This window comes from Cebidichthys violaceus, unplaced genomic scaffold, assembly GCF_023349555.1.
Source record: "Cebidichthys violaceus isolate CVI_PGR_0920_01 unplaced genomic scaffold, fCebVio1.0.p SCAF_8, whole genome shotgun sequence".
NCBI classification, from domain to species: Eukaryota; Metazoa; Chordata; class Actinopteri; order Perciformes; family Stichaeidae; genus Cebidichthys; species Cebidichthys violaceus.
In genome coordinates, this window is record NW_027176964.1 from 8,948,662 (window position 1) to 9,009,609 (window position 60,948).

A 60,948-nucleotide genomic window follows, 5' to 3' on the forward strand; every position below is an offset into this window, starting at 1 on the left:
CAAAGGCTAGTGGAGCAGCTAAGCCTATGAATAGCTCCACAGAGGAGGTCCGCTTGCACAAGATCAGTCCAAAATCATAACTAATGTTGATTATATCATGTGCATAATTGGCTAAAATGTTGCTGGTAAATGTGTTGTAGGAATCTGTGGATGATACCAGTGTATATGATGCCATGTCCCAAGTAGCAGAGCAGGAGGAGAAGCTTTATTCACAGTTGCAGGTAAAGTTTAATAAGTCGGCTCTTCATTACAACGTACAGGACGTGTGATAATGCCTGTGTTTTATTGGCTCTGTAAATCCTTACACTTGTGTCGCTCTTGTTTCTCAGAAGGCCAGTGAAGTCGTCAGTGCAATGGGGAAAACCTCTTACAGCATTGAGGCCGGACTTCCTGACCTGTTGGATTATGCAACCAATTTACTGGGTTTGTACAAACCACAACTTGATCTTGTTTTTTTTTTTTGTTGTTTTTTGTCCATGAATCAAATTTAACCTTCTTGGATTGCTGTTAGTTGAAAAACCCAAAATTAAAACCAAAAATGTGTTGACTCTAACCGAACATCTTGTTATTGGACCAGCAGGAGGATATGTAGTAGTGTGGGACATCTTCAAATAGTTCATACGTGTGATTACTGCATGCTGACCAGGGGGAACCACAGAAAAAATCAAAAGTGCATAACAGGAAAGACCGAAATCTGGGCTGATAAATGTGCCTTACCTTTGATTTGTTCCGTCTTATCTGTCGTCCCCAGACATGGTACACGCTTTGCAAACTGCGGTGGACAAGGAGAAACTGTCCAGGCAAGGTTACTGAGAAGATCTGCCAATCACAAAGTGTTTGTTTTAAAAGCAGCTTCATTTTTAGTGTTTGTCCTAATTAAAATGTATACTGACACTATCTCATGTTTGAAGTGTTGTGAGTCACATGCAGCAGTTATCTAAACAATGACCAGAGCTGGATGCTAATGTGGAAGCAGCAGCAGCAGATATTCAGTTAGATTTATTTATTTTTTTTAACTATTGGTGAAATATAATTATGTAGATTTACTCAAGTACTGGACTTCAGTGCAATTTTGCGATTTGTTTCATTTTTGCAGCTAGTTTATACTTCTACCTCACTACATTTCAGAGGCAAATATTTTACTTAATTTTAGTTACTAATTACTTTGGCTGTTCAGATTGATAATATGAAATACATTATGATGTAAAGATTAAGATTGTGATTATGCATTATTAATTATAATCCAATAAAATATAAACTCTGCCTAATGAATACTTTTAGTTAAGATCGGAGTACTCATTCCACCTTTTCTAAAAGCACAAATGTCTCCTATCAGTGACATTTATTTCAAGAGATATTTAAATCCAGTTTGATCTGAGAATATGCACATGCAAATTTAAATTCAGATACATTATATTATTCTTGTGGATAAGTTTATACTAAAATTGTTCATCCACTTCATGGATTGGCACTTATGATATGCCACAACTGAAAATACAAGATGATCTCATGCCTGCACTACAGGTGGTAGTAGGAGGACACGGCTGTCAGCTGACTGTTCAGTCAACCAACAAGTTTACTAAATAGTTTCAAAACTTATCCAAGTTGATCTAAACTTTAGAGGGTTCAAGTTTCAGATATACATATACATTTGCAACTACATTTGTTATATGAAGTAAGCTGTGATGTTGTCGTTCAGTTGCACAATGTGTGATTGCGTCTCCCAAAGGTTAACTTGTGTTTGATTGAGCTAAAAATAAAATTGTATTTGGCATTTGTAAGTGTATTTCATAGGTTTGGGAAAGTATACACTCAGGAAAGCATTGTTACGCACATATTTTAAACGCTTTTCAAGACTAAATGTCTTTGTCTACTAGTAGGCTATGCTTATTTTTACTACAATACTGAACATTCAATTTTGGTTTTGGGGGTGATTATAAATGTCTTAATATTTTATATGGATTTTTTTGTTGAAGAGAAAATTACTAAACTATGCTCTGTTTATATTTCATTCATTAGGCCTATTCATTTAACTGACTTTGCGTTTTCACTTCCAACCCACATTTTAACACACTACGAGCTGATTATACACATGTGAATTAAGAACTAAAGGGAGAAAGTACACACTTTAGGGCAGTTGAACAGCCAGAGCAGTAGATGGCGCTAAAGGTGGGTCTCGGTTAGGTTATAGCAAGAGGAAGAGGAGGGCCCGACCAGTAACTAAACAGATTAAGTTGCCCCTCCATCTGACAAGTGAGGCAACAGACCTTGGAACGGAAGGCGATGAAGTGGTTACGTTTTTCGCTCCTCGTCTTGGGGGCTTTCTCGCTGTGCTGCACCACGTCTGGTGACAGCAGCAGCGGTGTGAAGAAGATGAAGATGCAATTTGCTACGGGACCTCTTCTCAAGTTTCAAATTTGGTAAGCAAATAAGCGGAAATTCTGGCGAGTCATCGCAAGCTAACTAAGCTAACCTCCCCGGCTAACAACACCGTAGGCCGAAAGCTAGCTAACTAACGGGAGGGTAGCGGTAGTTCACTGTGGCAAGTTATAAGAGAAGGAGCGTTCACATTTCGCTAGTTAGTTGCGAAATTACGGGTGGAATACATGTTAAATAAAATGTATATATTTTTTATGACACTTCTCATGAACATTTCGTCGACAGCATGGCCCCGCTTCCGCTGTCAAACAGGCGAGTTAACGTTAGTTTACTGTGTATTTTGTAATGTTATTGGATTATATCAAATTCCGGTAAAGTCTGTTGGAAACTGCCTAGACCGTGCTGAAAAGTTAAGTTACTTGAAAGCTAACTAACGCATCAAACATTAACAATAAGAAGTGTTCATCGTTAACGTCTAACGTTATGCAAATAACGATGTCACGTGGTTTTAAGATGTTGTGCAACTTTAGTGTGTCTAAAGTAACGTTAAACATGAACAGGAAACGCATTTTAACACGTTAAACTGTTGCTTTTCTCTAAAGCTAACATATACCACAAACGGACATGTAGCATTGGAGTAAAGGTATAAAGTGGGCTTACATGCTGCTAACTGGAATTTCACACTTACGGTACATTTAACACTTTCCTTCAGCGTTAACAATGTAACAGATAACAGAGGAATTCACATGTGCCTGATCTCGAGGCTAAATTCATAATCCACGCTTGAATCATTGTATTGCTGTGGCTGCCTTTTTGCTCCTTGTTTGATGTTGCAACTGTGTGTTTTGTCTTCTCGCAGCATTTCCTGAGGGTACAAGCGGGTGTTTGAGGAGTACACGCAGGCCTTGTACCAGCGGTACCCAGACATCCGTATCGAGGGGGAGAACTACCTTCCTGTGCCCCTCTACCGGTGAGAGAGACCGTCTGCCTCGTTACCAGTAGATTATGTCCAGCTCTATTAAAGCAGCCTGGAAGATGCCAGGGATTAGCTGAGATTAGCTGTGATGGAAGGTTCATCTGACCATGGAGTGGTCTTTGGTAGTTTTATAGATGTAGACCGAGCTACTGGCCCTTAAAATGAATAAATATAGGTGCATAGTGTTTAGTGTGGATTATTGTAATTGCTCACTAATCAATGGTATTTTTGGACCAATTTACAGGGTCATTCTTTTTAGTTTATAATTACTTACTATTTAACTGTAGAATAAATTACTTATTCTAGATCCAGGTGAAATGGTATTGTAAGGAGCATACTGTCGGCCTATAAACTATATAGGCCTATGCTGTTTTAAGTGTCAATATGACTAACATACATTCAGTTGCCATTTTATTAGGTACACCTAGCTAAAACCAATGCAGTCTAAATCAGTCAAATCATGAGGTTAGGCTAAATATTGGAAACACCTCTGACCTTTCTGTATAATACAATACAGCTCAACAGTGTAAACTGCATCTTCCAAATTAACTACACAGTGGAATCAGCACCTCTCTTGAACTGTTTTGACTCATTTATTGCGGGACTGTTGCATTAGTTTTAGCTGGGTGTACCTAATAACCTGGAAATGAAGTGTATATTAACATCATTATTTTGTGGACTACATAAAAGCTTTGTCGCAACTGTTTTGATTTATAGCAAACTGTTACATGATCCCACCAATGTATCACTTCACAATTATCTGACATTTTATAGACCAATGATTATTTGAAGGAATAAGTCAGCAAATTAACTGGTAATGTTTATCATTATTAGTTGCAGCCCTAGGACTTGTATTCTTGTTTAATTTGTTTCTGCCATGTATTCCTCCCTTCATTTTATAATCGTCTAGGAACTAATACTGTTTCGGATACAGACTAGAGTTTAGACTCTGATGCAATCAGCATTCGTGTAATGAAGTAGTGAAGCATCAATGGCCTGGTATTTAGACCAGTGGCTGAGTCCGTATGTGAGACTGGTTTGTGCACTTGTCCCAGGTGTTGTAGTTAAAGGCACGGCGTCACTGAGACCCTCAGGTCCTCATCAGTTGAACTCCTAATGAGTACACCAGAGATCCATTAAAGGAAGGAGACGGTATCACACCCTGGCTTTCAAATTCTCCAGACTGGTTCAGTCACTGGAAGAATAAGTGTGCGTCCACTGACGGGCTGTAGTTCAACCAGTTACACATGTTTAAAGACAGTAAACAGGAGGCAGGCTCTGTGTTGCTGGTTGAGAGGTGTGACATTACCCTTGTAGGATCTTAATCACTGTTGAAATAGATAATAATTATTTGTATGGGAGGAAGCTGGTGCTATGCGGTTGACTCATTTCCATGGCCATGCCCTTCTCCCTTTTGGCACAGTGTTCAACTAATTGTGTGTGTGTGTGTGTGTGTGTGTGTGTGTGTGTGTGTGTGTGTGTGTGTGTGTGTGTGTGTGTGTGTGTGTGTGTGTGTGTGTGTGTGTGTGTGTGTGTGTGTGTGTGTGTGTGTGTGTGTGTGTGTGTGTGTGTGTGTGTGAATATATTTTTTTTGGGCGATTACCTTTTTTTTTTTAATATTTTGAACCGCAAGTATACACTCCTTTTGAATAACTGAGACATACATATTTATTGAACATGACCAACCTGCTTTAAGACAAACTACAGGCTCACGTCTATCCAGATAATTGTGATGTATATCTATAATCCCTTATGTTCTCAAAAAATTGCATTAAAAGACAGTTTCTTGTTTTATTTCCTCAGACATTTTGCTTCCTTCCTGTCTGTGTTCAAACTGCTGGTGATTGGGCTGATTATTATCGGCAGGGATCCATTCGCCCTCATTGGTATGCAAGCCCCAGGCCTTTGGGAGTGGGGCCAGGGAAATAAGGTACGGTTCACTATAAGAGTCATTAATGGTCAGATCGTATGGGAGCGTTAGCGCTGTAATTTTCATGTGTAGCAGTGAGTACAAGGATAGAGTTGGTATGACGCAGCTGAGCATTTGTTTTTGCAGGTTAACACCACAGATATCACACGGAATCAATATAAGAAATGGAGAAAATGGGGTTTAGTTTGACTGTTTTAATATAGTTGTGTACATTCACACTGCCAAGTACAACTCAAACCCATGGGGTTTTGTTAACCCATCCAGGGTCTTCAGGCTGAGTTGTCGAGTATTGTTTTGCTTGGCTCTGTTATCCCCGAGGTCACAGACGGGCCAGAGGCTCAGAGGAAGAATGACTGCTAACGCCAAATAAAACAATCTTGCACTTCTTGCGTTTTTGAATGAGCCGTTTCATTACTTAAGATGTAATAAATATATAAATATCAATTAGATGGTAAACTGCTTTAGAAATAAAGAAAACGGAAAAAGATCTCTTTTATAGTGATCAATTTGACCCAGAAGGACTATATGTGTATCAGTGGGGCTCCGCTAAACTGTGTGCTTTTAATGTGATATCAAACATTTTGCAAATTACTCTTAAATTGGAAATACCTGATTTTAGTTGTCAAAAATGCATGGGTTTGTTAACTATGACTCAACCTCGTATGGAAGTGGAGTTGTTGCCCATCACTCCAGAGTCCTGAAGCAGCTTCATATTCACTGTCAATAGAGCACAACAAGTGGGCATTTTGTCCTTTTACTGTTGTAATACCTGACCCGTGTCTTTTTAGTGAGCCCAATGTAAGAAAACTTGAACTGCAGAGCTTCTTAACTTTTCTTCTTCTTTCAGATATATGCCTGCATGATGGTGTTCTTCCTCAGCAATATGATTGAAAACCAGTTAATGTCTACAGGAGCTTTTGAGATCACATTAAATGGTGAGTTCATGATTCACAGCACGGGCTTATTGACTGAACCCAATGCTTCTGGCTTCAGATTGATTCTTTAACATTAGAATATTGATTTTTTTTTTTCTCTTTTTTTTTGGTGAAATGCTGTGCATTACAGTGAAGTGTTTTTTTTTTTCCACAGATGTGCCGGTGTGGTCAAAACTAGAGTCGGGTCACCTGCCCTCCATGCAGCAGCTCGTGCAAATCCTGGACAACGAGATGAAGATGAACGTTCACATGAACACAGGAACACACCTCCACTCCTAACCCTACTCGTCATGTCCTGGCTGGAGCTAAAAGCCCCTCCATGTAAGTACAGTAGTGCTCATATTAACAGCTCTTCTGCTAGTCTTCTACAACGATCTTTTGCTCTCCTTGTGAGATGCATCAGCCATCGGAAATGTGTTTTGATCTACCTTCCCTCTCTTCCTTCCCAGGTTTGAGGTGGGTTTCTCACTGGGCTGTGAAGTGATGTTTATGAAGGTCTGCGCTGAAGGCAGGAAGACTGCTAGCACAGACTGGATGCCCCCATCAGTCTTCACCACGCCCCTTGGAGACGCCCCGCCCCCGACGCCAGAGTGGGATCCATGGCAACAGTGCCGGCCATTCTTTTGTCATTTTCTTGTACTATTCATACTACTGCAGATTTCATCCAGGTCATCAATGGTCCCATCAAGAAAGATTTCAAATTGATACTTATAGTCTTTAACTTTAATTGATCTATGTGAATTAATAAGACGTTTAACTTATACCACCGAGCCACATGTAAAATTTTACGTTAATTGTTCTAAACGTAGTTTAGCCATGTAGAAGAAACACTTCCAATCTGTCATCCCTGTTGTGAAAATAACATTGGTGATTGTGTCTTGATATGATTTCTGAATAATTGTTTTTATATTTGCATAACTTGAAGGAAGCTGAGAAGATTAATAAAACATATTGTAACTATTTAACCGTGAGGCTGTGGTGCAATCTGGTGTTACAAATGATGTCCTAAGAGAGCGAAAGTCTTTTACTCTCAAGAATTGGTGGATAATGCGACTGCCATTACGGTTTGAGTAGGGAGTCTGAAAGGCTTGGAGAGATTGCTTATTTCATCGTAAAGCAGATGGCCTACTTGAGTCAGTGCACATATTTTAGCCATCTGTTCAACTTAATGTTATTAGGAAGACTAGAGGAGCTACACTGATTTAATTAGAAGACACAAAACGGATTAAGTGTGAGTACAATGGACTAAAACATAGTGACGTCCCAGTGCCATGCGAGCTTGTTGAATTTGAGATATTCCTGATAATAAGGTCGCATCCTTTCATTATGAGTTTTAGAAGTAACTGAAGAAAAATTAGGGGGTAAATTACAACTTTATTTTGATACGCTGTGTAATTGTTGGCAATATAATCCAGTTTGCACAAAAGAAATGTAGATCATCTTTGAGCCCGTTCCTTGTAAAACCTAGATTCACTATTGAGACATTTGGTGAAAAAATAGAAACCCTTATTTGTAGTAGTATATATGAACTCTGTTACTGGTACAATCAAAGACGCCTATGAATAAAGGTTATTTCACTCTCACCCATCATCACACCAGCACTGACTTCCAGAAACCTACATGGAGGTGAGGAGCTTGTTTGTCTTCTGCATCCAGGGTCGTGATGGCGTCATCAGGTACTGGTGGAGGTGCTGAATGACCAGGTGGATCCTAATCCTGGCTGCCTGCACAAACGGGTCCGCTCCTGAAGCAGCCCCAACTATGTTCTACATTCTTCCTGGAGGGGGGGGGGGAGTTTTTGCACATTACTGACGCAGAGCTGGAAATGCTGTCAACTGCAACATGTAGATAGAAAGCAATGCTTCACCTGAGCGCAGCAGGTGCCCACACTGAACTTTGCCTGTTGACCTCTTGCTAGAAAGGAGACAAACACGCGTTCCTTCCCGAAGACTCGAACCCCAACAGTTTTGTTGAGGGACAGGAAGACGGGGTACAGGGGAGTGGGAATGATGCCCCGGCTGCTCCAGCGCCACCTCCGAACCCTGGCACCCGCCTCATCCAAACACTGACCGCCTGAACTGTTTAAGCTCAACCTGCAACATAAACACACACATGCAATCATCAGTTATTTTTAAACCATACATTAGATGCTTTCATTAGTATAGAAACAATTTGCCTAATTTATATTTACCTTAAAATTAAATAATTCACATTTTATTCCCAATATAATAACAATTCTAAACATTTTAATTGAATGATATATATAAACACTTTTCTTTGTACCATATGTTTCTATTGCTGTGATAACATGTCGCCCTGCCATCAGACTGGAACAGGGCTCTGATTGGTTGATAGGAGGCACAGCTGTCATCATACACGATGCAGACTCTTCCATTCTCCTCTGTGACCACGACCACGAGAGCCAAGAGACCTGAGGGATAGCTGTTACCATGGTGATAAGGATGGGAACACCCATTGTAGAGTACAGGTTGCATTGCACACACAGTCTAACACTCTCCTGGTCACTGAAAAGATAATAAGATAATAAAAACATCTACAAACATTCCATTGTGAGTGGATACAAGGCCTGAGCAGAGCCATCGGGGAACACAGTAAGAAATTTCATGCCATTGGAATAATACTTCTGTAGAATTTGTGCCCCATCCTGTGAACATATAAGATTAAACAAAGTCAGAAAATGTTAATGTTAACCACAAATTCATAACAGAAAGCCTCTATTTGAAAATGTGGACATTTAGCGTGCGCAGTGAGACTAACGAAAGAAGCTACTGCACATGGGAAATGTAGGATGCCTGACCTATAGGGTCTAAATATCGGGAGGATATCTTTTTAAAATCTGTCTCTCATCTACCTTATGGAGACACAATACAGAGTAACGCTCCGACCATAAATGTTTTTAATCTTAAATATTTAACCTTTTTACAATAAGAAAAAAGCTCACATTTGTTACACACAGCTATTGTTTGGTTTTATTTATTGATCAGACACAGTTTGACCACCTGTGGGCAGTGTATTTGTGTGCATAGATTAATATATATTTGTAGACTTCTAGTCAAAGAAATGATGATCATTTGTTAATATTTCAAATAAAGGGCAAGTGTGTAGGATTTAGAGGGATCTGTTGGCAGATCTATATAACACTGTGTTGTCATTAGTGCATAAATCACCTGAAACTAAGAAAGCTTCCAATACCTTAGAATGATACCTTCATAACTACATAGGGAGCTGGTCCTCTTCATGGAGTCCGCCATGTTTGCACCGCCATGTTTCTACAGTAGCCCAGACGGACAAATCAAGCAAACTGCGGTAATGTGAACCACCGACTGCAAAACCGTGAATTTTGTTGCTCCTAAAGAATGCAAGTTGAAGTTCCTGAAAAATACCGCAGCATTACCATGGCTTTTCACTCAGCAGCTCACGTGACCGCAGTCTTCAGTATTCTGTCTTTGGTATTCAGTTAGTTGCAATCTGCAACCACATTGCTAGATGCTACTAAATCCTATACACACTGGCCCTTTAAGGTAAGGTATTCTTAAGACTGACTTTAATAAAAGAAGACATAGCAGCAATTTGTGGGTACCTGATGATGACATATGCCGAACAGAAGTGGCTTGTGGTCACAAAAAGGGACCAACACCTCCTCTTCCTCTTTTGTTTTCAAGTGCTTCTCAGTTGCGCTACAAGGACACACTGTCCAGCATCCTTTTAATGGAGCACAAGACAGCCGAAAGCTGAGGACCTTTGATTTTGGGACAGCTAAACAATAGCACAACAAAAACTGTATCAGTCCCACAGAGCTATTTCAAGATTTGTGTTTGTTTATCATGACTGAACAGATTCAAAGCTGTCAATGTGTAAGCTGCTCACTGAGCCGTTACTCACAGGGTTGTGCAAAAGGGAGTTGGATTGAGTAATCCTCGTAGAGTCTCAATTCTGATTGTTCTCTAATAAAGAATACAGATTACATTGCTCTTGACTTTAATGCTTTGCAGTTTTATTCATCAAGATTATCCTTTTACTATATTTTTGTTTCTGTGTGTTGGATAAAAGACACTTTAAGATGAAAATGTGTACCCAAGTCCCCCCGGTAACTCCATGATAAACTTGTTGTGATCCTCCATCTCCTTGCCTTTGAAGAGAAGCTCGTCCATGTCTGTGGCTGGCTTGTCTCTCGGTGATGTTGGCGTACCAGTCCTCAGGTCACATCTCCCCACAACCACACATCTCTGCTTCACCAGCATCTTACTCAGCTGCTGCCTCTGGGCACAGCAGAAGAGAGGCACTGTCTAAGATGAACACGCAAGGAGGTCAGCAGTGCGTCATGTGTGTTTGGGTAATCTGTTTTAGTAAAGGCACTTTCTTCCTCACCTCTGGCCCTTGTGCCCATGTTAGATCCAGGGAAGGTTGGGCCTTTTCTCCACAGTACTCACATTTCACTGGGTATTCCGTCAGGGCCTGGGACTGGACCACATAGAATTAAAGTGTCACTAATCAGTAACACAAAGGCAAAAACAGTCAGTGGAAATTTGATCTTTGTACCGCTGGAAGAATGGTTGTTAAATGTATTCTTTGGTTGTCAGATTCCCGATTGTAGCTCAGAACCCCTGCTGCTCTGATCCAATAGGTGGGGGGGTCACTGACAGACTGTGGACAGCCCTCTGGTATCCTCTTACCAAACCCAGAGAAAAACACAAATCAAATGAATTCATTAATCAAAGACTGTAGTACATGAGATATGTATTGATACAAAAAAGACCTGAGCTGAAAAGGAAAATTGATTTGTGTTTTGTCCACCACTTCATCTGTCTTACGTGGTCCAGGGCAGATGGTGGCTCACTGAGATCCTGTTTTAATGTAGCAGCAGCATCTACTGGTAAAACAAAAGTTATTGTTGCATTGTTAGATCATCCTACTGAGAGAACAAAACACTGGCCTGAGTAGGAAAGGAACTTAAAGATTTTCCTTTGCAGTCACTTTCTAAAATTTCCAATTTAATTGTGCTTGAAGCAGACTCACCTGAAGAGCTGGACCTCATCTTTTGGTCCGTCCTTCTGACTGGGGTGAAGTCGTTGCGTTCAGCGTATTTGTCTCAGAAAGCGAATGTCAGCATTCGCTGCTTGTGTTAAGGTTTCTCTCCTGCTGAGATATAAGATGAATATACAGTAATTAGATGAGGAAGCAATCACATGTTAAATATGAGACTTTAAACCAGCTGTTTACATTTTTGAATGCAAATTCAAAAAATATATCTACTTGAGGGTGCCAAAATATTGGCTTTAGATCTCAATTTGAGTGTCATATATTACATTAAAAATAGCACACCAAGCAAGTACACACAAGGTTATGCACTCACCTCAATGTTTTACACTTGCTGGTGTTGTCAGTAACCTTGGAGATGAAATAGCAATGTGTAGACGTATTAGTATTCACGGAGGTCGGTGACTGTTGAGCCAACATCTTCATAGAGACCAAACTCCATTGTTCATCCTGGTTCAATGTGTTTACACCGTGATGCTTACTACTCAAACACAGTCAAAGTTGATGGACAATGTTTTTTTCATGTTGAATTTTTAATGTGAAGATGTCGGCCATATTATCTGCCCAGAATTTTTTGTTCATGTATTAATACTGTCAAAGTGCTGACTATATACTCCATCAATGTGTTTGCAGAGAAGACATACACTTTATGTCAAGGCTCCAGTTTAAAAAAAAAAAAAAGATACAATTTCAGATCTTGTTAGACTGAATCTGAAGAAATCTCAATTATATATTCTTTTAATATGTGGAATTAGTTATCCAGTGCTATTCATTTGAGTTTGAAATGTATTTCTAAATTTTTCTAAATATCTGAAGAAAAACAAACAAGTACTAATTCCAAAAATTGTTTCAGTGGATTTGGAGAGAATAAAAACAAAACAATCTCACCTCAAGGTCCATTTATTAGATGTTCTAGATCTTCCTCTGCAGATGGAGTTTGCCTTGTTGACATGGAGCTGTATATGTTCAAATTCCCATTTTTTTCCTCAGTACTTGTTGGCTTATATGTCCATTCTTGGTTTACAAAATAACTCCTTTCGTAGTCATATCACACTATCTTATAGGTCAAGAATGGACTTTGAAGCTTCACCAAGTAATACTTTTGGAAATAGTAATTGTGAATGTCAACAGTTTGTTAAGAGTTCATTAAAACAGTTTGAAAGGTTTTGTAAAGTAATGTGCTTTTTCACTCCCTGTTTAAAAACTCTCTTTTACACACTCTCTCCATCCGCCTCTACATTCAGTGACACATGCTTTAACACAATTCATCCAAAAGATGGCAGAGTGGTTGTGCTTCTTTTCTCCCTCAGTTGGTCATGTGGGTTGATAATGAAATCTTAAATAATAACCAGGTCACCCCTCCCACCTTCTTGTCTCGTGACCTGTGGCAGTGCCATTTCCCAGGTGGAACCAATGGCAGGTGATTAGAGAGCAATCAATTTCGCAGAGTTTGATTGGTTTTTGTAGAGAATATCACAGAACAAATAGCTGCAGCAAAGCAGAAGTGGTCAGCTCTTAGCATTTCCAGAAGTCATGTATAACAGAATGGTGCGTGAAGGAAGATGTAAAGGCACTGCGGTTTACTTAGCTGCAGCTCTTCTTCTGATGTGTTGTTTGGCGCAAACGATGGACTGTTATCGACTGAAGAAAAAAGAAAGACAAGAAGGGCGAAAAAAAGCAGACTCATCCAAAATTATAGGTGTCCAAGAGGGGAAAATTGTGTTTGGGAGAGTCTTTAAGAAAGGGTCAGGCCTTGAGTCACAAGTTATTGACGGCACCAAGAAGCTGTCAACAAACTCTTCTACGGAGGATGAAGCTGCTTATCAAGCGGACTTTACAGGTAAACATCTTTGAGATCCTTACTGTATTGAATGAACGTTCGGTTACATTTCTATTTGTTGTCTGGACTGCAAAATGTTTTAAAGTACTCAGTTTACAGTTCCTTCAAACTTCTTTTAAAAAAAAAAAAAAAATCTGATAATTTCACTCAGGCTGGTCAGAAGGTCAAGTGCAGGATACCAGTTCCGGAGAAGCGGCATGGAGGCTCATGTCTCCCTCTCTGCAGTGTGGTGGGGACAAGATGAAGTTCAGTGCAGTGGGACCGGGAGTTTCTAAGTTTGCAGTGGAACAAGGTAAAGTGATAAGATTAATTTGCTATAATATCTGTTTAAACGGTACAATTGGGTATTATTGTTGATTGCAAAACCCCTTTGTCCCCCACAGAAAATGCACCGCCAATGCCTCTGTCCCAAGTCCCTTACTCATGTGGCTACAGCATGCATAGGAACTCCCTTGGGCTTGTCATATTGGTTCCCTATGATGGCTGCAACATGGTTCAAGAGGTAATGCTGTTCTGCCAGACTGGTTGTTGACAATCTGTGGCTAATCCAGGCATTTAAAAAATATGTAATTTTATTTGTTGTTTTTAAATTTAAAGTGTGTGTGTGTGTGTGTGTGTGTGTGTGTGTGTGTGTGTGTGTGTGTGTGTGTGTGTGTGTGTGTGTGTGTGTGTGTGTGTGTGTGTGTGTGTGTGTGTGTGTGTGTGTGTGTGTGTGTGTGTGTGTGTGTGTGTGTGTGTGTGTGTGTGTGTGTGTGTGTGTGTGTGTGTGTGTGTGTGTGTGTGTGTGTGTACACTAGTTTGGATTGGCCAACCATTTTCTGATTTTGACTAAATTGACAGCAAATGTAGGCTTGTAGACTAATCGATAATGAAAATGATTTGTTTACTGTGAAACCTGAACTAGTTTGATACCTTTTCTGATTTTTGTTTTCTTCTCCAAGGGTGGAAGTTATGTGCTCCCAATGCATTGGCAGGGAATTCCAGTCTCACTCTGGTGTAGTAAACCTGCTGCACCTGCCACGACAACTGCTGCCCCACAAAACCCACATCCTCAGAATCCCTGGTACCCTCCATCATACCCTGTGGTGCCCCCCCAGGTGGTGCCTCCCTTTGTGATGCCTCCCTATGTGGTTCCCCAGTTGCCGCCCCTGCAGGTGCAGCAGTTGCCGCCCCAGAAGGAGCCGCCCCAGAAGGAGCCGCCCCAGAAGGAGCCGCCCCAGAAGGAGCCGCCCCAGAAGGAGCCGCCCCAGAAGGAGCCGCCCCAGAAGGAGCTGCCCCAGCTGCCAGTGACTCAGGTGCCACAGGCAACTCAGGTGCCCCAGTTGCCGAATAACCAAGATTATTCACTTCCTGGAATTCCTCAATCTTATTACTTTCCACCCTATGCTAATTACCCATCGGTACCAGGGGCTGCTGCAAAGAAACCACAAATGCCTGAACTTCCACTATACCCCCCTTTCTTCCATCCTTATTATTCTTACTTTCCTCCCCCTGTTCCAGCTGCACCAACCGCCACTGCAAAGCCAGCAGCCACAGCTCTTCCTTCGACATTTCCTTACCCCGTCTACCATTCCTTTCCTTGGCCTGGCTTAGGGCCTCTGCAAGCGACTGCAAAACCAGCTACAACCACGGCTAAACCTCAGCCACAGCATATTCCATACATGTCATTTCCTCCTCAATATCGTTTTCTGCCTCCCTATTTCCACTATCCATCCCCGAAGTCAGAAGTGACGAGCCAAAAGACCAAATCGCCTCCGCCGCAGTTTGCATATATGCCGTTTCCTTCTCCATATCACCCTTTTCCCTCTCAAAGTCTGCCACACTATCTCCCTCCAATGACGAAAACCACAAAGAAAACTGATTCCTCACCGCCACAGCAATTTCAATCTCCTTCTCAAGAACCCTTTCAATTTGTCCGTTATCCCCCTAATTTAGGCTAGTCTGCCCAAACTGTTCCAATAAATGCTTTAAATAACTAAGTGACCCTGTTATGTTCATTTGTACTGTTGACACTGCTACTACCCCAGAGTAGATGGACTATGTTGTATTGTTACACTTGCTTTAAGGAGTTTCAAGTTTGTGAGGATGAAGTGAACAGTCCATAACGATTAAGGGCATTACTTTTGATGAAATTTATCTTTTTGATTAGATGGGAAAGTTTTGTTGACAGTCTACAAATGTACACTATTTTACTGTTATCTTTAATGGATTAACTACTTAAGATTCATGTAACCAACATCAGTGAGGGTAAAGTGACATAAAACGGGATCGTTTTATATATCCATTTTTTTTTTTTATTTAACTGAACTCGACATCAAAGCAATAAAGTGTAGAAAGTCTGTAGCTGAAGGTGGTTGCGTGGGGTGCTGGAGCTTCCTCACATCTCATCGGTTGTGACGCTGGCTTTGTGTAGTTTGTTTGACGTCCACTCTCAGGAAGGCCAAAGACCCAGGAAGAGTCAGTAATGTGGATCCTTCTCTTGGTAGTGTCTCCAAGACTTCAGTTGAAGTGTTGGCCTACAGACTTAATTCATGTCTGACTAAATCTGTAGTGTCACAAGTTATTTGAGTCTAGAAAACATGTAGTCTTAATTTGATGCTATAGAAGCAGTGGAACATTGTTAAAGAAGGTAGCTGTAAGATTAGCATGTGAACTTTAGCTTGTCACCACTTTATGTAGCTTATGCTGTTTTTGTAATCTTAAAGGAGCAGTTCAACTTAAAAAAAAAAAAAAAAAAAAAATGCCAATTAGATGTGAAGATGCCACTCGTCTGTAGGGTAGCTGCCAGTTAGCTTAGCTTAATCTTAGTTTAAGAGTTATCATTTTAACAGTTGCGTTTTTGTGCAGATTAAACAAACAAGATATAACGTTAGTTCGTGAACTTCAGATCCGCTGGATTCTGTTTCCTTTGTTCAGAGCCAGCCTGTTTTCCCATCTTCATGCAAAGCCAACCGACTGTTGCTTCCACCTTATATTTAATTTACAGAGTGGTATCAATATTCTGTCAACCAGAAAGTGTATTCTCAAAATGAAAAACTACTCTAATGTGCAGCTTACTTATTCAAAACACAGGCATCCTGTGGACTGTCATCAATCTGACCTGGTCGGGAATGAACCTTCTATGCTGTAAAGGAAGCTCTGGATGTACTGCAGGATCTTTGAGTCTCTGTGAAAAGGGTAAATTAATAATTAGAATAAAGTTAGGAAGACAAAACATCTTAGAATTAATAAATTAGTGATTTTGTGTATAAACAGGTGTAGAATATTGTCACTCATTCACATAATAGTAAACATTACTTTTGGTCACTTTATTTCTCAGTCAGAAGCTCATACTCGCCTTCAGCTCAAGTGGTGAGATAAGAGTAGAGAACAAAGGTTAGTAGGACGGACAAATCTTTGCATTTCTAAATAAGTGATATTGCATTGATAAACAGTATGTAGCTAGTTTAAGCAATCTCACAGTAGCACATTGTTTCCTTTGTCTCTATATTACAATTTATTTTAAGTCACTTTCTTCACATGTCAGACACTCACATTTTCTGTCCATGATGAGCACCAGTAACCAGGTGGTTGGGTCAGATGAAGTAAGATTGCTAATTTCAGATTAGACGATGTATTGTATAATATATTGTTTTCACTAGTTTATATTGAAAAGCTCATACATTTTAATTATTAATATTCACTAAACATGTGCAGCACACAAGATTATGGTATTTACATGTTAATTTATTTTGGGATACAATTTACGAACACAACCTAATCTTTGTAGACTTGTTAAAGTCAGCATTTCCACTGCAGCTGAACAACACACTTATCAATACAATAAGTATTTTGTTAGGTACTATATAGGGTTTTATGGAACATAAATATGCGTAAACATGGTCCATTTATACTATTTATTACAGTGGGAATTCAAGTCAAAGACAAGACTTATCATATATTGTCATATTATTTCTAAACGTTGCAACTCAACAAGACAAGTTTTGGGGAATATGATGCAGAATTTGACCAATTTGATCGACATACTGTTATGCAGAGGGGGTGGGTGGTATAGTGCATTAGCTGGATGCTAACTGCTGTTCAACAGCACAAAGAAGAAGAAATGCTCCATTCGGGAAACAGGTTGTGTGGACTATCACTACACACCGACCCTTCTGCAATGTGTTATACTGTATGTCACTAACTGGCACTGCTAATTTAAGCGCTCTGTAGCTTTTCTATATTTTTACAACAACCAAATGAACCAAAACTCAAATCCTCCCTGTGGACTTTTCCAGCTCTTTACCGGTCATCTTTGGACTCTTCATTGCCTCTCTGATTAATGTCCTCCATGTCTGGTCCTTGGGTTTTGGCCCTCTCTTTAAGGTTTGTTTTGGTGTCATATTCTTTCCATTTTGTAATAATGGATACTGATGTTTAGCAGCTATGATTTTCACCACCAGTTAGTTTCCATTAAGTGTTGCACAGCGTCTATTTCAATTCCCGAACTCCAGAGTAGTAGAAGTTTGGGTCATTTAATTCTCCATACAGATGACCATTTTATCTTAGTAATTGTATTGGGTCCTTTAGCAACTTCTAGTGGCGATTGTGAATACTGAAGAGGAAGTGAGCAAATAGTAATGACAAAAAACTACGGTCAAGTTGGACAGTTTTCATCCGCCTTCAAAAAATATACAGGAAGTCAAAGAAACAGTTACTTCCTGTTAGATCTGTAGGCTACTTGTAGTTTACAGTATTTATAAGTTTGTAAATGTACAGTATATGTATGTGAAAATGTGCGTGTATCTGTATTGTATGCTATCTTTTGTTCTTTTTATGTCTGCCTGGGAAACACTTTGCTGCTTGCTTTGATATGTGTTATAATAATAACACATATCAAACACATATTGATCATATTTATTATCAATCACACAAGATATGTTTTTAGGTTAAACCTTCGTCGCAGAACATGTGACTAATTGCCAACAAGCGAGCATTAAATATTACAATTACACAGAAAATTTGGATTTTCTACAAAACGTGGTGTTTGTTGTCAAATCTGAGAGCCAATCAGCTCTTTGATGTTGCCCTTGTTTTATTTTTTATATATATTTTTTTATTGTTTATTGTAAACTTGTGTATGTACATTGAGAGCGAAGTGGAAACCGGACCATGCGTACGCATACATGGCCAATAAAACTGATTCTGATTCTGATCCAGCGACAGCCAAGCGTTTCCAACAACTGCGGCACCTCGCTCTAAAATTTGGGGCCGCCTCGCTCTCATGAGGTTATCGTTGGCCACTTGTTCATGATGTCCGAGTAAGTTGGGATCAAGTCGGACAAGAAACTAACCGGCATGCATTGTGCGCCGATCACCTGTGATCGATTCTGCGCAGGACTTGACTCATCTCGAACAAGCCTAATGTGAAAAATAAGAGACTTGGGATGTACCCCCAGTCAGGATCTGCCTCTGCTGCTGCAACAGGATATGATGGATCTTGACTCAGATCACTCAGATGGCAAAAGTAAGATTTTGCTGTCCAGTTATCTGAATTTGATATATCCGTGCAAATAATACATTGTACTCAAACCAAGGAATATGGCCAGAATTAACTTTGTATCTGGACTTCTTATCTCCAAAAGTGATGTTGCAGCAGACATCACAGCTGGCGGACAACATGGCTGATGAAGCAGCATGGAGGAGCTCGGATTGTTCTCTGCACTGTGGGCAAAGCAAGATAAAGTTGAAAGCCATGGAGCCCAGAGCTGCTGAATTACAGCTGGGCATGGGTATTGTAACACAACCAACCATGTATGTCAGTTTATATTAAAGCTGTAGGCGCATGGCACAGAATAATGTGTTTTCTCCTCCCCCCAGTTGCATATTCTTGTTTCAGGATGGAAATTACGTGTTGGCTATGAGTTTGTTGGATACTCCAGTCACCTGCCCCCATGACCAGAAGATCTGCCACAACACCTGCTTCGACTACACCAAGCCTGCTCGGTAGCCCTGGAGACTTCATTTCCCTCTAAATTCCTGGAGCCTGAAGCGCCATACGACCCAGCCCCTTTCCATCTACGATCCTAGCAGTGCATATTATAATATTTGTAATACTATTACATGCATATGATGACTCTGGCACAAGCCCCTGACACAACCACTGTAACTAGCTATCTACAGAGAACCCTCCCTCCTGCACATCTATTACCCTTATACCAACAGATGCCGGGATTCTCCATTTACTACCACTACCCACTTATCCAACATTCCATACCCACAAAATCCAAAGGAACCAATGCAAACTACTCTGCCTTCAACTATTAAGCCAGGTGACACAGTTCCCACTTCAAAATCGCAATGTACGTCATAGCCAACAACCGCCGTTGCTCCTACTGCTAAAACAACAAAACCCAGCAGTAGCTATCAAGGCCCAATGAGTCCATATGTTCCTTACTACCAGCTTCACTTTGATCCATACTTTTCAAACAACAAGGCTGTCAAACTTGCGGATGACCAGAAGTACATGCGGGCTCCAGCTGACTACAAATCTGGACCTCAAGCTCACGCAAACCCACATCCAGGCTTCAATATTTGTCACCTGTGCCCTGGTTTCCACTCTCAACAGGCAAAAACAATCTTCAATTTGACTTGGAAAAAAAACACATGTTATCCAGAATGGTACCGATTTTATTTTTAGGTTTAAAATGTATTTCTTGTGAATTTAAAAGTTTCTCAACCCTAACTGTCCGTCCTGCTTACTTTCCGGGGCTGGTGTCATGTGATACTGAGCATTCAATAAACATGTTTAGCACTTTTTCATTCGTGATTCATCTGTAATGCAATTATTCCCCTTTTGTGCCACGGTGCTTACACCTCTTGGCATGGCCCATGTGTGTGTACCTAATTGTACGACAAAATAATTCCATGGTAGGCATTTTATAAAATATGATCTTATAAAAATAAATTCCTCTACACTCATACAGCGTGCACACCCCATTCTGTCTGTTCCTATATATTTCCACATGGTGCTTTCTCCTCTTTGCACCATGTGACCATGGACACACACACTCACACACACACACACACACACATTTACATGCATCACTGAAACTTAGCCAAACGTGACAACAGAACGCTGTGATGCTGGACTTCGAGAGCAAGGATGCGTGACTGTATTTTTTCGTTTACTACAGTTGTGGGATGTTAGTCAGCTAGAACTATGGAGCACTGAGATCAGGAATAACCACTATTCTGTAGAGGACTATGAGATCCTGAAATGCACCCTTTGGGAGCCATCGTACAGTCTTTGTCCAGCATGGGAGAAGCAATTGTCCTTTTATCCAACACTGTGCTGATATCTGTTTTGTAATGATTTCTGCTTTTTAATTTTTTATTTCAAGAATCTTAAGAAATGGTTTGCACTCCACAAAGCAGGTGAGTATATGCACAGCATGATCGACATATGATTTGGCTTTTTATTTGACTAGTGATTGGACGTTAGGATGGAAGACCATGCTATGCGTTAATGGTTCAGCAAGTTTGGCAAAATTAGTTTTTTGACTAATGTTCTTAAAGACTAAATAAAAAAGGTATGACCAGAGACAGAAAAATCAGAGTAGGAATAGCATCTAGATGATGAATATTATGAATATTGCTATAAATTCATGTTTAAGCCCATGCTGCTATTATATGAATCTCTTTTGTTTGCTTGATCACAGTAAACATAAAGATACCATGGAGATTATAGAGATTAACACAGACAGCACTCAAGCATTTGATTTCAGTCTGAGATTGGTGTCCCGGCTCTGAATATCTTCAGTCTCATATTCCCAGCCAGGGCCCTTAGTCCCTCCCCCAACTCTGGCATTTGCTCCACCCTCTCCATACAGTCTGTCTTTATGGAGGATTATGATGTGGACATGGATGAGGAAGAGGAGGGAGAGGTATTCATGAGAAAGGCCACAACAGGCCATTGGTGGGAGGACTGTGGAGGTGACACACAGCACCAGAGAGGAGGAAGGGGCTGCATGGTAAACAGCCGCAGTTGGGCAGAGGAGCTCCAGGATATCTTTGCGCCACAGGCAGACGACTGTTACAGTGGAGGCCGAACTAGACTGTCCAGCATCTCTGTGAGTGATTGTCATTCTCTCTTTCTATCTGAGACACACAAGCACTGAATTACTCCCTCTGAGTCCATTTGTTCTGACAGATTCCACTGCATCCCCCCAGCGATTCAGCAAAAGTCATGGTTTCTTCAAAAAAACAACAACACACTTCTCAGAATAATTATAAAAAACACAAACAATTTCAAGTTAAAATATATATATATATATATAATTCATTAAAAGCTGATAACATAAAAGCAAATGTGCATAACAACATTTTTAATGGGAGTCTATGAATATCTTGTTTCTATATGATTATGACGTGTATGCATTAGAGAAATGAGTGGAATTGAAGGGCTGAGGATATTAGGCCTCTGATCCTGATAAAGGATGAAAGATGACTCAAAATGTTATGTTGTTTAATCCCATTTTACGTCCACTGCTGCATTGTGACACAGCACTGTGGGACCTAACTGTGTGTGTGTGTGTGTGTGTGTGTGTGTGTGTGTGTGTGTGTGTGTGTGTGTGTTTTGTGTGTGTGTTTGTGTGTGTGTGTGTGTGTGTGTGTGTGTCTTTTCTCTTTTCGCACGTGTGTGCATGTACTCCCTTGTGATTCTTTGTCTCTCTTACGGCTCAGCACGCTTGAATCTGTGATGTGGAATGGGGCTCGAGGAGACTCCTTAAGGAGGCAAAACAAACGGATAACGTGCAATTAGAAATTCATGGCTCTGCTTTGGGTCAACGAGCAGATGCAGACGCCATGTCAGTGCAGCTCAAAAGAGCTGACATTTATTAAAGGAGCTCTTATTGATCAGCCTTTTTTTTAATGGTTTTGTTTTCCAGTGTTGCAGTCTCATTTATCATGCTATGTTTAGCCTGGACCTTTAGCCCACCGTATCATACACCACCAATCATGTGCCCTTATTCCTGTAATCTTTTTAGGCCTGTTTCCTCTTATCAGGGCACAGATTTCTAGCAGCTTCGATTCAAAAGAAAGATGAAGAGGAGAAGCAAAGAGAAGGAAAGCAAGAGAGGAAGATGGAGGAACAGATAACAGATCAGGAGAGCACTGAGCAGCTCTGCCTCTCCCCTCCCTCTCTCCTCCTCTGCTTCCGTCTCTTCCCACTCTTTCCTCTCCTGCTCCCACATCCCCCCCATCCCTCCCTCCTCTCTCTGCTGCCTCCCCTCCCCTACCCCTCACTGCTCTCTCCACCCTCCCTCCCTCACTCTCCTGCACGGAGCTGCAGTATATGAGAGGGTCTCCCGGGTCTAGCTTCACTGCAGTGTAGAGAAGGGCAGGGCGGCTGTTTCAGTACGATGCGCTGAAGGATGGTGCACCAGGAGAAACGCGTTTACCAGGTGTGTGGATTTTGATGTTTGTATGCGTTAGTGATTCTGAGGGTGTAGGATAATATTCACAGGTACACATGATGGGTATCCATCATGGGCGAGCTGCTGTAGATGAGTCAGACATAATGGGTGAGCGTGATAGTGAGGTGACGTGGGTGTGCTCATGTGTGATCTTCACCTGGGTTTCTCTGGGTTTTTACATGTCCTCAGTCAAATTTGAAATCATTCAGCGCTCATTTGATGGCTACATGTGTAATAATGTAACATGCTTTGTTCCGTTCCACAAATTAAATCATTCTACATCATTTACAGCAACCATGAGGTGCTTTTCCTCGACCACGTTCCCTCTTCTGGGAGGGTAAAATAGGTTGTGTGTGTGTGTGTGTGTGTGTGTGTGTGTGTAGACAGTCTGCTGTTAAGGAGGACATGTGAACCGGCTGTCTGAAGTAGACGAGCAGGAGGCAGAGCGTTGGTTGGGAGAGGGAAGGCATTCAACTGTGATGTATGCTCTTATACATCACAGTCTCATGATGCGTCACAAGAAAAGAGAGAGAGGGTGTTGGGCTGGTTTTTAGGTTGTTACGAGAGAGAGAATATTGACATATAGGTGTTATACAATGGCAGTGTGTAACAGGCACACACACACACACACTCACACAGTATGCATTATTGGGACATATGGGCACTTGGCACAATCCTACGATATAAAAACACTTTCCTTATGGTGCCAAAATAGAAAATAATGTCATGCTGCAACATTTTGTTCAGTATTTAAAGACAAAAACTGAGAGACTTCAAGACTTGGATTTGGATTGGTGTACCAGAAACTCACGCAGCTCAAATGATCTAAAAATATTCTTAGTTGACAAAAATGAAATGAGGGGCAGCTACACTGGAAGCTGAGATACATTGAAAGTAATAAAATGATTCAGGGTAAGATGTACAAAGAAGGAAAAGGGGGAGGAGGAGGAAAGGGGACAAAATGAAAATGAGGACAGTGAAACTTGTAGATGCTGAGAAGTAAAACAATATTTCTGGTCAAAAAGAACCAAGCAGGAGGAGAGGAGAGAAAATGACTGTGAGGAGAGATTAACTACATACAGAGCAGAATTATGCCGTGTTTATTCATTCATTTTAGCAGAGTTTCCATTTTATATGATCTGCATGTCTCTGAACTGTGGGAGAAAATCAGACCATCTGAATCTGCCAGATGTGCCTTTTTAATTGCAAATGCAGTCCAGTATTTATCGTAATGCTAGGATATTCAGTTTTTTGTGTATGGTGGGATGAAACAGTTTTGTACCGATGATTCAGACCTGATATTTTTAGGGTTAGCTGATTATTTAGAGACAGAAACGAGTGTTATGTAAGGAGGGATGTCTGTAGCTGTTATCTAAGCTCACGAAAGAGTAGAAGAGAAGGAACTGATTATAATATATGTGTTAGCTAAGCTTCATTAGTACATATTTATACAATTATAATGTCACATGTGAGCCCACAGCTAGGTTATCCTAATGTGTGAGAGGTAGGAAATTGGATTACATGATTTTGCTCCCTTCTTTCCATCTACCGCTGCCTACGTAATCCCTATTTGTCCTTCCTCCTCCTCCTCTCAACCAGAAAGTGCATTATCATTTGGTAAAATACATGTATTTATAGCCTCAATTTAAATAGCATTCTACACACTCAGCTTAATATCTCTTCTCGCAAGTGTGTCCCACTCCGATGGAACTAAAGCATTAGCAGCACTATTAATAATATTCTTTATATTCATGTATTTTCCTCTTTTTTTCTGGCAGGCCCAGAGGAATGAGAGAGAGTCCATCAGGCAGAAACTTGCCTTTGGCAGTTTCTATGACGACGAGCCAGTCATCTACACCAGCTGCAGCAAGAATGGCCTGTCCTCCCGGTGGGCTTAGATCGAGTGTGTGTGTGTGTGTGTGTGTGTGTGTGTGTGTGTGTGTGTGTGTGTGTGTGTGTGTGTGTGTGTGAGAGTCTATTAGTGTTTGATCAATGAAGGCTTTTGAAGGCTGGCACCAATATGTTTGTGCCTTAGCTTCTCACGGCTGACACTTGAGGTCTTTAGATGTTCTTCCAGAAGTTATTCTTGGATGGATAGCTGGGAAACAGTGAGATACGCCCAACATTGAATTAATTATTGATACACAAACATTATTAATGTGTTTCTATAACTGAATACAAAAGTTAATATCAGGTTTTGTAGACTTAATGTGTTGCCTATATAAGGAACTTTCTCATATAGACATTATGACAAGGCATTTAATTATATACCTGCACATCATGTTGGCAAACCAAACAATATCAGTCTGACCCTCGTTTGTGTGCATGTATGTAGCACACACACTGTCTTTAGAAACTTCACTGTTCCATGAATATTACTCCACATTTGATGAATTTGATTGTGCTCCTTTATGGGTTGAGGAAATTCTTAATCTCTAAAAATATTTTGATTATCGAGGAAACAAAAGCATAATCACAAAGCAGACCTATGCTATTTTTCATAGTTCTTGGAAAGTTAACATGGTTTTGAGAGGACAGCTTTGTAGCATCTGCAACAGCTTGAAATCTGTCTACATGGCAGATACGATCGGTTATTTAACAGCCATGGGAGGAAGCTATTCAGTTATTCAGCTTTATCTATTCACTAAGAACTATGAGCCCCAAAACATACAAATCAGAAAGATAAAACATATGGGATTGGCTTGTTGGTTCATAGATGTGTAAATTACAATAAATGACAGCAGATCTTTTGCTGAAGTCCGTTTAGAAACAATGAGTCATGTAGTAGACGGTGCATCTTTGTGCAATAACAGAAGGTTGAGTAAATACTGTAAGTTGATTTATCCCGTTTGTCTGTGTTTATGTTATTCTTAGGAACAAACAGAGGAAGAGAACAAGTGATTAACATAACAGACAGATGTGCCGAAAACTGAGAGGTTTCCCTGAAAGCCACAGTGCTGTTTACAGTCATTCTAAAGAAACTGACATTGGACGTAACAATTTACAGCAGCAGAACAATGAAACTGGAGTGTGGAAAGAGTAGGCGCTGCTGAGGTGGCACAGTGGTCAACCTCTGTTGCGTGATAAGTTGCTGAGACAGAAACTTGGTGATGCCGTCAGACATATTTTAATGAAATTCTCACGGTTAAGTGTTTAATTCCAAAATTAGATATCTCCCATTATATATAAATAAATATATATATATATATATATATATATATATATATATATATCATTTCATATGTATATATATCATGTGAAAAATTGTTCTGTTGACATTTAATGCTTTCTGTAGCAGTTAGTGGGAGAAATCTTATTATAGATTTTTTATTATTATCATTTTTAGTTTTAGTAGTATTTATGATACATGATAATTCAGAAAATTTGTGTGCATTAGTCTTCCATTAATTTACTGTTTATATATTTATTTTTGTTTGCTAATTGCCTGTACGGCATTGTGACATGGAATAACAATAAAGTTTAACTCATAGATTTATCTAAAAATATTTGTCTTAAAGACAATTCCAATTCCAATATTTATCTATTTATTTATTCTCGAGGACAATGTATATTGATCAACATCACTGAAATTGTGCAGTGTTTGACAAAAGGCTAATTTGTAACTGTTGTCCCTCGGCCTGATGTTAAATGTTCCATTAAAACAACAAGCAGACAGGGCAAGCATGCAGTGACTAGGTATGAGGGCATATTAGTTCGAAATTATAGGTTTATGACAGATGAAAACAAACTAGACGAAATTATCTTCCCACGAAATTGGTATTTCACATTTGAAATTGAGGTTTTGGGGACATGCACACACACGCAGTAGAAAGAGTTGCATTACATCAGACACAAGCTGGTACAACAAAAGCCACTACACAACACCACTCTGCTTTCTTTTCATGGCAGCGTTGACCTCCAGTAACTAGATTTCTTTCACTAGAGGGGGCGTTTACATCAAATGACGGGGCCGCACCCCTATGCTACTGGCTGCTGTTTGAGGAAGTGAAGTTCTGTCTGTGGCCCAAATGCTCCTGAAAGAAGAAGTGATGCCTGATATAAGTGCGCCGCTGTGATAGGTGGAATTGGAGTCATGTGATCTCTAGTGAAGGTGAGGGTGCACATTCTGGAGTTTAGTTTGGAGTGGAAATTCCAGAACCATCTGTCTGTGAAGTTGTATAAGTTATTGTTCTCATCCCAGGGTAAGGGGTCGGTTACTTTGGGTTGTTAGGTTCTTTCAGTCAGAGTATCATAATCTGGAACTGAGTGATTTGAGCTCCTGGAAAGGCTGAGGTCGAGGTGCAACTGCTGCGGAGAGCCTGATGTTATGTTTGTGGCTTCATTCGCTTCATGAAAGCATTCCATTGCTTTTGGTCCAACTTGATGACGTCACAGAATGAGACATTACTGACGTCACTGCACTTTGTGGCCAAAAGTGCGTGGACACCGAGACACAGCCCACGTGCACCTGTTTGACATACCATTTCAAAATCATTAGCATTGATATGCTGCTATAACATCCTCCAGTCTTCTGGGAAGGCTTTCCACAGGGTTTTGGAACAACGCTTCAGGGATTGCTACATTAGCATCAGTGATGTCAGGTTGGGCACTAACATTGGGCGAAAAGGCACAGGATTGCAGTCGAGGCTCCAGTTGATCCGAAAGCTATAAAGATGTTGGATGGGGTTGACTGTGAGCTTTTCCTCATGAAACACTGAAAATCATGTCTTTATAGACCTCATTTATGTTGAAACAGGACAGGATCTTCCCCAAACTGTTAGGCAACAAAGTTGGAAGCACACTATTGTTTCATAACGTTTAATTATATGCTGTAGCATTAAGATTCCCCCGTAATTAGAACGAAGGGGCCTCGCCCAAACCATGAAAGACACCCTCAGACCAAAAGTATATGGACAGGGATGTCTTTATTAGCAATAATCATTTTGACATTATTCCACATCAATTCATCTTTTTTGCTGAATTGTATTTGTTATTGATCACCCCTCCCTGTCATTATTCCCATGACCACTTGTTGAGCATCTCAAAAAACGATGGCCTTTTCTTAAAATAATATGTAGTGTGTTAAAAAGGAATTGAATCTGGCACATGATGTACAGATGAGTATAGAGAGCTGCCACACCCTTTGATGATTAAATTAATTAAATGTGTTTTTTGTTATTCATTTTAGGAATTCTGCAAATGCTTGAAACTCGTGTCCAAATATCTCCTGGCCTTTACCCTTTTCCCTCTTCATAATTGTATCAGCACAATTTTGTAAAAATGTATTTTAGGATCACCTTGTTAAGAAGAAAACTACAAACCTAATGTTGTGATTTCTGTCATTCAAATTGGGTTTGCTTGTAAACAAAATCAGAACAATCAATCAGAAATTTCCCTCTCTCTATAAGACATTTTCAGTGTCTCTTACTAAAAATCGACATTACCTCTCCCACGTTCTTCACTCTTTGTGTTTTCCTCTCAGGCTGCAGAGTGGGGTGAACCTGCAGGTGTGTTTTGTCAATGACAGCAGCAGCGACAAAGACAGCGATGCTGAGGACAGCAGGACAGAGACCAGTCTGGACACACCGCTGTCACCTGTGGTATGCACTGCTTCGATAGTCTCTGTGGTTTTGTGCACATGCTGCATGTGTGTTTCTCCCTCGTTTTCACTGGGATAAAATAAAATTCAGGGGAAATGCATTTCATTTCCTTCTTCTCCTCTAGAGTCCATGTTACTTTGGACTAACGACTTGTGAGAATGTTTGGCTGTCACCTCACAATATCAATTACACTTCTTTGTCACCAGAGCAAGCAGAGCTCATCGCTATCGGACCGGGACACAGCGGAGGAGGACTCAGACCCACTAGATGACTGCGGGGGGTTCTGGCGGGTGCAGCGAAGGCTGCAGGAGGAGGCCCGGGTAGCTCTGGCTCTGGCTCGACCCATGGCCCGTATGCAGGTGGAGGTGGAGAGGCAAATCCAACTGCACAGACGTTCACCCGTGGCTGACTTGGTTAGTCATTGACAGAAAGAGAAAAAGAAAGTTCTTTGTCTTCCTGTTCTTTGAAAAATACTTTTTAGGAGATGATCCAGGACAATACAATATCCTTACCATATGTGAAGGGGGAAAAAAAGAGTGAAAATAGAATGACTTACTATAACATGCTGTTACAGTAAACACAATTAAAATCACATTAGGGACTTGCATTCTCTAAATAGAAGGTCAGTCAGTTTGTATAACAGGATGTGTGTGTGTGTGTGTGTGTGACCAGGAGGAAACCCCTGATACTATCAACAAAATATTTTGACGTTTGCAAACCCAGATAGATCCAGTTGACTTTGACTAATATCCAATAAAACCGTTTCAGTCTTTATTCAAATTCTGGTCCGTTTTGCACATTTTGACTTTCAGTAATTTCCTGTCCATGTGTGCTTACATATGCAGCTTCCCCATCTGCCCCACATCAGCGAGGGCCTGATGAAGAGGAATCTGAGGCGAGGGGACATGAGGGACATGAGTCTAGGACAGCTGCAAGTCATCACAAATGACTTACACTCACAGATTCAGAGTGAGTGGATCAAACACACAGATACATATACACACACATGTATAACACAAACATCACTAAAAGAAAATTCTTTACGATATCAGAATTTATGAACAAGTTAATCGCGTCTTCCAACTGACACAGGTCTAAATGAAGAGCTGGTGCAGTTGCTGCTGATGAGGGACGAGCTGCATGTGGAGCAGGACGCCATGCTGGTGGACATAGAGGACCTCACCAGGTGAATCATCCTTTTCTCTCACCTCTCTCTGTTCTGTGTCTTTCTATCTGAAAATATCTGTCAAATTCTCCACCGCTCTAACGTACTACCTGTCTCTATTGCGACAGGCACGCTCACAGCCATCAGCGGCACCAGGCAGAGAAAGCTATCTCTAAATAAACGACTCCATCTGCACGCCATCTTACCTCTTGCTCCGTGGACTGTCACCAGTGTTACTAATGAAACTCCATCTGTGCTGACTGTTTTCCGGAGAAATGAAAATACCATAATACCCAGTGTTGACACACAGACATACCACATAAATGTAATGCGTCACAGAATGTTGTCGAAGGTCAGAGGACGTCTAAAAGAAGCTGAGTGATCACTGATTTCAGTGTGGACACTGTTGAGTTTTTTGCAGGCTTTTCACTTTCACTCAGCATGATTACTCATGCCATATTTTATAGAACTAGGGGAATCCTCTCAATGTAACTGCATCCCCTAACCCTGATTTACCTCTTCATGATTTTGCACGGTACACTCATGTTAATTCTGGGATAGAGAGAGCGCCTGCACGCCTTGTTTCTCCGACGTCTAGGGGCCACACCTGACTGCACTTTGTCATTTGTTTGTCTCTATATTAAATATCAAGAGATTGATCAGTTCATCTGTAGACATGCTCTCTTCACCTATTTATCATTACGTTTACTAGGGGCACTGTGTCACTGCTGTTGATCACTGAAATTCACTATTACACACCTACTACTCTCTGAGCTGTTGCAATAGAAAAAGATGAACACTGAGCAGATCTGCAGCTTATAGCTTCACAGTGGTGTTCAAGTGCTGTAGCAGCTTCACAGAGGTCTTGTAATTTCGATTGCTGCTACAGTTTCCAACTGCTTTAAAGATTATAGAGCTGTACTGAACATTTTGAACTTCATTTCGACAAATTTGTATTTGTCAAATGCCTTTATGTACTCGGTAAAATACAAGAAATGACATGATATGGTTTAAAAATATTTCACTGGTTAATAGATAGGGATAGAAAAAAAGCAAAAGTGGAGGCATGACAGCCCCTAAATAAAAAAAATATGAAAAGTAATTTTTGTTATGCCCAATTTGCTAATGCTTGAAAAGGGTAAACAAGAAAAAACATATATGAATAAATCACAGTCTAAACATATATAATTTATCTGTTCAGAGGATTTATGGACATACTGTATGTAAATGTTAAAATATACTTTATTAAAAGGATGAAGAACATGCCTTGTTGTCTGTAAGTGTTTTCACTCTCAGCTTTTTAAGAATGTTATTTAACACAAAGTCAAACTTTCTTTTCTAATATGCTTCAGTGATAAATGTAATGTATAATGATTGTAAAATCAAAACTCCAGTAATAAATGTTTCAAGTGTGTGACCTTTGTTTATATTTGGATGGTTTTCATGAGAATTAATTTGCATTACAAAACTAATTGATTCGTCAAGTGGTGCTTGGGAAAGCATATCGAATCTGCTCTCATTCACATAGTCAACCTCAGAGTTGCAAAAGTGCAGTGGAGTTTCTCTGCTCATTCACACTTGTGTTGACACTTATGTAACTGAGTTTTTTATGGAGGATTACCACAAGCAAAAGGGGAACAACTCTTGACTGCGGGGACAAAAATAGTCCCATCAGTTACACTCATTAGTTGATTAAAATGAACTACTGTTGGATTATTACTATTATTATTATTAAAAAATAACTGAAACAATTTTTTAATTAATTAGCCTTTTACCCATACTTTAACTCACTTGAACTACTGTACAAGAAGCAATACACAATTTCCACCTCAGATGGCTGCCTAACATTTTTTAATTGTTTGGAAAATTAAACTTTGATGTCAAATAACAAGAAATACATCTATTTTTTTCACAAAAAAATTAATAAAACACACTTTATACATACACGGAAAACATGACATGACATTCTGGTTAGCTTATTAAACAAACAATGTTTTAAATTATTTATTTTTTTCATATATAAAGAATTTATGATTTAAAAAAATAACCCTTATCTAATAAAAGGCATTTTTAACTTCTATCAGATCGTACTAGATGTTGAAGTCAGTTAATATGTTTTTTCAGTCTGGTACTTGAATATTATTAAGAGTGTTTTGTTTGTGATTATTGATACACTGAACATGACAGATATTGGACAGATGTTAGGCATGAGTGTGCAGGATTACTGTTTATAATAGCATACACCATAATGCTTTCACTCTTGAAATGTCAACAGTAAACAGTTGAGTAACCAGAGTGAAGCTCAATTACTCATCACTGTTTGTGTTAATTCCAGTTTCACTAAAGCATTTGGTGCTATGGGGGAAAATTACACAACCTTGGCTGTATACTTCCAATTTACAGTTAGGTGTGAACACACTGCTGTATGTTGAGGAAAACCCCTGCATCAGCTTGGGTATAAAACACTTAAGGATGTCTGAGTTGAATCAGTTACACTGAAGAATCAGAAGACTTATCCAAGATGCCACTCGTCAAGCTCTGTGAGTATTATGTAAACCTGACTGAACAGTGTTTCTTTTTGCAACAAAGTAGTTGAAACTGTAGTTTTACTATATTTTAACTCTGTTTGTTTTTTTTGTCAGACTTCAGTCCTGTACTGCTGCTCCTCGTGCTCACCTGTCCTCAGGTCAGCCAGTCTGTGCCAGTGATGAGTAAAGGACCGCTGACTGAATCCTGTGTTTTATACGCACAGATGCTTCTCCAGAACATCACTGACACACTCACACAGGTATGCCAACAAAACTAAAATTACTTATACAATGTGATCCTTGATGTGTATTTTATTTATGATTCAAAACATAATCTTCTCATGTGCTAGAATGAACTGTTCAGTGGAATCGACTGCACCAAGCAGAGTGTGGAGTTGAACCTAGAGACCAACACGCCATCTGTGTGTGCACCAAAGGTAGAATGAAAATAACATTTTAATGATTTTATTTTATGTATGTATTTCAAATTTCAGACATGGCAAAATTCTCCAAATGAAAATAATAGATTATTGTTAAAAACAAAATAACTACTATAAAAAACGTATTCATGTCCATATATATTTTGTAGCTGCACCCCTGCATTACTTCTTTGTTTGTCCCACAGGAATCAACATGCTCAGGAACAGTCAAGTCAGAATTTAATCAGGTAGGTTGATCTGACTCAGAACACATATTTTCTTACCGTTTTATTTTTCTACTTTTATATATCTTTTAAAAAGCCCATGAATTATTTTGTCAGACTTTTAAATGTAGACATTAAATTTGGAAGAAATAACTGTTTGTATGTACACTCAATGTTCACTTTATTAGGTACACCTTGATCAGCTAATGCAATCTGATAAATATTTTTGCCATTTAGTACCTTTATAATACCTATAATGTTCAATTTCTAATGGCCATAGAGGTGTTAATCAGAGGTGTATGTTTTAGCCTCTATATGTCATAGTTAGAGATAGTGTTGTACAGGACTGAATAAGATTAAAATGAGGTGTTTAGAATGTTCAGTATGCAAATAGTACCAACAATAGAAACACCTGGCAAAGTAATGTAGTCCAGTACAACACAATGACCTCAATAATAAACATCTCATTGGATTTACACATTTCTGACAGTATCAACAAAAACTGAACATTATGAGCTTCAAAACAATGGATGTCACAACAGGGATTAGATTGTACAGTGAGTGTATATACACTCTCTATATATGTATATGTATATGTTGTCTTGACAATTGTCTTTGCTGTTTTTCATCCAGGAGTCATGTCTGACAAACATTGGGGAGGATCTGCATCACTACTATAAATTCCTTGCTGCTCAGCCAGACCCTGACAGTTTACTGGGTCCAACTGTTCTGTTCAGGCTCAGAGAGATCATGGAGGTACAGTTTTACACAACACTCACCAATATTAAGAGATAGCGGAATGATCGCATTCAACTCCCAGAGTTTAGATGAATAGCCATATCTTGTGAAACATTGCTCATGAAAGACATTTGCTCTCAACAGAACTGCTTCACGTGGTCTCTGCCAACAGACCTGGCCTCTAAAGAGGTAAGAGATCTCTTGATTCACGCCATAACCATGATTTAAGATTAAAAAGAAATGTTTCTGTTTGTCAAGAAATCAAAAATTGAAAAGAAAATTCAAACTCTAAACTCTATAGGCTAGCTATAATAAATTATTTCATAATTCTTCTGTGTTTCTCTAAGGCTGCTGCAGAGCGTCAGAGCACCTACGACGAAAGATTGAGCCTCTGCAAAGTGCTGAAGGGCTTCCAGGTCCGCAGCATCACAATAAACCGAGCCCTTGCATACATGAACTCTGGTGAACACACTAAATGAGACATAGAGCTCCAACGGATAGAGTAGTTTCAGAAAGCTATACAGAACCACTTCACATAGATCACACAAGCTACAGTAACTGTTCATGTTACGTTGAAATAATCTAGAAAACACTCACTTTTAAAGAGCACATATTTATTATTGACGTAGTCATGTAACTTATATTTGACATCAAGATGATGTGTTAAAGTACTTATTTATAAAGTGTATTTACAGACTATATGTTATTTATTCATCAATGATGATATTATTTTCAATTATTTATTGTTGTGTTATTCAATTGGTTCCAAGAATCAGCAAATAAATAAAAATATTTATCCTGCATAAATACCGCTTACTCATCATTCATTTATTCACTTGTCTTCACTTAAATTTCAGAAAATGTATTACTGTGTGATAATATACTCTTTGATAACAACATTTCATAGTCAACGCTAATAAATATTGTTCAAAGTCAGTCATTGGACTTTTTCTCTTTAGAAATATTTATTGCAGCCACAAAACAACAATATGATTTACAAGAATATCTGAATTTGCTCTAATTGAGAAGAGTTCTCATTGATGATGGTTTTGAATTCCTAAAAATGGGATTTCCTTTCAACATTGGACTATGCTATCCACCTGACTGTATTTTCCTGTAACCACCAGCTGAGCTTTGTGAGAATTATACTGACAAAATGCAATGCAGTGTTTGTTTACACTTCAAATGGAAAGTCCAGTGTTAATAATCAACTACAAACTATCAGGTGACAATCAAAAGCCTTTTGATGTTCAGAAGGATGTGAAAGTCTCTGTTGAACATGTTTACAAATGTGATGTTTTTATGATTCCATTAAATGAACTGATTTGTGTTCACATCAGCTCAACTTTCAGTTGCTATTGTTGGGGACTTTGTTTTTTGGATATGCTGTTTTGAAAACCTCACTGAAAGTGAAATATAGCTTTTCGTTTCAATTTGCGTTCCTTCCGTGTTCAGTAGAATTGGCACAACTGAGATTTGTGGCTGCTGAGGTTGAGAGAGACCTATGACGTTCAAGACGTGTGTGAGAAACTTGATCAGACACAGACACAGGAGATACAGGACATCGGAATACATGTGATGATGATGATAATAATAATAATAATATATTTTAGCACCATACAGACTGCTAATCCTATTTCACGAAGCCCACCACACAAGCAGAAATGTGTTCAAATGATCAATACTTTGTTAATTCATAAGAATACAAAATATGTATAAAATACTGAATGACCAGCAAGGAATGCATGAAGGCGTATCTCTGTACTATACACACAAGGTAGTTTGGTTTCAGAGGTGGTGGGATACCATTTCCTGCACTTATAACATGATTAAAGGGTGGTAAAACAAACACACTGACATGTTGTGTAAACAGCTGTATTATTAATGCACTTACCTATAGAGCATGTTGTATTTGTATATTTTCTACAAAGAGCTCTGTAATTTGCTGCCTTATATCTGGCTGATGCTCAATTCAGCATCTTTTTAGTAGAATGTTAGCATAGGATTTCAAAATAACTTCCTCTCAGGCGTCATACAGCTCCAACAACCTCCCAAAAAAAGTATATATATATATATATATATATATATATATCATTGTCCTATTTGTAGTTTTTTCTATGTAATTAGGACAAACCTCAAAGCAAAACAAAAAACACAAATATTACTCCACATTTACTCCATTTAATTAAAGTTAGATTCATGTCAACGGAGATACAATGATATGCAGTTGTAGCGCCACCGAGTGGAACAAAATAGCTTATAGCATGTATGGCTTAGTCAAAGGACCATGCTACCAAAATGCATACATATGAAGTTAACTAATGTTTTTGAATACTTACACTAACTAAAAATTACTTAACACTTAGAGGTTGACACATTTCAAGTAATTGTTAACAGACATGCGCAGTGAAACTGGATTGTAATCAGTCAAATCCTGCTGCCAGGTGTGTTTGAGGTTGATCGGCCACTTAAAGCCGTGGACTGCAGCGCGACTGCTTCCAAACCTGTTCGAAGCTAAGCATGGACTGCAACTTCTCCCGTTGGTGGCTTATTGGCCTCATCGTAGTTTCCACACTCACAGAAGTCCGGTTAGTGTCCAGCGGAGGCTCCAACGCTCAAAGAAACTCCAACATCCTGAGCAGGACTCGCGGTAACATCCAGCCTCAGTTGACTGCGGGCAAGCGGCAGCAAAGCGCGGGGCTCAGCGCGCGGCCTCGACCTGTCGTGGTCAACTGCCACCCCGACACGATGCGGGTTGTGGTGCAGGCTGACATGTTTGATACGGGCCTCCAGGTGGAAGGCAGACATCTGCGCCTGGGCTCGGACCCAGTGAGTGAAGGGGGTGCATGCCGAGCGGTCCCATCGGGCGAGGCGGAATTCACTATACAGGCCTCCCTAAGCGATTGTGGAGCTCAACTCTCTGTAAGTGTTACTACTTTGTATACTAATGCAGCTACAAGTGAACTTGTAGAAGGTCGGTGTTCAGTGACTTTAGGATTAAAAGCCTATCTTTGCTGTGTATATTTATATGTTCTGAAAAGACTAACATTGTTCCTTTCAGTCGACAGAAGAGAAGATCATCTATTCTACTGTTCTGGTCTACTCACCTGAACCTTCATCTGATGGTCTGCTAAGACTGGATGGAGCAACTATTCCAGTTCAATGTCATTATGAAAAGTAAGTCATGTGTATATATTCACAGTAGTCTGTTTGTGCTGTTGGAACCAACTGTTTGGATTGTTATGGTTGCATATGGCCGTCTTGGGCATTTAAACAATACTAAGACTTGATCTCAAAATGTAGCTATAACTGTCTATTTTCAGGAGGTATGCTGTTGCTCCCATTTCCGTGCAACCCACCTGGGTTCCATTTGTCTCCAGTGTCTCTGCAGAAGATCGTATAAACTTCAATCTGCTACTCATGACTGGTACTAGAAGGATATCATTAATGGAGCATATTTTCTATTCTCAGGCATTTTCTGAATAGTTTTATGTAATTTTTAAAGATTGTATGCTTCTCTTTGAAGAAGCCTGTCGTGCAACCGAATTTCAGAATTGGTTTGAATGTTTGTATTTTTCATCTTCACAGATAATTGGCAGTTTCAGAGGGGATCCTCTTCCTACTTCCTGGGCGACCCCATTCATTTGGAAGCTTCTGCCATCATCGGTAATCACATCCCCCTGCGAGTATACGTTGACAACTGTGTTGCCACAGCAACTCCTGATGCAGAGGCTACATTAAGATATGACTTTATTGAGAATAACGGGTGAGCTCCACAACCAAATTCTAGACCCCACCACCAAGATTGTTACAGTGCAAATTGTCCTTATTCTCAACATTTTGCTGTTCCAACAGATGTCTTGTTGATGCTTACCTGACGAACTCCAAATCCTGTTTCCTGCCAAGAGTTGAAGAGCACAAGCTGAGGTTTCAGCTTGAGGCCTTCAGATTCTACCAGGAGCCCAGCAGTCAGGTTGGTTGATTTTCCTCTATTTGGCATGCCCTTTAGAAAATATACCCTTTTTTTTTTTTTTAAATATAACTGTGTAAGACTAGCATTAGATTATTCTGTTCAATATACATGGCACCTTAAAGAAGTGCTTGATTGTCTTTCCCACTAAACTCTCCCACAGGTCTACATTACCTGCTGCCTGAAGGTTGTTCCAGTCGCGTTATCTGTCAGCTCCCACAACAGGGCCTGCTCGTTAATTGAAAACAGGTATTATACTAATGCTGCATGGTCCATTCTCCCTACTCCCTATCGCCGTATTATTTAAAAATATGGATTAAACTTGTACCTCTTTAAAAGCCATGGCGTCTTAAACTGTTCCGCTGTCCATAAAACATGCTATGAATGACGTGAATTCTCCAAGTTTTGAACATCACCTCCTTTATTCAGATGGCGATCAGTTGATGGGAACGACCAGGCATGTAGAAGCTGCGATGTCTCCCATCGTGGTGAGGAGCCTCTGCCCACAGAACCCCTCAAAACTACCATCAGCACCCAAGCGTTGCCCTCCAAGACGCCACCGGAGGACAGACCTGAACAACACCCTGCCAGTTATTTCCGCGTTTGGCCAGGAAAGGACCCGAGTCAATATGGCAAACCTCAGCAATCCTCTCCTGGATTGATGAAGAGAAGTGCAGAGTACAAACCAGGTGAGTAACATTTCACTGATTTCGTGCGGTTTGTCTTTTTCCATTAAGAGCACTCTAAATGCATTTTAGATTAACTTCATGGACATGTCTCACATTTTAGCAAGTTTTAAGGCACAAACTTTTTAACCACCGAAAATGAAAAATGACCCTTTAGATTACCCTTTAGTCCTCAATGCAGACTAAATGGTGAAATCTAAATGGTTTTACAGTACTGTTTAAAACATTATATACAGTTGATGAGCACAATTTTTATATATTTTTTTTTGAACAGCAGTTAAGTTCCTGAATTATTCTTGTGTATATACCTGTTTATTACCGTCCAGTTATTCAAATACCTTGACTGTTAATAGACCTTTAACATTTTTTAATTTTATTTTACAGAACGACTTATCCAGCTGGGACCCATTACTCTGCTGCCACCCAGCAAAACTGACACAAAGCTATCAGACTCCAAAATGGTACCATCACCAAAGAACAGGACCACCTGAGACTCAGGATAGCACAGTGGAGATGGTCATCATTGCCTTGTACAAAACATTTTGGATGGAACCCTATGAATGCAGAGATTAATCACATCATTTGAAATGCCACCTTCCCTGAAATTAAGTCAGCTTTTTCCCCAATAAATATTTTACATTCACTTTTTTGTTTTGCCTGCTCTACACAATACAAGCATTACAACTATCTCAATTTTCATATATTTGATATTTACCAAATCCAGCATCCTTTAGTTCTTTGCAGAGAACTTGATATGCCTTTAGCAAGCAATTTAATTAGCATTGGGTTTTAAGCACTTAAAGTCATTAGGCCCAAGCAGCAGAAGTTGATGTCAAAAGGATGCATTGTGTGTCGTTTGTGTATTTTAACACAAATGCATGCACAATGCAATCTTTTGACATCAACTGTAAAGATTCATCTAACATGATACTAGCTATTTTGATCTGAGGAGAAAAGCAGACATGCTAATAGGAGCACTTCCCTCCATTACTACCCGCTGCCTACTCATCATGCATCACATTATTGATGAATCATTGAGGGTATATGCAGCATTATAAAATGCTGTCTGTGCCAGGAAAAAAATATGTTTGTTGGTCACTTAACTTCTGCATGTTAATTGTATTAGAGTTATTTTCTGGTGGGAACATTTTTTTTTTTTTTTTTTTTTTTTTTTTTTTTTTTTTTTTGTGAGTGCCAGTTCTAGCTTAGGTCTGTTATATCAGTTTGACCGAGTCGGCGCTTTACACTTACAGAATCAAACTGAACCGGTCTACCAAGTCACTGCAGCCTTTTAAGGAAAGCCCTGACTTGACCCCTTAATGTACACTGGTATTAATATTTCATATGGAAATTCTTCGTGCTTTTGCCATCTAACAAATTTAATTTGGGGTTAGTCGTGTCAGCACCTCGGACAGCGCCCCCTCCATTGTTTCCCTCATTGGGTGTTGAGCGCTGTCCCTGGTTCTGAAACATCAACCGGGGTCTTCCGCGGGCCTCTTGTTCTAATGTCCCATCCCACCTTCACGATTAATCTTCGGATCAGTGTTCTGACCGGACTGGTCGATGTCCTGGGCGCCTGTTTACTTGTATCCAAGGAGTAAGCCATTCTCTGTACGACTGTGTTTACGATTTGCTGAACGGCATCGATATAACCGCTAAGTGCATAATAAATAAGAGGCACATTAAAGTACACTTAGGAGTTACTGTCAAACGTATTAGCATATCCAGATGTTGCAGAGGGACTTTAAGCTGTGGGCTTAGCCCGAAATATACAGAGGTGATAATATGAGAGCCAGCTATTCAGTGGGTGAACATTTGAACATTTTGTTTTTAGATTGTTAGTCCCCTTTCTTTATTTGATGTTTTTCGGACCTCTGGCCATGCGATGCGTCGATGATGGCTCTACGTCAGCGTTTCAACCAACGCATCTTCCAGCACATTCAGTGAATCGTCTCGCCGGCACTTCATCCCCAAAGCTTTACCATCGAGGGTCACTCGATACTTTCTCCCCTTTGAGCACGACGATGCTTTTCTTTAAATGCCAAGCGCTTTGGGTGTTCGCCGTTTGCTTTCTTGTTCGCACGATCGTTTATGCCATCCGAAAATGTGGACAGGACATTTGTCGGGATGACCAGGTCTGCTGCGCGCAGGGGAACAGCACCAACGCCGTCACCTGTTGCAAGCAGTTCATGGACAACACTTACTACAACATCGCCATGGTCACCCGGAAACTTTCTGGCGTGCTTATTATGCTGCTTCTCTTCGCTGCGGGATACTTCGTCCAGCGAATGTTGTGTTCCAGATCCAGGCAGCAGCTCACCCCGCCTCACAGCGGACACCCGACTGTCACCACGTCCCAGGAGCCGCTCGTGGAGAGCAGCGGCACACCGAGCAGCTTGATGGAGCCAGCTGCCGCTTCTCAGCTGCCCTCATACGATGAATGCAAACGCCTGCCGACATACGAAGAAACGGTGTGCGGTGGGAGCAGAGGACGGCCGGAGTCCGACATGGGACAAGCTATGTGCATGACAAGGACGTCAGTTTGATAACTAACGGTTTCACCATTCGACTTTTGAGATTATATTCACTATAATGGACATTTCAGAAACGCACAAACAAACCGCCCTACTATTTCCCCTGCAGCAGCCTCGACTGTGCGGATCTATACAAGAAGCGTCCATGCCCTGTACCGACCAAAGATTCGCTCTTTCATCGCAATTCAGAGGATCAACGAATGTTCAAGCTTGGTTCATTTTCTAAAAAGGAACGCTTTATTAATGGCTTTGCTAAGGTTAATAAATCAGGTATTATAATGCTTTAGTAATCAGTAATAAAACATCAATAAGAATAACTTTGGGATTGCCATGTCGTGAAAAATCCTTTTTGGCTCTTTAATTCATCACGAATCAAAAACATTAACAGCTTATAAACATGTACCACAACAGGCTGGAATGGATAATAAAAAAAATCCTTAATTATTTATCAATGCTTTATTACGCCAGTCAAAGTTTTTTTCATAATGCAGCAGTTAACAGACTTTGTTTTTGTCATTGTCTGATATTGATGATGTATCAATGAAGCCTTTATGAACCCAAGAGTTTAATCTAAATGCCCAGGGCTCAGTGAGACAATAGAATTCTGCTTAATAATTGAAGGTAGGCTGAACACTGGTAAAAATCTATAGCTTATGTGTGTGGGCCTCAACTGTGGTTCTAATGCACGGTAATAGACCCCATGGTATCTTATGTTTCCTGTGGTATCCATTATAGTGTCAGAGGAAGTAGCCTAATATTTTCACTCACTCTTAAGCAGCTTGCAAGATGCTGTTGTTCCAAATGTGGATCTGTGCATGCGCATAAAAGAAGTGACTTAACCAAAAGGTCCGACCTCATTAAATATGATTTATTGTTGGTAAGGAGGGGTTTTGAATTTACAAACTTATTTCAAAATTAACTTGTCATATAATCGATGTTTTGAAAACATCTCATTTCGTACAAATACATGTTGATTCTTTTATTTTTTTTATTTGACCATTTGGACCACTCGTCTGAAAGCTTCTTCAACTCCAAATCCCGTCGACGCGGAACAAGGCTGAACGAACCAATCCCGACCTGAGCAAATCTTTCTCATGTTAAACGAGTCCTTGATTTCAGTGACAGTCAGAGCACCGTTCACGTCCTGTTTGTTGGCGAGAAGAACCAGCGGACGGCCCCACAGCTGCTCGCTCTTCAGTGTTTTCTCCAGCTCCCTCCGCGCCTCCTCCAGACGCTCCCTGCCCGAGCTGTCCACAACAAACACGACGGCTGCCGCGTCCTGGTGGAAACTCGGCCAGTGCTCGCGCATCTTTCCCTGGCCACCGACATCCCACAGGGTTATGGCGACGTTCCTCCCGTTCTTCCTCGCCTCGAGCATTTCCACGTTGAAGCCAATTGTAGGAACGGTGCTGACGCTCGCGTTGTGCTTCAGTTTGTAGAGGAGAGTCGATTTCCCAGCGTTGTCCAGGCCCAGAAGAATAACTTGGGCCTCTGGTTGTTTAGATCCTCGCAGTCCCATGGCGACGTGGATATGTAAAAACAGTCAACTCAAGTGGGACAGGCACATCATCCACGTACAGTGCTCTTTTGACACAGTGTTTGCTTAGTGTGTTGCCCGGAGTTTAATAGATGAGCCATTAGCTCCATGCTGACTGACTTGCTCACAGATAAGGCGCCACACCAGGGGGCAAAGTGTGTACCAACCAGAGGATATCCCTTGTTTATATACGCTGTATAAGAGTTGTGCAAACTTATTGCATCTGTTAAAATAATATTGTTTACTCGCGTTTTATGCAGTGACACTAATATTGTCATGAGTAAAGGTTACAAAAGGTTATAAGTTATTTTACTGAAAGACATTTGGCTACTTGGGTTCACTAAACGCACATTGAAAAGACAATCAGCCATATGTTATTGTCATTGCTATTCTGGAAAAGTACCTTGCTGTAAATGAATGAAATCCACTTTAGTAAAACGCTCTTTATTATTAGAAAAAATAAAGAGTCATTTGTTTGTTTGTTTATATAGGACCATGGCAGTGCCATGCATTGTTGCACACATACAATAATTTGCCCACAATTACATTTTGACACAGTTCAGGCATTGCAATCTCACTTAAAACACACTATGCCTCAGTGTAACTGTCAATCAATGGGTAAACAACAATATCCAGACTTCAACTGTTAAAGAAAGAAACTGAACCAGCGAAAGTCTTCTCTATATAGTAACATAAAGAAAATATATATATTTTTAAGTCGTTAAATCCTTCATTTCAACATATGTTTCAAACATTCCACACAGTCCAACCATACTCTTGACATACATGTGAAAGGTCAAGTAGATCTTGTATCGCTCAGACTCACGGTCCCCAAACAACCTCAAAGTTTCAGAGCTTCTCAACAACAAAAGGAGACATAATGGCAATTATGCTGCTGTGAGAGACCTTCTGAACAAACATCCAGTCTTAAATATAAAAGTGGGTCATTGACCTCAAGTCCATCAATATAATAAACTACCATCAATATTAGTATAGAAAAAACAGGATAGTCAAATATAAAAGGAAAGAAAAATAAATTAAGTTCTGTCAGTCATTGGAAGGGTGGCCAACTGTGCCAAAGTGCACCGTGCTTACAAACCACTCTAGTTAATTTAAACAGCAAAGTGGTTGATGTTAGCTGTTCTCACAATGCTCACCAAACATATCCAACTCTCGACTGACTTAACCCGGACTCCCTTCTTTCATTTGATCCGCTCCACATTCTTTTGAACTAAGACATAGCATAACAATTACGCTGTTCCAAAGAAAACACGTTTTCTCAGTGCGCATGACATATGGCACTCTTCATCACCATTAACGATCTTCCTCTCGTGCAATCTGACACTGAATATAATGTCTCATATAGACTAAATCAACACATTACAGTGATCAGTCCAGCCAACTCAACCATGTCCCGGAGACGATCCACTTCGACTCCACGGAGCACTTCAACGAGGGAACCCAAATCAGCGGCATCCTGCTGAGAAGACTCCAGAGCGTAAGGACACACCGAGTGCGTCACTTAATTCCATCTTAATTCCACCTGGGGATTTGACTTTTGCATCAAGTTCTGGTCCATTTCTCTCCCGGCTTCACCCACACGCCACCGGTAGGATTGTCCATCACGTACACCAGTCCCCCGGTGTCACTGCGGCTCTGGGTCCAAGAATGGACCGCTGACTTCTCCAGTGCCCGCGGGGAAGAGCGAGGACAAGCCGATTGACCTGTCACCTTCTTCTGAATACGGACAACAGAGGCCGGAGAACAACATGCATCCATTCTCTCACACATGTCCACAGCGCCAACGCGCTGAAAAATCACCCGTGCTTCTATGGAGGACTTGGAGCCTTGTTGTCCCATATTGTGACTTCAATTCAAACACCCGATTAAATATTCAAAGCAGAGTTGTGTAAGTCGTGCTTGTGTCTGAGATTGTTCAATGTCAAGTTTCTTTCTCTGCTGCCCGCGCACCTGTGTCACTAAGGAATTGCCAAATCTTTATAGAATATAGGCAACGGGTTCCAGTAAAGTAGTGTGACGCAGTTCACTTTATGTTTATGAGACGCCCGAATGTTCCAACACGGGTCTTTGGCATTTGGATCAGTCAATGTCGAGCTATTCTGAGTCTCGCCACCTGGTAAAGACCTCACTAAACTTGGCATCATCAAGTGCTTCCGAGCTGGCTGCGCCCCTCCGGAGGACTGCAGCGGGGTTGGGTTACCTTGCAGACTGCAGCGAGTAGTCGTGGTCTGTATGGGAAGCTATTTGTGGTCCGATAAACGCATCCCGGAAACACGCGGACGACGTCACTTGTTTCCCCCCCCAACATCACTCTGATCTCACCACCTCATTCTTTTGCTTATACGTTCGCGAAATGTGCAGCTTCATGAGACAGGTGGTTGGTGGAAAGAACACAATTGATTCAAATTGATAAAATATATTAGTAATTACTTATCTCTTTTGTTGTGCCCTTGAGCAAGGCACTTACAATTTAGCTGCTTGAACATAATACATATTCTAACATGAATGAGAAAGTGGTGAAACATAAACAAAATTAAACTTAAAAAAAAAAACTGATGAGAATTTAATTTAAAGAAAATTTTAAAATAAAGAGTTGTTCTGTCATTGAACTGGTGAGGGTGCTGCACAGTTGATGTAAGTAATGTAATGCCAGAAGGCCTTTGAGATAATTAAGACTGGAAATGTATTCAAGATGAAAGACTTAGTTTAATACTGATAGTTTACATACAGATTTGTTTTTTTACACTTTTCTTTTTACATTGAGCATCAGCTCAACATGTGTGAACTGCCTCTAAAAAAAAAGAGATGGGTAATTTACATGACAAAAAATATTATACAGTATACTGATTTGGCAATCTGACAGACGCACCCAAACACTCAACAATAAATAAGGCATCCGGTAAACTGTTAAATAAAAAAGGCATCTCTCAATTGATGCAAAGGTCATTAAACAGTGGTAATGGAGTTGAACATGAAACAGCAGCAAATTAAGTTTTACTGTCACCTTCCTTGACAGGTTGCTGGAGGAGCATATCATATTACTAGCTACTAGCATTCCGGTTGTACAGTTCACGATGTGTCACCTTTTAGTCCTTTTCTGGAGGGGGGGGCTTCCCAGGTCAAAGGCAGGCACCAGTGTCCACGGTAACATTGTATGTTCATGAACATGGATAAGCAGGAGCACATACCCTGATACAGATGGTGTAAAACAACTTTGATGGAACAGTTTACTTTAGCTCCATAAAACTGCAGTTACCAAGAGGTGAGGAACTACATCAGGTTCTACATACATTAAAACCCTCTTGTATTACAGAAGATATACAGCGTTTACATTGGCTGATATGTAAGAATTCAACATTCTAAAAAACATAACTGTTTGTGTGTCTGTGTGCATGTGTTGTATGTTGAAGTAATACTCCACTCAGAATCTCTCTTCTGAGTATCACTAACCGTCTGCACTTGAAAAGTGGAAGTAAAATGTAGTTTCATGTCATGATCAACCCTCATTCATTGGTTCAACTTCCTGATGCAGTTTACTGGTTGGCTACCGCAAACATTAATTTTTGTTTTTGTTAATTACAAACGATTAATAAATTGATCAACCTTTAAAAAAATATTACCAGTATAAATTGTTTAATCAAATCTACATTAAAATCCCATAAAAACTCAAAGTAAAAATTTGTATTACCAATTCTGTTTACTTTCATCTTTAAATGATGAATTAGTTATTACTAAATGGAATCATATTACTTAAAAAAAAAGGCTTTTAAATGTTATTTATTATTCCAATTGCTCAAGTTTCCTGCTTAAACATTTACAATTTCCATGTCTGTTTTAACTTAAAGACAGTTCTTTGTAATTTATAGATGTGCAAGCACCTAAAGGTTGAACAAAATCCAACCCACAGAGCAGTAGTGTGATTGGCCAAAGCCCTGCCAAAAGAGCTGTACCTCTCAAGTCTGCAGGCGGTGAGTGTTTGATACTCAAGAGTTAGATTTTAGGTGCAGCATCACTTCAAGTTAAATAAAGGTATCGATCCACTGGAGTCTTTTTTGTATTTGACAACATTTTCCAGGTCAAAACTGTGACAGACGCATACATTAATCGAGAGCATCATCACAATGCAGCAAGCAGGGGTGGTGTAATCGCAAATACATTTTCAGTAGCTTCCTGTGGTTGCACAGTAATTCTTAAGTAGGCACTAGTTGGAGCCTTCTTTGAAGACGCCTCCAGTGGCGCTGTACCGTTTATGTGCATGTACAGCAAACAGTAGTTAGTCAATCACAGTCTAATGTGTGCTGGTTAAGAGAAGTCCCCTGTCTGCTGTCTGTGTGTGTTTATACATCTCCACTGTTCTCAGTATTTTATGTATTTATCTTTAAGTAAACAGATGGTTATGAGATGTGTATTGTGTTCAAATGCCCTTATGTCAATCAAAAACCTACAAACAAAACAAAGCATGACATTATTAATTTGTACACGTTTTTGCATGTGTGTCTGTATGTGTCTGCACGTTTGGTTCTCAGTGTCCATACTTCCTCCTGTGATATCGCGCTCACTGCTCCACCCAGAAGATGCGAAATATCGTTGAAAACATTGATCACAATGCGAGCTCCAATCATGACCTACTCCCCCGCCTTGCTGCTCCCCCCAGCTCCACTTTTGAACTTCACCACCATGACGGTGATGTTGTCGGGGCAGCCGCGGTAGAAGGACTGGAGGACGATGCTCTTGGCGCCGAAGTGAGGCTCGTCCAGACGCTCGCGGACGAACCGGACGGCCTCCTCGTTGCTGAAAGCGTCCCACAGGCCGTCTGATGCCAGGATCATGAACTCTGGCTGCAGCTTGTCCATGTCAAAGGTCATGATATCGGGGTCGGGGATGACTACGTTGAGGTTTTTAAGTGGGTAGTCCCCTAAGGAGCGGGACATAGCCAGGATCCCCTGGACTCTCCAGGATCCATTAAAACTGATGAAACCTCCTGGAAGTGAAGAAATAAGAATGAAAAAGGTTTAAGCACAGTCTGATGATCTGGTAATGTGGACATACAGTAATATAATCAAAATAATGAGTAAGCGTGACAGAAAACTAAAATGAGCTCGAAAGAGCTGATGTTTTCAATACTGGATTGATTTGATATTACTTGATAAACAAAGATCACCTGTGAAACTCTTTTAATCACACAGCCTAAGTATCTATTTCAGTTAAGTCTGATCCTGTGCTTTGTCAAACACAATGCTGTTTCTAAATTGACCAACAGATGGCAACAAAGGGCCCTAAATTCCTCCCTGTGAGAGAGCAGTGCAGGTACATTCAGTGCGTGTTGTTATTTGACAGGATTGTTTCTCTACCTGCCCTCTTGATCCTCTTGCGCTCTTTCAGCTGGTACGGCTTGTGGTCGTGTGACAGTGCGACGGCGTTTCCGTCTTTGTCACACAACACGCCGCGAGAGTCACCGACGTTTGCCACTGTGAGTTCTCTGTCTGAAAGCAGGGCTACCAGACATGTCGTTCCTGCATGGGAAAGACAAAAATAAGAGGAAACAGTCCAGAAAGCTGTTTTTTAGTTAATGTTCCAACAATTCTGAATTAAATCTGGTTGCATATGTATTTTGAAACAGCGGGAGCAACAGAAGCTTGGGGTTTATCACATCATAAAAAAATTTGTAGCCTGTGAAAATGTAATGGTTTTCCACATCTTTTGCTATCACACTGTACCTATGCTGCAAGAGAAAAAAACTCTTTGTGCCAGATTTAATGTATTATTTAATGTGTTGCTTGTGGTTGCTGGTCAGAGCAAACAAGAGAAAGAAAGGTAATGTTTGGTTTTTGTGACATTTAAGATAACAGTGAGTGTTACAACAGTCTTGGGCCACATCCAAAATGTCAGTAAATATATCTCCAGGAATGAAAATGTCAAGAGATCTCTGGTATGATCATATCTGCCACTATTATATTTTCATTGATGTTCCGCAGTATAATAAATACAGTGATTTGTAAAGATTAGACCACCTAATCCCCAGACCTGAGCGTACATGTAGAGTAACCTATAATGACATGAGGGAATGTTTGAGAGAGAGAGAGCGAGAGAGAGCGAGAGAGAGAAAAATAACAGGCCAAAAACAACTGTTCCTTGGGGTAGAGGGTTATTTTACATCAGAGTAAAGAGTATCAACTACAGCGTAATACAACACTCAGTCTGCACTACAAGTGGAGCATGCAGGAGCCAAAATAGCAGTTTGTGTTTATATTTACAGAATAATTATCATTGTTTCAAGACCTCTCTTGTGTTTTATTGATAGCCCTGATTCACAGATTTTGATTGGCAAATCGATTAATTGGGGGTGTGGTATAGTTAAATTTTTTTAGGAAAAACGCGGGGAGAGAGGAAGTCCTAGCTTTAGCTGAGACCAAACAAAGTTTCTTCACCGTCTCTTCTCATCGTTTAAGAATGTATCAGTATTACCTTCTATACATCTATTATTTTCCCTCTCTCACACGCACACAACAAACAAAAAGTACCTGGATCTTCAACAAAGGTACGTTAAAACAACTCCTCTATTGCTGTATGGGCAGTGGCTATGACTTTGGAAACGAAATAGCCACTATATTAAGTAAAAAAAAAAGGATTGTGTTGGATTTTTTTTCACGCTACTCCTCGGACGCTGGACATTAATTGATTTCAAACCAGCGATCAAGTGGGAGTGGAAGAACAGACACGACTGGACTTTATATAAAAATGGTTGGATGCCTCGTGGAGGTGGTTTGAAATCACGGCTGGAGCGCTACTGCAGAGCCAAATATCATTCTTTTTTCCTTTACTACATACTGCAACTGCCCTTACAAAATACGCATTGTTGCATGCAGTATGCATTCAGTTGGGACACACTCTTTCCTCATTGCATGGCATCTTGAACTTTGACCCTCTTCCTCATGTATCTGCTGCACAAAGTTTGTGGGTCAGAATAGGCACAAAATCGTGTCTGATCAGCGCTACTGGGTCAATTGTCGGATATTGTGTGAATGGTGTGTCGTGCGGCCACATGGTTGTGACTAAAGTACAGTGATATTTCTACTGCTGTCGGGATGTCGGATTTAAAGGAAGAGCCGGAGGGCGGGTGCGAGCCTGTTGAGTGTTGACACTCAACAGGCTCTTTTTTTTTTCCTTAAGTAGATGTATTTCCATAATCTCAGCCAATCTTGTAGGCAGCCTACCCGCAACTGATCTTGTTTTATTTACTCTGTTCCAATACAATTGTGAAGTTGGAGGAGACAAATCTGTGTAACAACTGATATCAACCTAAAAATTGCTGCAACAACTTATGAGACATAATAGAGCATGGGATATATATATATATATATATATATATATATATATATATATATATATATATATATATATATATATATATTCAGTAGTTCCTATAACTTTGGAAATGGAATAGCCACTATAGGGTGTGAAGAGGGAACCCGTCAAAGAGGTAAATAATGTCAGCGGGGAGGACATCTTACAGGAAATTGTGAGATTTGTTTGATAGCCGAGGTGCTGTGTCACGTCCTTTAAGAGGCAAGAGAGCGTGAATCCCTAATAAACGAGGGTTTGAAGATGTAACATTAACATCTCTACCCCAAGGCCAGCCAGGGTGCACAACATTTCAAATATTCCAAGTGTTTTAGATTGATTTTAGCTGGTTTATTTCACAAAACGCCCCTTCAGCTTTCTTCCCGTCTTCTCTCTGTTGACCCATAAACTGTCCCCCCACCACACACACACACACACACACACACACACACACACACACACACACACAACTAAATATTCACTTCCAACCACTCTCTTCTGCCCCCTGACCTGCTTCATCGTGGTTGGCGGAGAGCTTGTCCAGCATCTCACGATCCACAGTCAGGATGCGCTGCTCGAGGATGCTGCCGTAAGAGAGAGCGCTCTCTCTCTTCTCTCTCTCAAAGGCCTGCAGCTGCTGCTTCAGGGAGTCTGGCAGGTGGGCCTTCACGTAGTCAGCCGCAGCCTGGGAGAGGGAAGGGGGGGGGAAGTCAGAAGGGGAGCGAAGACACAGGTGAGGGTTAGACGGTGGAAGAAGCACAGACCTGTTTTGGTATTGATTGTTTCAATTAGCTTAAAAGGTTCAGAAATATATCCTTTATGTCAGTAATACATAGACAGCTGTAAGAGATGTTAATGCTTGTGTAACTCATACATTACTACAAGATGTTAAGGCTAATCTGCAGTCATCCCATGGAGTTTTCAGCTACTTTATCCCGTAAAGCTTAAAGCTGCACTAATCAATATTCTTCACTCTGGATTAAATGACATTGGTGACAAGGTGTCGCTCTTACTGCCAAACTCTCCCCCTTATAGAAATCGCTACAGTAAGTTTAGCTCCTTTCAGCCCATGACTTTACCATTTTGGTTTTCCACGTCAGTGTTGAAGCAGGCAACTAGCTGGTTATCATAGTGAAGCATTTAGACACTAATAATTATACCAATAATATATATAGGATAAAGATATTTCATAATAATAAAGTTAAGTTTGGCTTTCAATTTCTAGTAAACAAGAAAAATCTGTTCTTCTTATTCATATAACTTGCTGCACTGCATTATACATATACGGTTCATCACAGTTTGGGATTAATTGTCCCCAGAATAGAGTAAATAATGTTGTTACTATTTGGGTTTTCCACCTTGTTGTTACCAGGTAATTTGACCCAGTACTTTTTACACGAGTACTTTTTTTGTTTCATACAGCAGGTGCTCTATGTTGAATTATTGAACAACGTTCTCTTCCCCCAGCCCTCCTCCTCCTCCTCCTCCTCCACATAGTCTTCTTCCTTTATTTTCTCTGCCAAGATTTCCATTATTCTAATGCTGTCGAATCAAATCTTTATTAGGAAACTGTCATACCATCTTAATGTCGCGGCAGATATAGAGTACATATTTCATATTCACAGTTCTTATGGAAATTAGTGCACTTTGGGCCATTCTTGCACACTTCACTGTTTGGCTTTCTGATGTTCTGATGGTGTGTGAAAGCAGATCTACAGCACAGGTACAGACCTTCAATATACATTCGCAACTAAAACTGACACCCACTATACTGAAAGTGATTAATGTCATTAATTAAACGGCATTGGGAGTAGAACACAGCGAGGAAACGACACCTGGACGTGATTATGGTATTACCAATGATCTCTTCCTGCTGCTCCCTTTCTCTTTCCCTTCTGCTGAACAAATGTACTCATTCATTTAGTTAATTGGATAGAGAGAGAGAGGCACTCAGTGAGCCACGAAATACATTTCCATTTACAGACTTTATAAATGACTCAAATATTTCACAGTCTGAGGATTTAATGAGTGAATGTACATTATTGGACCTACTTTTTCAAAGCTTGATTCATCTGTATTGTGGATCTCTTTCTTATTAACATCGCTGCTTTATTGCCCCACGAGTCATGAATTCAATTTTATGTAGCAAAGTAGTGTAAAAGTCTTTTAAAGTTGTAAACTATTCAAAGTTCCTGCTTCAGCAGCAGGTAGTCTCTGTAAATCTTTTTACAGAGACTTACTCATGGTGGTAAGTTTTTTTATTTTTAAAAAGAAGGGGAGCAGCAGCTTGTGCTGACTTTTTATAATCCTGGGCCGTAACTCACTGCCTCGATAAAAATACAGGGAGAAAAAAAAACAGAGAGGTGTTTGAGAAATCTCCTGCATATTTTCAGAGCCGGAACACACTGCACTACAGAGACAGCCTGGTTCTATCGGCCAGTGTTTGGTTTGGCGGCATCACTTAATTTAATATTGGCGATGTTTGTGCGAGTGTGTGTTTGTTTTTACAGTTGTGCCAAACTGCATAAAAAATTCACAGCAAACAGGATATCCACACATGTAATATTTCACGACAACACCGTCGGCATTGAGAGTCCCTGAAGACAAACACAGCTTTCCCACACAACCCTTAACTTTGGATCCATCCCTCATTGTTTTACTATCTGCATTTACTTTACTGTTGGTGCTTACTTTTTAGCACTGTGTATGTGTGTTTCCATATCTCAGGATGTGTATTGATGCTCATGACCCTATAATAGCTGAGGTCCATGTCAGAGTGACACATTCTTTTCCAGTCCAAACCCTAGTTGACTGTGAGTACTGAAAGATAAAATATAAAAGAATGGGACAAACACAAATTAATACACATGTGCACCGAGATGAACATTTGAGCAAATTAAAAGGGAAGGAAACTTAGAGGATGGAAAGAGTGAGAGAAAAAGAGTGAGAGATGTCAGGACGGACAGGAAAGATAAATATGTGTTTAGGGGACAGGAATGGAGAGGGATCCAGATGGGTAAACACCTTTGACTCTCTGTTTGTTGTTTCCCTCTCTACGATTTAACACAACCAAGCGGCAACTAATCTTTTAAAAAAAGAGAACGGGGAGTTCCTTTAGTATTTTTCTGTAATCAAATAAAATAAACGTGTCAATGTGCAGCGGATCAGACACAGGAATAAATGTTCTGGTGTGACCTGATGTTAAACCAGCAGGAGAACAGCTGGTTTGAGAGAGCAATGTCCATAGAAGAACTAGTATGCTTAACCATGACATTCATCTTTTAGTTGCAAATGCCACTCTATACACAGAGCTTGAAAGGCTTTTTCATAAGAAAATTCTTGGATTGATACACTGATGAATGTGTGTTAGAATAATGATTCAAACTAGAACTGGGTTTGAATATTTGCTATTTGCTGGTTTTCTTAGCCACCAATGATAGTCAACTGAATATCTTTAGGTTTGGGATTGCTGTCTCGACAAAACAATCTAAATATATGTTGTGTTGTGTTAATGAAAAAATATATATAACAATAAATGATGTGAAACAGGAATATTGGGCAGTAAATCAGAAACTCAGCCAGTATCATTCACTGGAACCTGTGGGGGGACAGGGGTGGCGGTGTGACAGATGGCGGCTGGGACACGTGGTCTGAAGGGAGCCATGAGAAACCATTGACCCTGATCGACACAGGGAGTGGTGGAAAGATGGACAAAACCTTCACACATACACACACACACACACACACACACACACACACACACACACACACACACACACACACACACACACACACACACAACTAACCCCCACCCACGCGCACACACACTCACAAGGTCTTTGTGATGCATCCAAGTCAACTCCCTGATTGTCAGCGGGACAGAGGAGGTGTTCACACGGAAGAAGACAATGATGGGGGGGGGACTCAAGGCATAAGTCTGTGGCCCACTACAATTAACTGTGTTCCCATAGAAACCTGGCACGGTGCTGTTATATTCTATCTAACTTTATTCAAAATATTATATATCATGCCTTAGTATAGTGATACATCTTCACACATTCCACGATAGGATTGCAATATGTTTTATTGCGCATTTCCCCCCAAAAAAGCAGCAAATATTCAGCTACTGTTTTCTCCCAATACCGCCCTGTCTCTATACCTGCACTGAATCCAAAGTTAAGCTAACTCGTGTGCTGCTGCAGGTCTGGATGAGTCCAGCCTCTAATGCACGGGGATAACATCGGCCTGTCTAGCCTCTCCCCTCCCTGCCTACCTCTCCACCGTGGCCGTCAAATATCCCGAATATGGACGGGTGGCTCTTGTTGGCGATGTCGGTGAGCACCTCGAAGCGGTCCTCCATGTGATCTCGCCTCCCCTGTATGGAGTACACGGCTACGTTGTTGTTCTTGAAGTCCCAGGTCTTGGAGAACTCCGCGTCCAGGACGCTGAGGCCTCCCAGCCGGTCATTCTGCATCATCTCCGCCACTTTCCCCTTCACCATCTTCACGGCGTCCCGGCTGGACTTGACGATGGTCTTCACCTCGTCCGTGTGGAAGAAGTAACTCCACAGCGCCAGACTTATGCACAGCAGGAACAACGTCTCCGGCCTGAGGAGAAAATAACGCATGATCCGACCCAGAAGAGACAAGAGCGTCATTGTGTCTCCTATCATCACACGCAACCAAACTGCGGTCTGTCTCTCTCTCTTCTTTTTTTTTGCACAATTCACTCCATCCGCTTGCCGGGAGTGTGAAGAAAAACCGATTGACAAAGACTGAATTTCAACATCTAAAGTGTTTTCTACGGAGGCCTGTTGTCTCTACTCCGACCGCATACGCGCACTGTGCACGGCAGACTGCCAGACACCGGGCCGAGAAGCGCACGACAAAAGCGGGCAGGCCACAGTCACTGACTCGGTCCGATGTCTCGGTCCTATCTTCGGCTCTCTGAACAGCTGCGAGAGGATTCTCCGAGTTGAGCCGATCTCCCGCAGCCCATTGTAGGATGACTGATATTTCGGGTTGGACCCACCCCGACGAGAGACATGTTACCGGGGGGGCCGAGAGTCGACGATGTGACTGGAGGTGTCCTCCTTTTCCGCCGCTGACCCCGTCTCTTCCCTCGGATAGCCTGTTCGGTGTCCGCATTCAACAACACATTCTCCACACACACGTCTCCATTCTTCAGCTTGTGTCAAACCAATCGAGAATAAGACCGGTAGTCAGCTGTGGATGTCTTAATAAAGCAAAAACAAGCTGAAGCCGAAGCCAACTGGTGTGCACAAAGGATGTTATTTAAGTCGGGGCTTTATTTTGAAAGTATTTAACGGAAGTAAATCTTTTGACACTGACTCATCCTTTATGACGAAAGTGCGCAGCTGCAGAATCATCATACGATGGACAAGACATTGCGGAATGAAATGATGATGTCATCTACTATAATATGATATCAGACTGATATCAAATCTAAATACATCTCCACATTGTATCACCCTGCTGACTTTTCATGGACACTGGACATTAATCAAAAGAATACACTCCACACTCTATTTGTAGACGCACACACATAACGCAGCTATATATGCAGCACAATTTAAATTCAGATAAAAGGGTATGCCACAATAACACATTTTAGATTATAATATGGGTTATAACAATTGCGAGAAGAGGCCTTTGTTCAGATGTTGTTACAGCAGTGCATTGACCCCACACGGCCACCTGGTGGCTTTCTGGAGTAATATTACTCTGACAGTCCTGTCAACATCACAATTCATACTCACACACATGAATCTCATTAATACAGTCACAAATATTATTAAATGTTTAACACCTAATTGAAGGTACAGTGTAGCATTTAGGTGGGACTATTTGCAGAAATGGAATATAATACTATAAAACAAACCGTAGTTCTCCTACACACTTGGCCCACAGGAGGAGTTTCCGTTGATTGCAATCTGAAACCTTACAGATAGATGATGGCAAATCCTACACACTGGACCTTTTTAAAGCAAAAGAGTAAGTGAATCTACTTTCAGGTTGTTTTGTAATAGTAAGGTACAGTGTCTTTTCCAGTTCATGGTTGGTGTTGTCATTGTCTTTCACAAATATGCACAAATCCGTGCTTAGACCGGACACTGCCTCAGACCATGCGTACGCACAACTGATGAAGGCCCAGCCGACTGTGTTAATGCACACACACCGTTTAACTAAATGCATCTCATATTACAATCGCATGCATTAACAACGTTTTTAATAGACAACAATATTTAAAAGATTGAGAATTATGATGTCAAGGTTATGACGCTTCAAGCTATTCTGTACAGCCCAAATACATTAATGAAATAAATTACTTCTGGGAGAAAATCTTTGCCTGATGTCATCACTTTCACCCTCATTTCTCCCACTTATAGACGTTAGTTCAATAATTGTGGGGTGTCTCTCCTCTCAGGCTGACAGATCAGGTGCTCCTTGTCCTCCTCCACCTCCACCTGTTTCCTTGTTTTTCATCTGATTTGGTATTCTTTTTTCCCGCATAAACTCTAATATCAATTTATTTTTTTAACCGATCCCCGGTCCACATCTCAAGGGACACAACATTTGTATATCATCACTCCCGTGGAAACACTTTGGAAAAGTGTTCCTTTTCAGCCTTCCACCTCGGACACTATTATCACATTGTTACAATAGCGTCAGTAGTTGTTTTTCTTCTATTTCCTTCTTTAGAGAAATAGGGGCATGGCAGTATGCTGATTGCAAAAACCGGGCACAAGTTTTGAATGATTCTGATTTGCCAACATACACTCTAAAATACGTACCGTGGTAACAATGACGTACTTGAGGATACTTGGGTGACTAAACCTGGATGATTTCATTTTTTTTTTTGTATTTTAAGAGGACACATTATACAACACAGGTCTATAATAAAGCAGTGTATGCACTCAGTTTGTCATGAAATATTCTAAATCCTCAGCTAGACAACGGTAGATGTTCGTAGTGATGTTTTTTTACCTTTTTGCTCTTTTGAGTTGTTAATTTATTTGTTTTTTCATGTGTAGTATCATATGGCTCCACATAAGATTTTGTGTGGAACCTTGGCAACTAATGAGGAATCATTCAGAGTTAATGTCAGAGGTTTGAAACTACATCCAACACAGATTTTGAGACGCGTAAACCAGCTTGGTTCAGTGGGGCCAGGTTTCCATGAGGTTTACTGGGCTCTTTGGGTTGGTTTGATCAAGGAGATGAATGGTTGGATCAATGTTGCCACACCGTCTGTTTTGGGACATTGATCCCTCTCCCACTGGGTGCATGGTGATCCATTTTCTGCTTTGAGTTGCTGCCAATTGGTGTGATCGCTACAAGGTGTTGCACCCAGTAACTCTCACATGATGTGCTATTCATTACAAACAATGTGTGTGTGTGTGTGTGTGTGTGTGTGTGTGTGTGTGTGTGTGTGTGTGTGTGTGTGTGTGTGTGTGTGTGTGTGTGTGTGTGTATACTCCATGCTTATGTACACATGTTCTGCGGATGTGTGTTTTTGTGTGTAACCTTATATTTCTGCTGTTTGTGTACAAAGCAAGCATGTGTGTGAACAACATTTAAGCAGTGTGTGCACTCACAGGCCCTGGAATCATAGCCCACATCACAAAGAATAAAGTCTTGCCTTGTATACAACCTGCTTTATTTCATATCCCTCAGGAGTCATGTAATCTGTTCCTGCCAGCCCACCTACCTCCTAATAACCCCGGTGTTCAGTCCCTTGTTCTCTGTCTCGAGCCAATATAAGGAAAGAGGCAGGCTGCATCAATCAGTCGATGGAAGGGATGGAGTGAAGAGTCAACACCATTTACATCAACAGGTAAGATGCACTTGTTGCTTTTCTATTCATCGTTAACACACTGTGATGTAATACAAAAAAAGTGCTGCACCTGTTTTATCTACATTCCTCAAACTTCCACTCTTCTCCCTTACAGCTTATTGTGTCAAGCACTCAGAATGCCTTCCGTTCGCCTGGTCCTCCTGACCACTCTCCTTGTTGTACAGATGGCCACGCAGGCCTCCAGCGCCAGAACCACACGCTGGCCCAAACCTCAGAATACCAAGAAGCCCCCTCGAGCTGGGAGCAGCGGTGGAGGTGGGGGTGGAGGATTCGGACGCACCACCACCACGACCCCATCTCCTTCTAGCAGCCTGCAGACGGATGAGACAACTGAGGTTACAATGGACGCTTACTCCCTGTCCCCTACAGACAGCACCACCTACTCCAGCGACACTTACTCCACTGAGTTCCCCACCGATGCCATAGCGCCCCCCGGGAACACCCTCGGAAACTATACCCTTGACTACAATGAATGCTTCTTCAACTTCTGTGAGTGCTGTCCGCCAGAGAGAGGCCCCGTAGGGCCCATGGGAGAGAGTGGGCCACCAGGACCGCAAGGAGAGAGGGGCCCTTTAGGTAAGATGGATTATCATTTTCTGAAAAATTACCTTTTGGTGATGAAATTTTGTTGTTCTTCATACTCCTCTCTGTTTTTGTTTTTTTTCAGGATTACCAGGAGAGAAGGGAGAAACAGGGCTCAGAGGACCCCCAGGACCAGCAGGACTACCTGGAGCCAACGGACTCAATGGCGACATAGGTACTACGGGGCTTAACAGCAGGAGAGTTTTTGATTGCCTCTCCGTTTCTCTCTCTCTATCCCTCTCTCCTTTCTTGCAAAACGCCGTCCTGTATAAGTATGTTGCGGATGTCATTTTCTACGCTTTATTTATCAAAACTACCACAGGTGACAAAGGTGATCAAGGACCGGTGGGTCTTCCTGGTGCCCCTGGCATCCCAGGAAAACCAGGAGAGAGAGGTGTGTAGTGTCAGTAAAAACTGTTTACATATTCGATCATCTCCTTCATTCATACTGAATTAGATGAGATTAAAGTATGTATAAATGCACCCTGTACACATATGCAAATGTACTATTGGAAAATGAAAGTATTCTAATCAAAACATGTCTTCCTATGTGAATATATACTTTCTATAGGTGATCCTGGCCCCAGAGGAGAGAAAGGTGAACGTGGCTTCAGTGGTCTGAAAGGGGACCCTGGAGAAAGAGGAGAGCCTGGCCTGAATGGGACTAAGGGCAACACCGGTCGAGAGGGGCCTATGGGTCCCCCTGGGGTAGCTGGGACAAAGGGTCAGAAAGGTGAACAAGGACTTACAAGCGAGTGTTTACCAGGCGAGAAAGGTCATGTGGGTGAGCGTGGGCCCCCTGGTCTGAGAGGTGAGATGGGCCCCCCGGGAGTGAATGGAACTGATGGTGCAAAGGGAGAGAGAGGGGAGCCAGGGCCTCCGGGTGGGAAGGGGGATACTGGTGCCAGAGGGCCCCCAGGACCTCCAGGAGGCAGGGGCATGGCAGGGCTGAGGGGGGAGAGGGGAGCTAAAGGTGGGCGTGGGCCTCGGGGTCCTAAAGGCCCACCAGGTGAGAGTGTGGAACAGATTCGTTCTGCCTTCAGTGTGGGCTTGTTTCCTAGCAGGTCCTTCCCTCCGCCCGGCCTGCCTGTGAAGTTTGATAAGGTGTTTTATAATGGTGAGGGACACTGGGACCCAGCGCTCAACAAGTTCAACGCCACCTACCCGGGGGTCTACTTATTCAGTTACCACATCACCGTGCGCAATAGGCCCGTGCGTGCTGCCCTCGTGGTTAATGGGATACGGAAGCTGCGAACTCGAGATTCTCTGTACGGCCAGGACATCGATCAGGCGTCCAACCTCGCACTGATGCAGCTGAATGAAGGCGACCAGGTGTGGCTGGAGACGCTGAGAGACTGGAACGGAGTTTACTCCAGCAGTGAGGATGACAGCACTTTCTCTGGCTTCCTGCTTTACCCAGACTCAAAGGACAAGCCTACTGCAATGGAAAACCTGTGACTGCAACCTTTGACCTTAAATGAGGCCCGATTGTAGCTTCTTGTAGACTCTGCACAGCCTTCAGCCTATTGCACTGCCCTGTCAAATTAATGTGATTCAGCTAAATGCTGCTGCTTCGGTATCTGCTCGCTGCTGTCATGCTAATCAAACCAAATGCTTTGCTTGCCTTGCTGTATTTGGAGATGGATGAGGCTTGATTATAACGCTGTATGCAACACTTCAGTTCTTTGTAACAACGCATTAAAAAAATGATTATGCTTGAAATGGATGACCCTTCGGTTTTATTTATTCAGAACCAGAACTAGAAGCTAATTTATAAGCCATTAGTCTCTGCAATTAGAATAGATAAGCTCTGTGTCAATGAGGCCAATACAAATTTGGGAACAATTGAAGTAAATATTCCATGATTGCATTTGGTTCCCACTAGAGGGTGTAAGGTGTCCAAGTTCTGTAAAGAGGTATTTGAGAGGATCGTTAAATGCTGAGATGAGTACAGAGAAAATCATTAAAAAGGTTGCACACATTGAATGAAAATGAAATGTCCCAATATAATTATTCTTATTAAGACTCAACATGTTCTTGTCCACTTGCTGACTGCAAAACAACAGGAGATTAATACTTACTAATGCAGATTCCATTCACACAGCAGGAAGGATAATTCTTGCGGACTCTCGTCATTCACTACAGCTGTGTTTGAATTCAGTGAATTTGGTCCGTTAAATGGGGATTCACTACAGTACAGAAAGAGTGACATCCCTGCTTCTCTTAATTATCAGCAAAGATTGAAGGTAGTGATTCATAGCCACAGGAATACAGACGACTGACATGAGTTTATAAAAACATCAGCCAGAAGCAGATATAAGTATTAATTTAACATTAATGTCTGATTTGCATGACATACCAATAATAACAGATTAGCTGCCCTAGCACCAAACACAGAGGATAACCCTCTGCAGCAGAGAGACAGATGAACACAGTATAAATTATACTCTGGTGTACCTACCTACACTGCTTTATCTCATTAGACTAAACAATCAAAACCTCTCAAAAATGACTAATTTTCCCGTACACAACAACAATCCAGCTGGAAGATACATTGAATTTAGTAGTTAATTTCTCTGAGAGGTAACTGAAACATTTTTATGTTGTGATGATGACAATAGGGAAACTATATTACCTAGTTTTTTTTTTCATTGTGTGGTGTTACAACTATTACATTTTCACAGAACAACACAAACATCTGTCTAACTTTGCCAAATCTTCAGTAATTGTCATGAAAATATTTTATCACTGAAAATCTATATCTTATCTTGGATTTAAAGTGACTAAACCTTATAAGAGGTTTAGTAAGGATATAGTTCAAATTGAATAATGTTCATATTGTCATGTTTTGAGCAAATTGGAGTACCAAATAAATACTGAGTAAATCTATATTGCTAGTTTATGACCAGAATGTTTTTGTGGGTTTTGTATTGATGTCAATAGTATATGTGATGGCTTTTATTATAATATTCTGTTAGGATGTTGTGTATTTAAGTCATTTTTGTCCAAAATATTTAGAAAGAAAAAACTTCAGCACACCTCAGTGTGTGACAGTTGCATCAGAGTGAAGTGCAGTCGTAAAACAATGAGAAAAACTACCGCATACTGTCCACTTACTGCTGAAATATTTATTAACACTACGTTTCGGT

The 60,948-nt window shown here is 40.8% G+C and overlaps 9 protein-coding genes and 1 long non-coding RNA gene across 11 annotated transcripts in view; 7 read left to right on the forward strand and 3 right to left on the reverse strand.

Moving 5' to 3' along the window:
• kif2c (kinesin family member 2C) overlaps positions 1–897 on the forward strand; it is a 6,788-nt gene extending 5,891 nt beyond the window's left edge. For both annotated transcript variants that reach the window (XM_068738084.1, XM_068738085.1), the window contains 4 exons: positions 1–47; positions 141–221; positions 330–423; positions 752–897. The exon at positions 1–47 is cut by the window's left edge and continues 26 nt beyond it. In XM_068738084.1, coding sequence (XP_068594185.1) covers positions 1–47; positions 141–221; positions 330–423; positions 752–813 — 284 coding nt within the window. In that variant the 3' untranslated portion in view covers positions 814–897. The remainder of the gene's footprint in view (positions 48–140; positions 222–329; positions 424–751) is intronic.
• Positions 898–2,238: 1,341 nt separating this feature from the next.
• On the forward strand, positions 2,239–7,185 carry selenot1a (selenoprotein T, 1a). Its single transcript, XM_068701740.1, has 6 exons — positions 2,239–2,420; positions 3,239–3,349; positions 5,159–5,285; positions 6,133–6,220; positions 6,375–6,541; positions 6,670–7,185. The coding sequence occupies exons 1-5, from the start codon at positions 2,284–2,286 to the stop codon at positions 6,497–6,499; spliced, it is 588 nt and encodes a 195-aa protein (XP_068557841.1). The 5' UTR covers positions 2,239–2,283; the 3' UTR covers positions 6,500–6,541; positions 6,670–7,185.
• A 581-nt stretch (positions 7,186–7,766) lies between these two features.
• On the reverse strand, positions 7,767–11,276 carry LOC137892576 (glutamate-rich protein 6-like). The gene is given in 13 exon segments (XM_068737831.1): positions 7,767–7,840; positions 7,843–7,860; positions 7,863–7,979; positions 8,063–8,313; positions 8,504–8,662; positions 8,803–8,885; positions 9,822–9,997; positions 10,124–10,185; positions 10,316–10,527; positions 10,610–10,702; positions 10,781–10,909; positions 11,053–11,111; positions 11,258–11,276. Coding segments are annotated over 13 exon segments (1,452 nt in total).
• Positions 11,277–12,808: 1,532 nt separating this feature from the next.
• LOC137865938 (uncharacterized) lies at positions 12,809–15,097 on the forward strand. The gene is made up of 4 exons (XM_068701529.1): positions 12,809–13,118; positions 13,270–13,410; positions 13,502–13,620; positions 14,060–15,097. Exons 1-4 carry the CDS (start codon positions 12,812–12,814, stop codon positions 15,056–15,058), a joined length of 1,566 nt encoding a protein of 521 aa, XP_068557630.1. The 5' UTR covers positions 12,809–12,811; the 3' UTR covers positions 15,059–15,097.
• A 7,324-nt stretch (positions 15,098–22,421) lies between these two features.
• LOC137866073 (schwannomin-interacting protein 1-like) lies at positions 22,422–30,756 on the forward strand. The gene is made up of 7 exons (XM_068701732.1): positions 22,422–22,564; positions 24,355–24,464; positions 28,059–28,176; positions 28,383–28,589; positions 29,022–29,145; positions 29,269–29,362; positions 29,470–30,756. Exons 1-7 carry the CDS (start codon positions 22,535–22,537, stop codon positions 29,519–29,521), a joined length of 735 nt encoding a protein of 244 aa, XP_068557833.1. The 5' UTR covers positions 22,422–22,534; the 3' UTR covers positions 29,522–30,756.
• Positions 30,757–33,185: 2,429 nt separating this feature from the next.
• On the forward strand, positions 33,186–38,549 carry LOC137892797 (zona pellucida sperm-binding protein 3-like). Its single transcript, XM_068738179.1, has 11 exons — positions 33,186–33,268; positions 33,395–33,439; positions 33,598–33,712; positions 35,856–36,172; positions 36,312–36,427; positions 36,574–36,677; positions 36,839–37,016; positions 37,106–37,223; positions 37,384–37,469; positions 37,650–37,909; positions 38,291–38,549. The coding sequence occupies exons 1-11, from the start codon at positions 33,263–33,265 to the stop codon at positions 38,395–38,397; spliced, it is 1,452 nt and encodes a 483-aa protein (XP_068594280.1). The 5' UTR covers positions 33,186–33,262; the 3' UTR covers positions 38,398–38,549.
• Positions 38,550–41,287: 2,738 nt separating this feature from the next.
• On the reverse strand, positions 41,288–42,044 carry arl14 (ADP-ribosylation factor-like 14). The gene has a single exon (XM_068738222.1). The coding sequence runs from the start codon at positions 41,957–41,959 to the stop codon at positions 41,429–41,431; it is 531 nt and encodes a 176-aa protein (XP_068594323.1). The 5' UTR covers positions 41,960–42,044; the 3' UTR covers positions 41,288–41,428.
• A 1,126-nt stretch (positions 42,045–43,170) lies between these two features.
• Positions 43,171–43,881, forward strand: LOC137865884 (uncharacterized). The gene is made up of 2 exons (XR_011102085.1): positions 43,171–43,475; positions 43,591–43,881. It is a non-coding gene; the product is annotated as an uncharacterized lncRNA (long non-coding RNA).
• Positions 43,882–44,691: 810 nt separating this feature from the next.
• On the reverse strand, positions 44,692–54,623 carry ppm1la (protein phosphatase, Mg2+/Mn2+ dependent, 1La). The gene is made up of 4 exons (XM_068701549.1): positions 53,613–54,623; positions 49,850–50,024; positions 47,350–47,511; positions 44,692–46,979 (listed from the first exon to the last, which is right to left on the reverse strand). The coding sequence occupies exons 1-4, from the start codon at positions 54,009–54,011 to the stop codon at positions 46,624–46,626; spliced, it is 1,092 nt and encodes a 363-aa protein (XP_068557650.1). The 5' UTR covers positions 54,012–54,623; the 3' UTR covers positions 44,692–46,623.
• Positions 54,624–57,333: 2,710 nt separating this feature from the next.
• otol1a (otolin 1a) lies at positions 57,334–59,257 on the forward strand. The gene is made up of 4 exons (XM_068738147.1): positions 57,334–57,793; positions 57,885–57,974; positions 58,122–58,193; positions 58,371–59,257. Exons 1-4 carry the CDS (start codon positions 57,334–57,336, stop codon positions 59,255–59,257), a joined length of 1,509 nt encoding a protein of 502 aa, XP_068594248.1.
• Positions 59,258–60,948: the final 1,691 nt, after the last annotated feature.

Bases quoted from the DNA above. Each gene is read 5' to 3' on its own strand.
- otol1a (XM_068738147.1), top strand. From the start codon at position 57,334: ATGCCTTCCGTTCGCCTGGTCCTCCTGACCACTCTCCTTGTTGTACAG. The intron at 57,794-57,884 runs GTAAGATGGATT...GTTTTTTTTCAG, and splicing joins AGGAGAGAGGGGCCCTTTAG to GATTACCAGGAGAGAAGGGA. The intron at 58,194-58,370 runs GTGTGTAGTGTC...TACTTTCTATAG, and splicing joins AGGAAAACCAGGAGAGAGAG to GTGATCCTGGCCCCAGAGGA.
- arl14 (XM_068738222.1), bottom strand. From the start codon at position 41,959: ATGGGACTGCGAGGATCTAAACAACCAGAGGCCCAAGTTATTCTTCTG.
- LOC137865938 (XM_068701529.1), top strand. From the start codon at position 12,812: ATGTATAACAGAATGGTGCGTGAAGGAAGATGTAAAGGCACTGCGGTT. The intron at 13,119-13,269 runs GTAAACATCTTT...AATTTCACTCAG, and splicing joins TTATCAAGCGGACTTTACAG to GCTGGTCAGAAGGTCAAGTG. The intron at 13,411-13,501 runs GTAAAGTGATAA...TGTCCCCCACAG, and splicing joins TAAGTTTGCAGTGGAACAAG to AAAATGCACCGCCAATGCCT.
- ppm1la (XM_068701549.1), bottom strand. From the start codon at position 54,011: ATGATAGGAGACACAATGACGCTCTTGTCTCTTCTGGGTCGGATCATG. The intron at 50,025-53,612 runs GTAGGCAGGGAG...TCCCTCTCCCAG, and splicing joins TTGACGGCCACGGTGGAGAG to GCTGCGGCTGACTACGTGAA. The intron at 46,980-47,349 runs GTAGAGAAACAA...CTTCACTTCCAG, and splicing joins CAAGAGGATCAAGAGGGCAG to GAGGTTTCATCAGTTTTAAT.
- LOC137892797 (XM_068738179.1), top strand. The intron at 37,017-37,105 runs GTGAGCTCCACA...CTGTTCCAACAG, and splicing joins GACTTTATTGAGAATAACGG to ATGTCTTGTTGATGCTTACC. The intron at 37,470-37,649 runs GTATTATACTAA...TCCTTTATTCAG, and splicing joins TGCTCGTTAATTGAAAACAG to ATGGCGATCAGTTGATGGGA.
- LOC137866073 (XM_068701732.1), top strand. From the start codon at position 22,535: ATGGTGCACCAGGAGAAACGCGTTTACCAG. The intron at 28,590-29,021 runs GTTAGTCATTGA...TTACATATGCAG, and splicing joins GTTCACCCGTGGCTGACTTG to CTTCCCCATCTGCCCCACAT. The intron at 29,363-29,469 runs GTGAATCATCCT...CTATTGCGACAG, and splicing joins GACATAGAGGACCTCACCAG to GCACGCTCACAGCCATCAGC.